Source organism: Neovison vison, chromosome 11 (assembly GCF_020171115.1).
Source record: "Neovison vison isolate M4711 chromosome 11, ASM_NN_V1, whole genome shotgun sequence".
NCBI classification, from domain to species: domain Eukaryota; kingdom Metazoa; phylum Chordata; class Mammalia; order Carnivora; family Mustelidae; genus Neogale; species Neogale vison.
The window spans coordinates 138131488-138203576 of NC_058101.1; the positions used below are offsets into that span (position 1 = coordinate 138131488).

A 72089-nucleotide genomic window follows, 5' to 3' on the forward strand; every position below is an offset into this window, starting at 1 on the left:
AGTGGGTTAAACCTCTGCCTTCGGCTGAGGTCATGATCTCAGGGTTCTGGGATCAAGCCCCACATCCTGCTCTCTGCTCAGCGGGGAGCCTGCTTCCCCCTCTTTCTGCCTGCCTCTCTGCCTACTTGTGACCTCTTTCTCTCTGTGTCAAATAAATAAATAAAATCTTTAAAAAGAAAAATGATGGAATATTGTCCAAAAGATACAGAAATCAGCTTCAAGAGTCTCCTACTGGCCAAATCTGAGACAACTGAAGCATTGAAGTACATAAAATGTGAGTAAAATAATCTGGAGTCCATATTGGTATAAATAAATGACAATGTTTATTTAAAAAGAATGGTTGGGGAGCTCTTCCTTACTCTGTGGAATTTCAACTTATAAATGTAGAACAAATCACGGAGTTAGAAAATGAGTTTGGCCACACAGTAATTATTTCAGGGAAGAATCATCAATGAAGGCTAAACCTAAAGGATAAATGTTTCTATGAGAAATAAGCTATTTACACAGTTTTAGACTCATGTCCCCACAAATTACTTATTGATTAAAATGGGAACAATAATAACTTGGCAGTGAAGAAATCCAGCAAAAACTACCAAGTGACTAAATTTAACATCACAAGTAATGGGACAAACTGAAACCATGCACCTCCTGACATGCAGTGTATAGGAAATAGTAACACAGGCTCTTATATTCCTAATAAAAATGCTTGGCTTTGGTATACTCATTAAAAAACTTCAGACAAACATATGCCAAAAAGTATTTAGAAAATAAACTGGCCTGTGTCTTCAAAATGTCAAGGTCCTAAAATACAAAGAAAATCTTAAGAACTTTTCTCAGGTTAAAGGAGACTAAAAAGACATTACAATTGAAATCAATGTATATTTTACTAAATCCTGAGTTAAAAACAAAAACAGCCATAATGGCATTAATGAGACAATTGGCAACATTCAAATATAAGCTGCAGATTAAATAATAGCATTGTATAATATTAAATTTCCTGATTTAGATACCTGTGTTATGGTTCTGAAAGAAAATTTTTCTTTGTCCTTAGGTAATACTGAGTAAAATATTTAAGGATAAAGTACATATTTAATGCCTGTAGTTTGCCCTCAAATGACTCACTATTTTACTCCCAATTTATTTACACTCTACTCAAGTGACACAAATTTACACTCTGTTTACTCAAATGACACAATATGTTTATGTGTGTGGCGGAGTAGAAATAGAGAAATGGAGAGAACAAAGAAAGATCATGAAAGAGAAAATAAAGAAAGAGTGACAGTGAGCAAGAGTGAACAGACAAAAAGCAAATAAAGAGAATGTTAACAAATTGTCTAGCTGAGCAAGGGTTATTGGGATTTCTTTGTACTGTTCTTATTACTTTTCTGTAAGTTTGAAATTATAAAATAAAATCATCCCTCAATTTAAAAAAAAAGGTATTGATGTCAACCTGAAATGATCAGGCCAGTCAGACCAAACACATTGCCAACTCAAAAGAACAGACTTTTCTATGTATGCTTAATTATTACAGGACAATTACTTTTACCCTCACATCTAAACTATGATAATCATAAGCTTATAATCTCAAAAATTCCGTTTTACTATAGAAGTCACCTTAAGACTAAGTAATCAGTTTAAAACTAAAGTATACAACAAAAGATGTGCCTTTTTAAAACAAATTCTACATAACTTCTTAAATTACTAAAAGAAACTTGTCCATATTATAAATGTAATCATGTTAACAAAACATTACTTATGCTCTTTGATATTTTGCAAGAGTGTAAACTCTAATTCACAAAGCACATGTCATTATACATTTTTTATTTTCTCTAATAATTTAAGTGCCAGTGGTTAATTTTATGTATTCAATTATCTAAGTCCCTTTGAAATACAATATTGACAGTAAAGTGTTGAAAATTGCTAATTAAACATTGCATCATTCAGAAATAAAAGAATGTGAGAACTATAGAATATAAATTTTACAACATATTTCTAAGTAAGACAATCAAATTAATTGGTATTGTCTTATTAAAGATGAATATTGGAATAATTTACTACAGAAACAAAGAACATCAGCAGAAACACTGACAAAATATAGTGAGAAATTAATATTATGACATGAAATTTATATTAGATAGCATACTTAATGTTTTATTTAATAATGATGACTTTCACTAGAATTTAAAAAGTTATAATCATTTGACAGATATTATACAAAATAACTTCTGAAACAAAATACTTTTAATAATAAAATTTGTATTTCTTATTTCTTTTTTGTTAAAGATCTTCTATATTTATTTGGCAGACAGAGATCACAAGTAGGCAGAGAGGCAGGCAGAGAGAGAGGAGGTAGCAGGCTCCCTGCTGAGCAGAGCTGGATGTGGGGCTTGATCCCAGGATCCTGGGATCATGACCTGAGCTGAAGGCAGAGGCTTTAACGCACTGAGCCACTCAGGTGCCCCATGTATTTCTTATTTCTTAATAAATCAAATCTCTTATTTATTTCCAAAATTTTTCTTGTTGATGGTTAATCTACCCCACAGGAAAAACCTATTGACATATAGCTAAGTCTTGAGAATGAGCAGGTGCCTGGAAAGTGAAAAGAGAGAAATGTCCTTTGGGGTTATAGATCTGGCATAGTTAGAGTGGCTCAATGTAGACAAGACATAAAGAGGAAGGAAGGAGAGAAAATTGGATTATGACTGGAGACAACCCTGGAGTGATGGGTTAGAGTTAGATTCTAAATGACCTCATAAAATCAAGATAATAAATTTAGATTTTATCTTACAGGCAAGAAAAGCATTAACCAATTTAAAAATTGATTTTTTTGTAGAAAAATATCTTTAGAAAGAAAACCCTGGCAGCCATATGAAAATGAGTGGTATGTATTAGTTATAAAAAGAAATTTAGTAATGAGATAAATTAGGAGGTTTTTTCCTTGAAGTATAGTTGACACACAATTTTTAATTAGTTTTCAGTGTACTAAAGTGATTTGACAACTATTTACATTATGCTATGCTCACCACGAGTGTAGCTAACATATAGTCTTTGCCATAAAGTAGACTGATGTAATAGATCAAACAAGGGTCATAAACTACATGACAGTAATAAAAGGGAAGAACCTTTAGTTTGGGGTGATTTTGGGGATGTTTTGTATATCTCACAGATTTCTGGCTTTGGAGACCAGGTAAATAGCAGAACTAACAATGTGTCTGAAATGTGTAGTTTGGAGTGTGTGCAGGTGATATTGGTCACTAAATATAGTAGACAATTAGAAATACACCCATCTTCATACCTCCTCTGGCAGAAGCCAAAGCAAGAAAATTACACTAGCTTAGCAAACTATGTAATCTACATGGACAAAGCCAAGCGGACAACATAACATGCTTCATTTCTGACCTAGTTTTGAGAGTTCTACACAGGCATTGCTACACAAAATGCTAGATAAAATGCTACGTGATCAGCGGGACTCCTACATGCAAAGCTATACAAAAAGCTATTCCCAGAATAGAGGGGCAGAGTTACTTTCTATAACAGTACAGTCAGCGTGCCTAGATTTGTTTATTCTGGTAACAAATATATATTGAGTCTCTATGATATATCAAGCAACATTCCAAAAACCATATAAAGCAGTAAAGAAAACAGAGGAAAAAAAAAAAAAAAAAAAACCTTGACTGCCTATACTTGGCATTGTAACGGATGACCTTATCCATTTATAGAATTAACTTATTCTAAGAAATTATTTGTGTATATGCTGGTGATGAGAACTTGAGAAAGATACAAATCTAAGTTGTAAATAGGGAACATATACAAGAAAAGATACACTTAATGTGGTTAAAGCAAAATAACATCAATTTGGGGCTCCTAGGTGGTTCAGTGGGTTAAGCCTCTGCCTTCAGCACAGGTCATGATCTTAGGGTCCTGGGATCAAGCCCCACATTGGGCTCTCTGCTCAGTGGGGAGCCTGCTTCCCTCTCTCTCTCTCTGCCTGCCTCTCTGCCTACTTGTGATCTCTGTGTGTCAAATGAATAAATAAAATCTTTAAAAAATATAACATCAATTTGACTGTAATGCAACCTGTCTGGAATGGTGGGAATACATTTTTAGTAAATGTGTATTTTTTATGTTTAAGGAAGCTGGAGACTGAAAATCTGTAGCTGTACAATGCAATAATGTGTGCAAAAGGACAGTGATCTGAAGAACCCACAGTTACTGTGTAGGCAGAAATATCCCAAATGTCTTTTTGTCAGGTTTAATAAAATATTCTTCATGACCATCTAACTCATCCCATTCTACTTATTGCTCCAAAGCACATTTTTAACATGATTGACCACAAGTTCTCAGCAAGAGGATGTACACTCTAAGAATGACTGCTAATTGATTTTTGTGTATTAATCCATTGGCATTCTAACTCATAATTCCATCTTCAGTGAATTTAACTGGGTTGTGTTAATTTGGCAGGGTAGCTTAATAAGTCAGTTTTATAGATATTTGAAAAAAGTCTCCATCCAAGCAAGATATTGCACCATAGCAAGCTAAGTTTCCTAACAAGAGGATATGTATTTTGTTGAAGCTCCTATTCAATGCCATAGTGCTTATAGCATATCACCAGTTACATCTTGACAGAAATATCCATTCAGTTCCCTGACACATCTTTACCATCTATGCCTCATAATTGTGGCAGAATTCTGTAAAACTTTGATCTAGACTATTTCCCAAGGCAGTTCCTACACCCCATGGTCTCTTCCTCAACCCAGGCAGTGCAGATATTCATTTGCTTCAGGAAAGGGAAGTCAGAAGAATGCAGAAATCAAATCTGAGTCTTAACTTTCATATATGACACATATAACCAAATGTTTGGGAAAATGTAGAATAGACACCATCATGTGGGATCTCAGGACCTTAATGAGACTGAGATTTCCTGAGCATTAGGAAGTTAATATAAAAGGAAGACTTGAGATGCTAGCAGATCCCTGGGAAGTTGAGATACAATCTTGTATCAAGACTGGGAATGTGGTTGAAAGTAGATAAGAGAAGCAGCTTCAGGAGTACAAGAGGGCATTGTTCTACAATAAGGCCTACTGACCCAGTAAGATCCAAGTCTTTCTTTCCCTCAACCATCACAGTATGGGGGGAGGTATATATATATAGATATATGTATATACATATGTATATACGTATATATGTATATACATATATCTATATATATATATAGTATCCATGTCAAAAATATCTGAGAATTCCCCACATGAAACAATTGAGAACAACAAGGGAAAGGCCCAGCTTGAAGTTTAGAAATAATGAAGAGTTTTACTGTCTCCCTTATTTGGGCCAATAACCTAAAACAAGGATGAACAAGTACAACCAAGTACAAGGATGAACCAGCAGAAGCTGGTGTCAATGGCTGATAACTCCAGGACAGCATGCTTTATTCCAACATCTTTGACCTTAGAAAGCCTTTCCTGACTTCCAAAATTTAGGCACAGTCTCTTGATAAGATGTCTCAGGGACACAAATATATTTTTTATTGTTTTTAATTTTAATTCCAGCATAGTAAAAACAGGAGTTCCTGTGTCCCCAGGGACTGCAACTCAGAACCTGCTCTGCCAGCGGCTTAGAGGAAATTTATGTGCTCTGCAACACCCAGAGGGGAACAGACTGAGGCTTCTCTCTGAGAGGGAGGTCTAGGTGCAGTTTGCTTTCCTCTAAACCTCCAAAAACCATAAAAAGTTGTCAGGTGAGAGGGGGGAAAAATGAACAAACAAACATAAAAACCTCCAGAGAACGGTTTCCTCAGAGCCCACCCCCTTGAGGGGGGCAGGAGGACTTAACTCAGGGAACATTGCCTGGAAACCCATGTGGCAGGTCCCTCCCCCAGAAAACTAACCAGGAAAAAAAAAGAAAAAAAGACAACAAGAGAACAACCACCACTACTTCATAGATACAACTTTTATTTTTAATAAGTTCCCACTATTCTAGTTCATCTTTTTATATATAGATAATTTTTTAACCTATTTACCATCACAGTGAGATGTCCAGTACATCAAATTCCATACTAACTTTTAACCTGAACTTTTTGATACATATACCCATGTTTTTCCTTTGCTTTTCTATTTTTTAAACTTTTTAAAATTTTACTTTGTTTAGTTTAGGTTAATCGTTTTTTTATTTTTATTTTTAAATATTCATATAGAGTTAAACTTCAAGGTAATGCCTTTCCCCAAACAATGCTACCCCTATAGGTAAACCAATTTTTTAAAATATTTTTATTTATTTATTTATTTGACAGACAGAGATCACAAATAGGCAGAGGCAGGCAGAGAGAGAGAAGGGAAAGCAGGCTCCCTCGGGCTCGATCCCAGGAACCTGGGATCATGACCTGAGCTGAAGGCAGAGGCTTTAAACCACTGAGCCACCCAGGCTCCCGGTAAACCAATTTTTAATCCCCCTTTATCTTAGGAAAGTTGAGTTCTTTAACAAAGATATCAAGATACATCCAGGAAGCATCAAAATAACCTTCGTAGCCCACACTGAGAATATATAACCACTCTCCCATCTTTTTCTTCCACCAGTGCTTCTGTGTATTTGTGACTGTCCTGATAGTATATAAATCTTATACTTGGGGTTCTTTTTGACGAGGTTCTTTTTTTTTTTCTCTTGTCATCTACTCTTATCAGTCTTTTTATTTGCCTGTTTTTGTTTGTATACTTCATAAATCTTACTTTAGGGCCCATTTGGGCTGAACCTTCTTTTTATCTTCCCTTTCTTTCCTCTCTCTCTCTCTCTCTCTCTTTTTTCTTTTCTTTTCTTTTTTCTCTCGTTTGGGCAATCTCCTGATTGCTCAGAAGTGTTCCAGGGTGCACCTAGATTGCACCACGGTGGATACATCCAGCTACATCCATTCAGCCATCTCTCACCAAAATGACTAGGAGGAGGAATGCCCAACAGAAGAAAAACACAAGGATGGGCCTTCTACAACAGAGCTAATGGCTATCGACATAGACAATATGTCAGAAGGGGAATTCAGGCTAACAATTATCTAGGCAATAGCTAGGTTGGAGAAAGCCATTGATGACCAAATGGAATTGATTAGGGCAGAACTGAAAGTGACTAGGGATGATGTTCACAATGTTAGGGCAGAACTGAACGCTACCAGGTATGAGATTCACAATGCTCTCAATGAGTTCCAATCTAATATAAATTCTCTAAAAGCTAGGGTAACTGAGACAGAAGATAGAATTAGTGATCTGGAGGACAAACAGATAGAGAGAAAGGATCAGGAGGAAGCCTGGAACAAACAGCTTAGAAGCCACGAAAACAGAATCAGGGAAATAAATGATGCCGTGGAACATTCCAACGTCAGAATTATTGGAATCCCTGAAGGGGAGGAGAAAGAAAGAAGTCTAGAAGATAGAGTGGAACAAGTTTTTTTCATGAAAATTTTCCCAATCTTGTGAATGGAACCAGCGTTCATGTACTATAGACTGAATGGTCTCCCAAGATTATAGATTCCAAAAAAAAATCAAGGCACCTGATAGTCAAATTGAGGAATCATAATTGTAGATAATAATCTCTTGAAAGCCGCTAGGACAAAGAGTCTCCTTACTTACAGAGGAAAGCCCATCAGAATAATGTCAGCTCTGTCCACAGAGACCTGGCAAGCCAGAAAGAGCTGGCAAGATATATTCAGGGCACTAAATGAGAAGAACATGCAGCCAAGAATACTTTATCCAGCAAGACTGACATTCAAAATGGATGGAGAGATAAAGAGTTTCCAAGACCAGCAAGGCTTAAAAGACTGCAACCACCAAGCTGATACTGCAGGAAATATTAAGGGGGTTCTATAAAACAGGAAAAATCCTAAGAAAATCACTGAACAGAAATATAGAGACAATCTACAGAAACAAAGACTTCAAAGGTAATATGATGTCAATAAAAATGTATCCACCAATAATCACTCTCAATGTGAATGGCCTAAATGCATCCATAAAATGACAAAGGTTTGCACATGGGATAAAATGACAGGACCCATCCATATGTTGTCTACAAGAGACCCATTTTGAACCTAAAGATACACCAGACTGAAAGTGAAGGGATAGAGAAGCTCTTTCATGCCAATGGGTCTCAAAAGAAGGCTGGGGTAGCTATTCTCATATCAGATAAATTAAATTTTAAACTAAAGATTGCAGTCAGAGATACAGAAGGACACTACATAATTCTTAAAGGGACTATCCACCAAGATGATCTAACAATTGTAAATATATATGCCCCCAATATGGGAGCAGCCAATTACATAAGAAAACTATTAATCAAGATAAAGAGTCATATTGATCTGAATACATTAATAGTAGGAGATCTTAACACGCCTCTCTCAGAAATAGATCATCCAAGCAGAAAATCAATAAAGAAACAAGAGCATTGAATGACACATTCAACAGATGGACCCCATAAATATATACAGAGCACTCCACCCTGAAACAACAGAATACTCATTCTTCTCAAGTGCACATGGAACCTTCTCAAGAATAGACCACACACTGGGTCACAAGTAAGGACTCAACAGATATCAAAAGACTGAGATTATTCCCTTGCATATTCTCAGATCACAGTGCTTTGAAACTGGAGTTCAATCACAAGGAAAAGATCAGAAGGAACTCAAAAACCTGGAAGCTAAAGACCAACTTGCTTAAGAATGCTTGGATCAGGGACGCCTGGGTGGCTCAGTGGGTTAAAGCCTCTGCCTTTAGCACAGGTCATGATCTCAGGGTCCTGTGATCGAGCCCCGCATCGGGCTCTCTGCTTGGCAGGGAGCCTGCTCCCCCCCCGCCGCTTGCCTCTCTGCCTGCTTGTGATCTCTCTCTCTGTGTCAAATAAATAAAATCTTTAAAAAAAAAAAAAAAAAAAGAATGCTTGGATCAACCAGGAGATCAAAGAAGAACTGAAACAATTCATGGAAACCAATGAGAATGAAGACACTTTGGTCCAAAACCTACGGAATACAGCAGAGGTGGTCCTGAGGGGGAAATACATAGCCATCCAAGCCTCCCTTAAAAAACTGAAAAATCCAGAATACACCAGCTGTCTCTACACCTTAAAGAACTGGAGAATCAACAACAGATCAAACCAAGTCCACACATAAAAGGGAAATAATCAAGATTAGAGCAGAGATCAAGGAGGTAGAAGCCAGAGATACAGCAGAACATATCAATGAAACTAGAAGCTGGTTTTTTGAAAGAATCAATAAGATCGATAAACCATTGGTGACACTAATCCAAAAGAAAAGAGAGAAAGCTCAAATTCATAAAATTATGAATGAAAAGGGAGAGATCACAACTAACACCAAGGAAGAGGAATAATTATCAGAAGTTATTATCAACAGTTATATGCAATAAGCTAAGCAACCTACCTGAAATGGATGCATTCCTGGAAAACTATAAACTCCCAAAATTGAACCAGGAAGAAATTGACAACCTGAATAGACTGCTATCTAGTAACGAGATTGAAGCAGTGATCAAAAACCTCCCAAAAAACAAGAGCCCAGGACCTGATGGATTCCCTGAGGAATTCTACCAAACTTTCAAAGAAGAAATAACACCTATTCTCCTGAAGCTGTTTCAAAAAATTGAAGCAGAAGGAAAACTTCCAGACTCTTTTCATGAATCCAGCATTACCCTGATCCCAAAATCAGCCAAAGACCACACCAAAAAGGAGAATTTCAGACCTTTATCACTGATGAATATGGATGCTAAGATTCTCAACAAGATCCTAGCAAACAAGTTCCAACAGCACATTAAAAAGATTATCCACCATGTCCAGGTGGGATTCATTCCTGGGCTACAAGGATGGTTCAACATTCTCAAGTCAATCAGTGTAATAGAACAAATCAATAAGAGAAGAAAGAAGAACCACGTGGTCCTCTCAATTGATGCAGAAAAAGCATTTGACAAAATCCAGCAGCTGTTCCTGATTAAAACGCTTCAAGGTATAGGGATAGAGGGAACATTCCTGACCTTCATAAAATCTATCTATGAAAGACCCACAGCAAATATCATCCTCAATGGGAAAAAGCTCACAGTCTTCCCGTTGAGATCAGGGACATGACAAGTATGTCCACTCTCACCACTCTTGTTCAACATAGTATTAGAAGTCCTAGCAACAGCAATCAGACAACAAAGAGAAATAAAAAGTATCCAAATTGGCAACAAAAAGGTCAAACTCTCTCTCTTCATAGATGACATGTTTCTTTATATGGAAAACCCAAAAGACTCCATCCCCAAACTACTAGAACTCATATAGCAATTCAGTTACATGGCAGGATATAAAGTCAATGTACAGAAATCAGTGGCTTTCTTATACACTAACAATGAAAATACAGAAAGGGAAATTAGAGAATTGATTCCATTTACTATAACACCAAGAAGCATAAGATACCTGGGAATAAACCTAACCAAAGAGGTAAAGGATCTGTATTCAAGGAACTACAGAACACTCATGAAAGAAATTGAAGAAGACACAAAAAGATGGAAGACCATTCCATGCTCTTGGATCGGAAGAATAAACATTGTTAAAATGTCTATACTGCCTAGAGCAATCTATACTTTTAATGCCATTCTGATCAAAATTCCACTGGTATTTTTCAAAAAGCTGGAGCAAATAATCCTAAAATTTGTATGGAATCAGAAGAGACCCCAAATTGCTAAGGAAATGTTGAAAAACAAAAATAAAACTGGGAGCATCACGTTACCTGATTTCAAGCTTTACTACAAAGCTGTGATCACCAGGACAGCATGGTACTGGCATAAAAACAGACACATAGACAAGTGGAACAGAGTAGACAGCCCAGATATGGGCCCTCAACTCTATGTCAAATCATCTTTGACAAAACAGGAAAAAATATACAGTGGAAAAAGATAGTCTCTTCAATAAATGGTGCTGGAAAAACTGGACAGCTCTATGTAGAAGAATGAAACTCGACCATTCTCTTATACCATACACAAAGATAAACTTGAAATGGATAAAAGACCTCAACGTGAGACAGGAATCCATCAGAATCCTAGAGGAGAACATAGGCAGTAACTTCTTTGATATCAGTCACAACAACTTCTTTCAAGGTATGTCTCCAAAGGCAAAGGAAACAAAAGCAAAAATGAACTTTTGGGACCTTATCAAGATCAAAAGCTTCTGCACAGCAAAGGAAAGAGTCAACAAAACAAGAGGCAACCCACGGAATGGGAGACGATATTTGCAAATGACAATACAGACAAAAGGTTCATATCCAGGATCTATAAAGAACTCCTCAAACTCCACACACACAAATCAGATAATCATATCAAAAAATGGGCAGAAGACATGAACAGACACTTCTCCAATGAAGACATACAAATGGCTATTAGACACATGAAAAAATGATCATCATCACTACCCATTAGGGAGATTCAAATTAAAACCACATTGAAATACCACCTTACATCAGTAGAATGGCAAAAATTAGCAAGACAGGAAACAACGTTTGTTGGGGAGAATGTGGAGAAAGGGGAACCCTCTTACACTGTTGGTGGGAATGCAAGTTGGTGCAGCCTCTTTGGAGAACAGTGTGGAGATTCCTCAAGAAATTAAAAATAGAGCTTCCCTATGACCCTGCAATTGCACTCCTGGGTATTTACCCCAAAGATACAGATGTAGTGAAAAGAAGGGCCATTTGTACCCCAATGTTTATAGCAGCAATGGCCACGGTCGCCAAACTATGGAAAGAACCAAGATGCCCCTCAAAGGACTAATGGATAAGGAAGATGTGGTCCATATACACTATGGAGTATTATGCCTCCATCAGAAAGGATGATTACCCAACTTTTGTAGCAACATGGACGGGACTGGAAGAGAGTATGCTGAGTGAAATAAGTCAAGCAGAGAGAGTCAATTATCAGATGGTTTCACTTATTTGTGGAGCATAACAAATAACATGGAGGACATGGGGAGATGGAGAGGAGAAGGGAGTTGAGGGAAATTGGAAGGGGAGATGAACCATGAGAGATTGTGGACTCTGAAAAACAACCTGAGGGTTTTGAAGGGGCGGGGGATGGGAGGTTGGGGGATCTGGGTGGTGGGTATTAAGGAGGGCACAGATTGCATGGAGCACTGGGTGTGGTGCAGAAACAATGAATACTGTTACACTGAAAAGATAAAATAAATGTTAAAAAATAATTAAAAAAAGAAAATTCACATAAAAAAGAATATTATTTTTTTAATTTGAAACATACTTCAGAATACGTGGTTCTAAAAGACATATATAGAATATTCTATCTAAGAAGAGAATACACATTTTCTTCAAATGCACACAGAAGAATCCCCTGGTTAAAGTACATAAAAAGAGGCATAACACTGATACTAATTTTTGAGATTTATGGGAACACGGAGCTTGAAATGAAAATGACATCTAATTTTCAGAAGACAATAATAATGTTCTTGAACAATTTTGTGCCTATTAGAAAATTATCACATATGCATTAAATGTTATCATCTATTAATTTCAAGTAGAATAATCTCAATTTAGATAATTAGATATGGGAAATAAAGTTTCACTTTTTAAATCCATTTACACACTGATCAAAAATATGCTTTAAGGAAAAATAAGCATTTTATTAATGAATTATCTTACAAATTCCAAATGACCATTTCTACAACACACCATGCTAAGCTCTCAGCCAGCATCAAAGTTAAAAGCCATCATTTAGTCCAAAACTATGCCTAGTTAACTCAGGAAGCCAGTTGGATAATAAGAAATAATGTTTATAAGTGAGTGACACATAATGGTTTATAGGAGTTGGTCTTAATTTGGAATTTTTTTTAAAGTATGAAATAATAAAGAAAAAATAACAACTTGAGGCATAGCATAGTGAGGGTTATACTGAATTTAATGACAGACAAGAAAAAAAAAAAAACCCTCATCAAACACACAGGAGCTAAATCTTGTGGGCTGAAGAATTAGAAAAGGAGATGGTCCAGGTTTGTTAAACACCATCATGTCTTCTCAATGCCCTACTCAGGCCAGAAGCATTAGTTGAGCTTCACCATTGGCTGAATTCAGAAAGCACAAATGGGTCATATATTGTCAAGATCAAATATTCACCAGATCATTTCTCTGCCCCATCTGAGTCAATACCCTAGATGTGCTTGGTCTAGTTCCCTTTCCTGGCCCTGACTGTTTGCTCTTTGCCAACGCAAAGAACCTCAAAAATTATGCCATATAGTTAGCAGTTCCAAACACAAAGGAGCCTATCTTGTGCATGCTCATTAATCAGGAGGAAATTCCTTTATTAAAATAACAACTTCAGAGAATCAACTGAGATTTCAGTTCAGGGTTGTGATACGGATTGGTATAATTGAGATATTTTCATAACAAACAGTCCCTTTATGGAATTCTGTTTTATAGCCCTAGGTTATATCGGCATTTTCTTTGTCACAACTATTCAACCATATTCAACCACTGACTTATTAGAACAAATAAAAATAGTGAAAGCAGCTTAGCTTCAGTAATCTGATTGAAACTTATCCTCTTAGTAGGGGGGAAATAGTCTATTCATTTAGTTGGGAGTGAGACTGATCACAATATTTAAAAAAAAACTTAAACCCTCCATTGTTTTTCTTTCCACATAATTTTGGAGCTCTTGAACAAAGAATACTTCAAATGGAATTTATATACACAGTTAATGTATACGAAAGAATTTTTGTACTGTTCTTAAGAGATTAAAATTCAAATTTTACAGTGTAATTTTGGACTAAAGTATATAAAAGTTTTATTTATTTGATATGGCTTGACCAAAAAAGAAAAAGCCTAAATATTATATCCCAATTAGTTTTATATTATAATAATTAAAAATTCATCTATGATCTTTTTTACTTTAAATCAAGCAGTTTACTAGAATAGACAGTAAAAAGAAAAAATTAAATAAATATAAACACACCAAGAATTTCATATTAAATTGACAACCACTTATATCACATCCATGAGATAGAAATTCCAATGATTAATAAAATCTCCTTATGGATCATTTCTCTTAGGAAAATCCATAAGCCAAGAGATGAGTGTGTGTGTGTGTTTCATTTAGCTCTTAAAACTTCATCACAAGCTCTTAGATCAATTAGCAGGTATTTTCTTTAAGAATTCTCTTTTATTGATCTAAATATTATTACAGAAGTCATCTTTCAATTTATCATTTAGTAAACCAGAAGTAATTTTAAATTAGTTTCTTTTTTTTTTAAGATTTTATTTATTTATTTATTTGAGAGAGTGAGTCAGAGATAGCAAGAGAGAGCATGAGCAGAGAGGAGAGGGAGAAGTAGGCTTCCCAGTGAGCTGGGAGTCCAACACAGGGCTTGATTCCAGGACCCTAAAATAATGACCTGAGCCAAAAACAGAAGCCTAACTGACTGAGCCACCCAGGTGCCCCTTAAATTAGTTTCTAAAAGTATAAATAAAGTAAACACTGAAAATTCCATGTTTCCCTTAAGAAACAGTTACCTCTTTCAAATACTGGTCAACCAAATACATGAAAAAAAAAAAGCTCATTTCATTACTAGTGTATATGAAATAAAATAAATTTAGTTTAAGTATTTTGCTAGAACATAAGGACTTTTCTGGACACTACTATTATAATATCCCTTGTAAGTCTCTGAAATCAAAGTCAAGATTCTTCATAGACCATTCAACATTCTAAAGGCATAGTCACTGGTCAGCATCAGGGCAGTATAAGTTGTTACCTTTGTCTTTCCCCTTTAAATGACAAACATCAGGACACAGACCAACAAAGGCCCCTCTTCCAGCACAACAGATGCCTGAGAGAGCCATACATCTGTACACCTGCAGGTGGATGGATTTGACCTGGTGGAGGTGGTGGAACCAGTGTAGGACCAGTGGTGGGCACCCATGATTGGCAGCTCCAGAAGCAAGGACAGTCCCTGAATCCCAGGCAACCCTGGCGCAATACCTATTACTCAGAAACCCTGGCAGCACTGAGGACACTGGCAACCCCAACAGCAAGAGCAGCAGTGCCAGTCACTCCTCTGGCAGAGGGGATGGAGGGCAGAAAGTGTGCACTTCCAAACATAGCTGTAAGGCAGTGCAGGTAAAAGAAACAAAAATTTGTGCTATATCACCACCTGCTGGAAAACAAAAGAAAGGCCACTAACTGCCTACCTGTTAAATTTAAAATCATAAAAAAATAAAATTTAAGATCAAAGTAAAGAAAGCTTTACATTAAAAAAGGCAGTCCATATTTCTAATTTGCTGACAGAAGCACATCTCTTCAAACACCATTACAAAGTCATGTTATGGACAAACCATGAGAGACTCTTAATCTCATGAAATAAACTGAGGGTTGCTGGAGGGGAGGTGGTGGGTGAGATGGGATGGCTGGGTTATAGACTTTGGGGAGGGTATGTGCTATGGTGAGTGCTGTGAATTGTGTGTAAGATGGGTGATTCACAGACCTGTATACCTGGGGCAAATAATACATTATGTTAATTTTTTTTTTTTTTTTTTTTTTTTTTTAAGTAATGCTAAGTGGGTCACATGGCTGCCTGTCAGGTAAGCATCTGACTTCAGCTCAGGTCATGATACCAGGGTCCTGGGATCAAGCCCCACATCTGGCTCTCTGCACAGCAGAGAGCTGGCTTCTCCACCTCCCTCTGCCTACTGCTCAACCTGCTTGTGTTCATACTCCCTCTCTCTATGTCAAATAAATAATTAAAATCTTGAAAAAAAATCATGCTAATATGTATAGTAAAAGAAAATAAAAATTTTCCAACAACTACCTCAAAATCAAGATTGGGATCTGATAGAGAACTCAAAGGGCACCTGGATGGCTCAGTTGATTAAGCAATTGCCTTTGATTTCAGGTCAGATCATGATTTCAATGTCATGAGATTCATGCCATGCTCTATACTCAGAGAAAAGTCTGCCTGTCCCTCTCCTTCTGCTCCTCTTTCCATTATTCTTTTTCTTCTCTCTCTATGATAAGTAAGTACGATCTTAAAAAAAAAAAAAAAAAAGAATTCAAAATAGCAGTTATGAAGAAATTCAATGAGCTATAAGAAAACTCAGAAGGCAATTCATTGAAATCAGGAATAAAATTAATGAACAGAAGGAGTACTTTACTAAAGAGATTGAAATTCAAAAAAGAACCAAAGAGAAATTCTAGAACTGATATACTCTATAAATGAGATGAACAATTCATTATAAAGCAGTGGTAATAGATTAGAACAGATGGAACAAAGAATAAACAATCTGGAAGACAGAAATTTAGAAATGATTTGGGTAGAAGAAGGAGGGAACTAAGATTTTTAAAAACTTAAAACCTTATGAAATCTATCATATCCCATCAGAAGAGCCAACATAAGAATAATGGGTATACCAGAATGCAGAGAAAAGGAGAGTGGAACAGAGAGCTAATTAAAGAAATAATAACTGAGAACTTCTCAAGCATGAGGAAGGAAGTAGGCATACAACTGCACAAAGCTAATAGATCACTTTGCTATCTCAATGCAAAAAGACCATACTCAAGACATACTACAATAAAGCTGTCAAAATTCAATGATAGAGAAACAATCCTAAAGGCAGCCAGGCTTAAAAAAAAAAAAAAAAAGGAAAGAAAAAAGGAAAAAAGTAACTTACAAAGGAAATTCAATTAGAATATCAGCAGATTTCTCAGCAGAATCTGGGCAGAAGAGAGTGGAATATATTTAAAATATTAAAAGATAAAAATTGATGGCCAATAATACTCTAACCATCAAAGTAATCCTTCAGATATAAAGGAAAAATAAAGGCTTTCCTAAACAAAAGCCAAAGTTCATTACTACTAGATCTGTCTTATAAGAAATATTGAAAGTTCTTCTACCTGATATAAAAAAAATTTAGTGCATAAAACTGAGTAAGGTGCTAGACAGACAAAATAAAAAATTATAACTTATTTTTAAATGCAGTATTAAACATTTAGTTATAGCATACAGGTTAAAGGGAAAAGGCATTAAAAACAACCAGTATAATTTGGCAGCAAATGTCACAAAAAGGGATAATTTGTGACAACAAAAAAACAATAGGGGAGGAGAAAATGATGAAACATATATAGGCAAATGCAGATAAGTTCTATCAGCAAAGAACATACTATTTTTATTGATGAGAAATTTTATATAAACCTAATGGTAACAAAACAAAAATCCGGAGGAAAGATGCAAAACAAAAAAGGCAGAAATGAGGAAGTCATTATAGAAAATTACCAACTTGAGAAGGTAGATTAAAATAACAGAAGAAAAAAATAACAAAAATATAGAACCACCAGAAGAAAATAAAATGGCAGTAGTCAGTCCTCTTATAGTCACTCCACATGTAAATGTAACAGACTGAACTCACCAATCAATATGCACAGTATCTGGATTAATTAAAAAGCAAGACTCAACTATATGCTCCCTTCAGGAGACTCATTTAAGCTCCAAAGACGAACATATTCAAAGTCGATGGGCAGAAGATGATACTCCAAGCAAATGATAAGTAAAAGAAAGTTGATGTATTCCCACTTACATCAGACAAAACAGACTTCAAGGCAACAATTGTAACAAGAGACAAAGATCATTATATAACAACAAGGAGTCAATATATCAAGAAACTATAACAGTCATAACTATATATGCTTCCAACATTTCAACATTAAAATATAGTAAGCAAATATTAACACATTTTAAAGGAGAATTAAGTAACAATATAATAGGAGGGGACTCTAATGTCTACAATGACTACACTGTCCAGACAGAAAGCTAAGAATCATTAGAAGTGAACAACATTTTAGAACAAATGGACTTAACAGACATATATGGAACATTCCATACAACAATAGAATATACTTTCTACTCTTGTACACCTGGAACATTCTCCAGGATAGATCACAAGATACACTATAAAACTAATCCTAGCAAAGTTAAGATTTAAATTATACCAACAATCTTTTTGATCACAATGGCATAAGAAGGAAGTAAATAGATCTTCAAATATGCGGAAATTAAGCAATACATTTCTAAACCAAGAAGTCAAAGAAGAAATCAAAAGGAAAATAAAAATTATCCTGAAACAAATGAAGATGAAAATACAACATACTAGTCTTGTGGAATGCAGTAAAAGCAGTTCTGAGAGGCAAGTTTATAACAATAAACACATATATTGAGAAATTAGAAAGACTTCAAATCAATAACCAATTTGATGCCTCAAAGAACCAGAAAAATAGGAACAAATTACATTCAATGTTAACAGAAGAAAATAATAAAAATCAGAGCAAAATAGGTGAAATACGACCAGGAGCTTGGGAGTCCAAGATGGCAGAAGAGTAGGAGACCTTAATTTTGTCTGGTGCCAGGAATTCAGCTATATAGCTATCAAATCATACTGAACACCTGTGAACTCATCTGGAGATCTAAGAAAAGAATAGCTGCAACTCTACAAATAGAAAAGCAGCCACTTTCTGCAAGAATAAAAAGGCAGAAAAACTCATCTCCAAAAAAAAAAAGGATAAGAGGCAGTACTGATAGCCAGGGGCCTAATCAATATGGACATAAGTAAGATGTTGGAACTAAGTTCAGAATAATAATTATAAAGATAATAGCTGGGCTTGAAAAAAGCATAGACAACACTAGAGAATCCCTTTCTGGAGAAATAAAAGAACTAAAATCTAACCAAGTCAAAATCAAAAAGGTTATTAATGAGCTGTAATAAAAAATAGAGACTCTAACTCCTAGGATAAATGAGGAAGTGAGAAAAAGAGATAAATAATTATTGGATCATGAGGGAAGACTTCAAGAGAAAAGTGATACCATAAAGTGAAACAATATTAAAATAATTGGGATGCCAGAAGAGGAAAGAGAGGTGCAGAAGGCATATTGGAGCAAATTATAGCAGAGAAACTCCTTAATCTGGGGAAAAAAACAAGCATCCAAGTACAGGAGGCACAGAGAACTTCCCTCAAAATCAATAAAAATAGGTCAACACCTTGACATCTAATAGTGAAATTTGCAAATCTTAGAGACAAAGAGAAAATCCTGAAAGCAGGTCAAGACAAGTGGTCTGTAACCTACAAGGGAAGAAACATTAGATTGGGCAACAAGCCTATCTATGAAGACCGAGCAGGCCAGAAAGGACTGGCATGCTATATGCAGGGTACAAAATGAGAAAAACACGCAACCAATAATACTTTATCCAGCTAGGATATCATTCAAATTAGAAGGAATGATCAAAAGCTTCAAGGACAAGGAGAAACTAAAAGAATTTGTGTCCACCAAACTAGCCCTATAGGAAATACTAAAAGGGATTCTCTAAGCAAAGAGAGAGCACAAAAATATCATAGACCAGAAAAGAATAGAGACAATAAAGTGGCAGAAACAGTCACTTTACAGGTAATACAATGACAATAATTAATATCTTTCAATAGTTATTCTGAATGTAAATGGGCTAAGCGCCTCAGTCAAAAGACAAGGATATCAGAATGGTTAAAAAAAAAAAAACAAGACCCATCTACATGCTGTCTGGAAGAGACTCATCTAGGATCCAAAGACACCTTCAGATTTAAAGTCACAGGGTATAAATTCATTTATCATGCTAATGGACGTCAAAAGAAATCTGGGGTAGCAATCCCTATATCAGACAAATTAGATTTTAACCAAAGACTGTAATAAGAGACATAATTATATGGTCTATCCAACAACAAGGTTTAAAAATTGTAAACATTTATGCCCCTAACATGAGAGCAGCCAATTATATAAGCCAAATAATAACAAAACTAAAGAAACACATCAATAATAATCCAATAGCATTTTGGATTTTATCACCCCCCCTCACTGCAATTGACAGATCATCTAAGCAAAAGATTAACAAGGAAAGAAGGGCTTTGAATGACACACTGGAACACATGGACTTCACAGGTATATTCAGAACATTCTATTCTAAAGTAACAGAATACACATTCTTCTCCACTGCACATGGAACAGTCTCTAGCACAGGTCACATACTGGAACAAAAATCAGGTCTTGCCTGTTACCAAAAGATTGGGATCATTCCCTGCATATTTTTGGACCACACTGCTTTGAAACAGGGACTCAATCACAAGAGGAAATATGAAAAGACCTCAAATACATGGAGGCTAAAGATCATCCTACTAAGGAATGAATGGGTCAACCAGGAAATTAAAGAGAAATCTTTTTTAAAAATTCAAAGAAACAAATGAAAATGAAAACAACTGTTCAAAATATTTTGGATGCAACAAAGGCAGTCCTAAGAAGGAATTATATAGCAATACAAGCTTTTCTCAAGAAACAAGAAAGGTCTCAAATACATAACCTAACCAAACACCTAAAGGAACTGGAAAAAGAACAGCAAATAAGAACTAAACCCAGCGGGGTACCTGGGTGGCTCAGTGGGTTAAAGCCTCTGCCTTCGGCTGAGGTCGTGATCCCAGGGTCCTGGGATCGAGCCCCGCATCGGGCTCTCTGCTCAGCAAGGAGCCTGCTTCCTCCTCCCTCTCTCTCTACCTGCCTCTCTGCCTACTTGTGATCTCTATCTGTCAAATAAAATAAATAAAATCTTTAAAAAAAAAAAAAAGAACTAAACCCAGCAAGAGAAAAGAAATAATAAATATTAGAGCAGAAATCAATGAAATAGAAACCAAAAGAACCGTAGAATAGATCAACGAAACTAGGAGATCATTCTTTAAAAGAATTAATAAAATTGATAAATCCCAGGCCAGAGTAATCAAAAAGAAAAGAGACCCAAATAGTTAAAGTCATGAATAAAAGAGATCACAATCATCACCAAAGAGGTATAAACAAATATAAGAACATATTATGAGTAAATATATGCAAAAAATCAGGCAATCTGGAAGAAATGGATACATTCTTAGAGACTATAAACTACCAAAACTTAAACAGGAAGAAATAGAAAACACGAACAGACCCATAAGAAGCAAGGAAATTGAAGCAGTAATCAAAAATCTCCCAAAAAGAACAAGAGCCCAGGGCCAGATGTCTTCCCTGGGGGAATTCTACCAAACATTCTTCTTTTTAAAGAAGAACTAATACCTATTCTTCTGAAGCTGTTTCAAAAAATTAGAAATGGAAGGAAAACTTCCAAACTCTTTCTGTGGGGCCAACATTGCTTTGATCCCAAAACCAAAGACCCACCAAAAAGGAATTACAGACTCAAATCCCTGATCAACATGAATGCAAAAATTCGCACCAAAATACTATCCAATAAGATACAGAAGTACCATTAATAGGATTATTCACCTCACCCAAGTGGGATTTAATCTTGGGCAGCAATTGTGTTTCAACATCTGCCAATCGATCAATGAGATACAATACATTAATAAAAGAAAGACAAGAACCATAGAATCCTCTCAGTAGATGCAGAAAAAGCATTTGACAAAGTGCAGTGTCCTTTCTTGATTAAAACTGTTTAAAACACAAGGATAGAGGAAACACAACTCAATATCATAAAAGCCATCTACAAAAAGCCCCCTGTGAATATCATTCTCAATGGGGAAAAACTGAGATCTTTTCCACTAAGGTCAGGAACATGGTAGGAATGTCCATTATCACCACTGCTGTTCAACACAGTATTAGAAGTCCTAGCCTCAGCAATCAGACAACACAAGGAAATAAAAGAAGAGGTCAAACTCTTACTCTTTGCAGATGACATGATACTTTATGCAGAATACCCAAGAGACTCAACCCCCAAATTGTGAGAGCTCATAAAGGAATTCAGCAAAGTGGCAGGATACAAAATCAATGCACATAAATCAGGTGCATTTCTATACACTAACAATAAGACAGAAGAAAGAGAAATTAAGGAGTTGATCCAATTTATAATTGCACTGAAAACCATAAGATATCTAGGAATAAACCTAACCAAAGAGGCAAAATATCTGTACTCAGAAAACCATAGAACATTCAGGAAAGAAATTGAGGAAGACACAGAAAAGTGGAAAAATGTTCCATGCCCATGAATTGGATGAAGAAATTTGTTAAACTTCTATGCTACCTAGAAATTTAGAGCTACCTAAATTTCTATGTACCTAACTCTACACATTCAATGCAATCCCTATAAAAATACCATCAACTTTTTTGCGCCAAAATGGAATAAGTAATCCTAAAATTCATATGGAACCAGAAAAGACCCTGAATAGCCAAAGGAATATTGAAAACAAAAAAACAAACAACAACAACAACAAAATGGTGGCATTACAATTCTGGACTTCAAACTCTATTATAAAACTGTAATCATGGGGCGCCTGGGTGGCTCAGTGGGTTAAAGCCTCTGCCTTTAGCTCAGGTCATGATCCCAGGGTCCTGGGATCGAGCCCCACATCGGGCTCTCTGCTCAGCGGGGAGCCTGCTTCCTCCTCTCTCTCTGCCTGCCTCTCCCCATACTTGTGATCTCTGCCTGTCAAGTGAATAAATAAAATCTTTAATTAAATAAAAACTGTAATCATCATGACAGTATGGTACTGGAACGAAAACAGACACACAGATGAATGGAACAGAATATAGAACTGAGAAATGGACCCTCAACTCTATGGTCAACTAATCTTCAACAAAGCAGAAAAGAATGTCCAATGGACAAAAAGACAGTCTCTTCAATAAATGGTGCTGGGAAAACTGAAGAAAAACATACAGAACAATAAAACTAGACCCCTACTCACACCATTCACAAAAAATAACTCATAATGGATCAAATAATTAAACATAAAACCTGATTCCATAAAACTCCTAGAAGAAAACATAGGAAAGAAGCTCATTGGTATTGGTATTAGCCATGATTTTTTGGACGTGACACCAAAAGGAAAAAAAAAAAAAAAAAGCAAAATCAACAAATGGGACTACATCAAACTCAAAAGCTTATACAGAGCAAAAGAAACAGTCAACAAAATAAAATGGCAGTCTACAGAATGATAGACCATTTTTGCAAACCATATATACCAGATAAGTATTCAATTTCCAAAATATTAAGAATTAACACAACTTAGGAACAAAAATGCAATAAAAAACAGACAGAACTAAATAGACCTTTTTCCAAAAAGGAAATTAAAATGGCCAACAGGCACATAAAAAAATGTTCAACATTGCTAATCATCAAGGAAATGCAAATCAGAAACACAAGGAGATACCACTTCATGCATGTTAGAATGGCTATTATCAAGAAGGCAATAGACAACAGGTGTTGGTAAGTATGTGGTGTAAAAGGAATCCTTATATACTGTTGGTGAGAATGTAAATTAGTCCAACCTCTATGGAAAACAATAAACAGTTTCCTCAAAAAACTAAAAAAACAGATCTAACATATAGTGCAGTAATTCCATTTCAGGGAATATATACCCAAAGGAAATGAAAACAGGATTTCAGTGAGATATATACACCCATGCTTATGACCATATTATTCACAATAACCAAAACATGGGAAGACCCAAATATCCATCAATGAGTGAATGGATAAAAAAAATCTGGTACGTATAAAAATAGAGTATTATTCAGCCACAAAAAGGGAAATATCATGCCATTTGTGGCAAAATGGATGGACCCTGAGCACATTAAGCTAACAAATAAATCAGAGGAAGTCAAGTATTTTATAATATCACTTGTATGTGGAATCTAAAAAATAGTCAAACCTATAGAGAAAAAAAAAAAACAAAGTTAAATGGTGGTTACCAGAGGGTGGATGGGGAGATAAGACTGATGGTGACTAAGGACACAAACCTGTAGTGAGTAGTAAATATGAGATAGAGGTTTAGTGTACAGTGAGATGAATGTGATCAATAATACTGTAATATAATGATGGAATGTGAGAATGATAAATAGCAATCATATTACAATATATAAATGTATCAAATCAATACTCTACACTTTAAAATTATAATTGTATAAACATGCCAAGTTTATCAAAGAAATAATAAAGTCATAATAAAATGCAAAAAATTTATTTCCATTGCACCAAATTTAACTTTTATTAAAAATAACTTAAAAATAATATCCAAGTTGTATAAAATGAATAAGTTCTAGAATCTGATGTTAATATCATGCTTATAATTAATAATATTTTGTTATATACTTAAATATTTGTTAAGGGTAGATCTCATGTTAAAATGTTCTTTGCATAAAAATATATGTATTAAATATCCATGTATATACAGCAAAATAAAATTTTTTCATATGGATTACCTAAATAAAAAATATAAGTAGAAAAATAAAAAACATAATAACCAAATTATAGAAATAAAAGATAAATATTTATAAAAGAGAATTATAACTATCATAGATGTAAAACAAACAGTTTGTAAAGTCAAATGAATACAGAAACTTGAGAGAATAAAATCTCAAAGATAAAACTGATATTTTATGATTTCAACAAAAAACACAATATGGGGGAAATAAGTACCAAAACAATAGGTTTAAGACTACATTGCTTTATATGGAATGGTTTATACTACTTTTTAATTTCACAATTAAACACTGTTTTTAGCAACAAACTAAAGTAATGACAGTTTTGGAATCTGTCCAACCAAAAGCACCCTCTGTATTTGAAAGTACTTTAATTATAAACCATATCTTCTAAACGTTATTACTGCAAAACAGATGTAATTAACTCCATTGTTAAAAAAAAGAAACAAAAATCACTACATCCTGAATTTCCTCCAAACTTTACAAAAATTTAACATATTCTATAATAAAAAAGATATTTGCAATATTTTACCATCAGATTCAACATAATTAAATTATGTATATATTCAGCCTTTGCTCTCTATATGACTAACAACATAGTGTTACAATGTTAAGAGTGAAAAATCACTACACCATCAAATTTTAAAGAAAAAACAGTATTTGAAATGAAAGAAAATGTGCTTTTATGAAACTGAAAAAAATATAGCAGTAAAATCTCTAAGTATTCAATTAGTTATTTGCTGATCTGGAAACTACCTACAATTTTATTACAACTGATGAAGAATTTCTGCCAAAAAAAAAAAAAAAGTAACAAAATAACCAGCCTAGCTTCTGCCTCAAATAATAATCAAGAAAAACATGATTGAAGCATGTTGAAATGAAGCATTTTTCAAGGTTTTTACATAATGAGGCTCTCTGCAGTTTTTCTTACCAGATTTTTTCTTCTAATGAGTTCATGCTACTCACACAAGCAACAACTGAGAAAAATAGTAAAATAAAATGTACTCAAGACAATACTTTAAACAAATCTCCTTGGAAAAAATAATAATTGTACTTTTTCCCTCCCATTATGCTCTCATGCCCTCTCTCTACCCACCATCCGTCTGTCTGTACCTGCCACACACACCCCCGAAATACACACACACATATACACACACATTTGTAGCAACCAGGCTCTTTTTGTGAGGGGTTTCAGATGGAAAAAAGAAAACATTTGTTCCTACAAATTATCAAAATTATTCTAAACATTTTTAGCAATTCATTTAGCACTAAATGAATTTAAAATCATTACCCTTAATTCATTTATTTATACTATTAAATGCCAATGGTTTTCTTAAAATCTTTATTGGGGTGAGTCATAGTAGCCAACCGTGCTATCCAAATAAAGAAAGTGATTATTTAAATATATTAATTTATCAACTATATACATATGATGGTCAAGAGGTCTACAAAGTGGTTTTCAGTTCAGTGAATTTCTAAAGCCAGATAAAATTTGCATTAAATATGTTTCTATGTGTTATATATATCTACAGCTGTGTTTAAGAGAAACACCTTTCCCTTTAAAATTCTTAAATAACTTCTATAATAGTAATGCTCACAGAATTCTGTTTTGATTGTTGTTTGATGTGGAATGTAATGAAGGAAAAAAAACATCTCTTCCTTCTCTAAACTTTTACTGTCTCTGGTTTTGAACTGCATTTAAGCCAGAAGTAATGTATACAATTGAATGCTCTTTAATAAATTTACAGGGTTGCATAACTAGCAACAGAATTCAGTTTTAAAACATTTCCATCACTACAAAGAGATCCCATATGTATACATAATCCTCAAAAATATTATGTTACATGAAAAAATCTAATTCAAAATTATACATTGTCTGATTTTACATATACAGAAACAGAAGATTGGGTTTTGCGTGGGCGTGTATTGGAGTGTGTGTGTGTGTGTGTGTGTGTGTGTGTGTGTGTGTGTGTGTGTATGTGTGTGTATTCCTTACTTTGGAAGAGATACCTAGGTGTACAATTGCTGAGTTGTAAGGTAAAATTATATTTTACATTTTAAGAAACTGCTAAAGTCTTTCCAAAGTGGTTATACCATTTCACATTCCCACTAGCAATGTAAAAGAGTTCTAATTTCCCCACACCTTTCCCAACATTTGCTATTTTCCAATTTTTTAAATTATGATGGGTGTGAAGTGATATCTCATTGGGGTTTTAATTTGTACTTTCCTAACAAATAATGAGGATGTGTATCTTCTGATGTGTTTATTGACGTTTCTTCTTTGTATTGCATAACTTCTTTGGTGAAATGGCTATTTAAATCTTTTGCCCATTTGTAAAATACATTGTCCTTTTATTATTGAGTTCTCAGATTTCTTTATTTGTTGTATACATATCCATTATAGGAAATTTAATTTTGAAGTATTTTCTCTGCAGTCTGTGGTTTTTCTTTTCATTTTCTTTATAACATATTTTTAAGGTTAAGTGCTGTTAATTTTGATGAAGTTTAATTAATCATTTTTATTGTGCTTCTAGAGCTCTATCTTAGAACATTTTGCCTAACTCAGGTTTTGAAGATTTTCTCTTACATTTTTCTTTAAATTTTATAATTTTGTCTCTTATTTTTAAGTCAACAATCCACTGTGAGTTATTTTTAGGTGAATGTGTGTTTTATGAAGTTGGGTCTAAATTCATCTGTGTGTACATGAATATCTATTGGTCCCAAAAGTGTTTATTTAAAAGGCCATCTTCTTTTCATTGAATTCCCCTGTTTCACCAAAAATCAACTGATTATAAATGTAAAATTTTATATAGACAATTCTAGTCTGTAGATTTAAATGCTTATGTTGATAGAAATGCCATATTTTGATCACTGCCAGTTTATAATAGATTTTGAAACCAGGAAGTGTAAGTACGCTTTGTTCATTCTTTTCTTTAAAAACTATTGTGACTATAGTGGATCCTTTCCCTTTCCATGTAAATTTTAGGATTAACATGTCAGTTTCTGTTAAGTGCCTGTTGAGATTTTTATGGAGATAAGCATTCTCATCAATATTAAATCTTCCAATCCATGAACATGACTCAATTTATTTAAATCTTTAATGTCTCCCAAGGCACCGGGTGGCTCACTCAGTTGTGTCTGATTCTTGATTTTGGCTCAGGTCATGATCTCAGTGTTGTGAGATCAAACCCCATGTCAAGTTTCACACCTAGAATGGAGCCTGCTTAAGATTCTCTTTCTCCCTCTCCCTCCACCCCCCAAACAATCAACCAATCTTTAATATCTCTATACAATATTATGTAGCTTTCAGTGTACAAATATTGCACCTTTTTGTTAAAGTTATTTCTATGCATTTTACTCTTTCAATGCCAATGTGCACTGAGTTCTGAATGTCATTCTAGTCTTGTACATTGCTAGAATATAGAAATGTAGTTGATATTTGTACTTTGTTCTTATAGCCTGTGAACTTGCTAAACTTGTTTATTAGCTCTAGATGTGATTTTTTTTGTATTCCTTAAGACTTTCTACATATATAGTCATGTCATCTATAAATAAAGACATTTATTTTTCCCTTTCCAATACAGATTCCTTTAGTTTCTTTTTGATCCCTTTTTGCACAGGTAAAACCCCAGTTCAATGTTGGATAGAAGCAATAAGGTTAAATATTTTCCTCTTGTTCCCAAACTTGAGGGGAAAGCATCCACTCTCTCCATAAATATGATTTTGCCTCTAGTTTCTTCATAAATACCCAATATCAGATTGAAAGGGCTCATTTTTATTCCTATTTTATTGATAGTTTTTATCAAAAATATTGTCAAATATTGTCATTCTTTTAATTTTTACTGAGATGATCATGTAGTTTTTCCTTTTTCTGCTAATATGGTATATTTGCATTAATTAATGTTCTGATGATAATTCAATCTTGAATTACTGGGATAAAGTCTACTTGATCATAGTATAGAACCTTTTTTATATGTTGCTGGATTTGATTTACTGATATTTTGTTAAGAAATTTTGCATCTATATGCATTAGTAATGTTGGCTTCCAGTTTTCTTATATCTTTGTCTGTCTTTGGCATTACTGGCTTCCATAAAGTAAGTTAAGACATGGTTTCTCCATTTTCTGGAAGATTTTATGGGGTACTGGTATATCTTCCTTAAGTATTTTATAGAATGATTTTTCTTTTAATTCCTCTCAAATATTGATATTCACCCCCAGATATTTGCTCCAATTCTGTTCTAGCATTGTTTCATCTATCCTCCTTCAATGATCTAATCCACCCACATACGGTCAACCTGCAGTTTGTAGGCTAAAATTTTCCCAATGTTTCTTCAATTCAAATTTCCCTCTTGAGTTCTATATTTCTCTTTTCAACCGCATTTTGGCTATTTGTATCTAATTGTTGACTGGCGATTCAAATACCCAAATTGTCCTGGGTTAATGGAGTAAAAGCCCCCTATGTGCAGTCAGAGCCATAGACCTATGTACACCTAGTTTTCACCACTACATATTTAATGAATACCAAATCTTATAACACTACTTCCAATATATCCCTTGAAATTTTCTTCTATTATTCTTCTCTGATTAGAGTCATTATTTCTCACTTGGAGTAAACTGTTCACTCAACTGCTTTCTTTGTTTTTATTTTGGGGCCACTTTTGATTATGTGTTTCAACTGGAAGGTATTATTGTGGGGCCACTTTTGATTATGTGTTTCAACTGGAAGGCATCATTAGAGGTGAAAGCAAGAATGCCCATCAACTTCTAAGTAAAATTTTCAATCAATAGAAAGGCAATTATCTGCCAAAGCAGCCGGGCTTTTAGAGCCCTCAGTATCATTGTCATAAAGAAGAGCAGCATGTACTTTATTGGTACTTACTCTTTTTCTTTTCCTTATCCCTTGATAATGTAAAAGCTTTGCCTAAGGTTAATACTATCCTTTTCTCAATTAAGAACGCATCCTCTCCTTAATTATTTCCTGCAGTAATGGTGTAAAACTTCAGGCTTTTCATGCAAAGCCTTAGATCCACAAGGAAAATTATCAGGTGAAAATTAAGATTAGAAACTTAAACTGTTAATAACGTTATCGTAACATAATTTTCCTTATTCATTTGAATTTCTACTCACGCCATATCCCTAAAATCTATAGTCTGCAAAAGTAGCTTTTTAAAAAATGAAAAACCAAGCACAAGTATATATGTGTGAAAGATAGATGATAGGTAGATAGATAATCAAACTTGTTAGGGGTAGAAAAACCGGACAAATAAGAAAAAGAAATTATTTTCATACCCTAACCCTTAGAAAGTTAAAATGCAATACATTTGCTTGATAAATGAATATTATAGTTAAAATCATAAAAAGCAATTACAGTGACATTTTCAGCCATCTGCATGTACAATGCCAATTATGTTGAGATGTCCACAATTATATATTTAAACTAACTCCAGTTAATAAAAGTGCCTATTTAAAAAATCAGTTCACTTTACAAATGAAACAACAGTTAATACCAATTATCAGTTGTCAAGGAAACAGCTGAATACTAAAAGGTGGGTATTTTGCTCCTTTAGTTTATGCAATCTGCTTCCTAGATGGGTGCATAGGATATAAAGTCAAACATCTATGAGATTACAATGGTTAGGTCAGATATTCTTCCTTTGACATTTAAACACTACCATTAAAGTTATATTGAAACACTATTAATTATGCTTGATTGTATCCTTGTCTAGGTTTTAAAGCAAATAATTACAGAGTATTTATATCCTAAAACATTTCTATATTACTAGTTAGAAAAATATGCTTTAGAATATTGTGAGATTTCTCCTCCTTTTGAAAGAAACACTTTATGGAAAATTAAAAAGGTTTGTATATCCATTTCACTTTCACATAAATCATATACCAAAAAAGTTACATATTGGACTTTAAAAGAATCACTTGAAAAAAAAAAAAAGAATCACTTGATCATAATTTTTTTCTGATTTATATTTTTTAAGCTTTAAAAATTTATTTATTTAGAGAATTTTTGTGCAAACTACTTTTTATTGTCTGGTGTTATTCTTTCATACAGTCTTATTTTTTAATTGTGTAAAGACTGCATAATTTGTAGCAACTATAGATAATAAAGTAATACTTAAGTTCAAATTTTCTCATATTAACTATAAGTTGAACACATTATATAAATTAGTTTTTAAAATTTTGATATTTAAAATGATATATCTTATAAGGAATTAATATTCAAAATATATAATAACTTATACAACTCAACACCAATAATAATAATAGTTCAATTAAATATGGGCAGAAGACCTAAACAGGCATTTTTCAAAAGGAGACATACAGATGGCCAATAGACACATTAAAAGATGTCCAACATCATTCATCATCAGAGAAATGCAAATTAAAGCCTCAATGAGATATAATTTACACCTGTCAGAATGGCTAAATCAAAACCACAAGAAATAACAAATGGTTAGGATGTGGAGAAAAAGGAAGCACTGTGCACTGTTGGTGAGAATGCAAATTGGTGCAGCCACTGTGGAAAACAGCATGGAGGTTCCTCAAAGTTAAAAATAGAATTACCATATGATCCAGTAATCCACTACTGAGTATTTACCCAAAGAAAATGAAAACACTAGTTCAAAAAGATTATGCACCCCTATGTTTATGGCAATATTATTTACAATAGCCAAGATATAGAAGCAGCCCAATTGTTCATTGGTGGATAAATGAATAAAGATGTGTGTGTATGTATACATATGTGTATACATGTATACACACACATATATAACACATAATGGATATTGCTCAGACATTAAAAAGAATGAATTTTGTCATTTACAACAACATGGATAGATCTAGAGGGTATAATACTAAGTGAAATAATTATGTCAGAGAAAAACAAATACTATATGATTTCATTCACATGTGGAATTTAAGAAACAAAACAAGTGAACAAACAAAAACAAAGAAACAAACAAACCAAACCAACAAAACAGAGAAACAAGCAAACAAACAAAAAAACCCTGACTCCTAAATACAGAGACCAAACTGATGGTTGCCAGAGGAAAGATGGGTGGGCAGATGGGTGACACAGATAAAGGGAATTAATAATATACTTATCTTAAGGGGGTTGGGGTTATGGACATTGGGGAGGGTATGTGCTTTGGTGAGTGCAGTGAAGTGTGTAAACCTGGCGATTCACAGACCTGTACCCCTGGGGATAAAAATATATGTTAAAAAAAAAAAAGAATATACTTATCTTGATGCACTGAAAACTCTACAGAATTGTTGAATCATTATATTATACAGCTGAAACTAATGTAACACTATATGCTAATTATACTTCAATAAAATTTTGATGTTTAAAAATCTTTGGTAGGTGGAAAATATATATTTAGTCATGATAACTTCTGCCTTATCTCTGATTTGCTTATGGTTAGTTATAAAAGAATCAGCACAATCATAAATGTTAGCACACTGAGGATATTACAAATTATCAGGACTTGTGGTTTCTGAAGTGTAGTCCCTGGATAAGTAACATCAGCATCACCAGAGCACATAACAGAAGTGCAAATTATCAGGCCTCGATCCAGCACTATTGAATCAAAGATTTTGTGGGTGGCCCCAGTAATTGGTTCCAACTTGTCCTGCTGGTTACACTGATCCATGCACAAGCTTGAAAACCACTGGACTAGACTAGTGTTTCCTGAACACTTGTCTATAGACTAATGTTGATTAATGACAAAATCATACCACTTATCAGGGAAAAAATTACAGCCAGCAGCACTTTCTTAGGAAAATGTTAAATTTTTCTAAGACATTTCTTAGAAAAATGTTAAATTTTTCTAAGATGCCATCTTAGAGTATTTGCTGGTATTAGGCTGTATTTATTTGCCTTATTAAAATATTGGTGATAGTCTCTTTTAAAGGTGCATTCTAGTAATATTAAAAACTTGGAACTCTGTATCCATTCTTAATATTTTTCTTTTCTGTTGTCAGTAAGTGGTGAATATTGGGTTTACGGTGAGTAAATTACTGATTGATGTCCACTCCCTCTATTCATTGATATGAAAGTGACATAGCAAAATTAAAACCTCTCAGGTTAACTAACTAACTATATGTAGAGCTGGACAAAATTCCAAATCTGTGTCAAAAAAATTTTTTTAAATAGTGCATCATTCCTATGTGTTAATTGTTGCCTTTTCCAAATATCCCCCTTTATTTTTTTTTTTAGATTTTTTTTTTATTTATTTATTTGACAGAGAGAAATCACAGTAGACAGAGAGGCAGGCAGAGAGAGAGGAAGGGAAGCAGGCCCCCTGCTGAGCAGAGAGCCCGATGCAGGACTCGATCCCAGGACCCTGAGATCATGACCTGAGCCGAAGGCAGCGGCTTAACCCACTGAGCCACCCAGGCGCCCCCCAAATATCCGCCTTTAAAAATTCAATTTGTCCTAGATCTAAACCGATCACTATAGTAAGACTGTTTTTAATAGGTTACCTGTTGTCTTCCAACATCAGTGAGATCAGCACAAGAGCACAATGATTCTGAATATAGAAAAGGTGGAGTTCACTGAAGAAATACTGTTTGTTACAATATGGTCAGGGCTTGCCTTCTAACATCTTTCCTGAGTTTTATGGGATTTGCTATTAACATCAAGCCTGATAGGTTATAAATCCACTGAAATTGGGTTTCGCTTTTTCAACTTACAGAAAGTGCTTTAATTGAGGACATTAATTACCTCCCTCAAAATGCAATGATAAGACACTGATCCTTTTTGTAGACCTATGCACAGCATTTAAAGAAGAAAAAATAACCTCATAATTGAATTCAAACACTTCTTCACCTGATTTCCTAATTTTACTCCCACTCACTGACTACTTTTTTTCCCTTTTCCCAGCCCTCTTAAACTTCTTTGTATCAAGTCTCAATATTTAAATAACTACTTCATACTAGTGCCCTTGGTGAATACATCAAGTCTCATGTCTGCAAATAAGATCTTGTATGCTGAAGTTTTCCAAATACATACCTCTGATCTTGACCTCACATCAAAAGCCAGTTGAGTTAATACAACACATATATTTTATCTCTACATCAAGGTGTAGCAGGATCTAACTCAATATATCCCAAAAAAAGCAGCACTCATTCCTCCCCAAAATCAACTCTCAAATTTTCCGTATCACTTATTAGAAGTTAAATCCATTCAACTTCTGAAGCCAAAAAATGTGAAGCCATTTTTCACTCATCTTTTTTCTCACATCTTTAATTTATCAAGAAATCAAGTTGGCTCTACCTTCAAACTCTAAGTATCTCTCACTGTATTTGTGCTATATCCTTGTCTTAAATCATGACTGTTTTTACATTTTAGCCTCCTGAGTACTCTATTTGCTTGCTCTCTTACCCCCTTTGGTCTATCATCAACACAGTAATCAGTTATTTGGTCGATCATGTCACTTCTCAGGCCAAAACCTCCATTGTCTTCTGATCTCTCCTAAAACAATAGCCAAGGTCCTATTTTTGCCTATGAGTCCCCAGATGAGTTCACCAATTGTTTCCTCCTTCTAGCTTATTCCCTGCTACTTTTCCCTGTATCCTCAACTGCATAAACACTAGCCTCCTGTTTTGTTTTGTTTTTTTTTGTTGTTTTGTTTTGTTTTGTTAAACATGCCAGGGACAGGGGCGTCTGGGTGGCTCACTTGGTTAAGCATCTGCCTTCGGCTCAGGTCATGATTCAGGGGTCCTGGGATTGAGCTTCCACCCACGCTCTGCTCAGCGGGAAGCCTGTTTCTCCCTCCCCCTCTGCTTACTGCTCCCCCTGCTTGTCCTCTTTCTCGCTCTCTGTGTCAGATAAATAGATAAAATCCTAAAAAACAAACAAACAAACAAAAAACATACCAGGGACATTTTAGGTTTGGAAACTTTATGTTGTTTTATTGACTTATTTTTTTTTTAAGTTTGAAGAATTTGACCTTTTCTTTTCTAAGCCTGAAACACATTTCTCTTAACATCTTCATGGTATGGTCCCTTACCTCCTATAAGTCTTTGCCCAAAAGACATTTTCTCTCCATGAACCTAATCTACCTGTTTAGAATGGAAACTTCCACCAATCATAGCACTCCCTATTTCCCTTCCTACCATTTTTCTCTATGGTACTTACAGCATCTAACATTCTTTATATTTTAACATTTATTTTATTGTTACTCTCCCTCTTTCAGTATTTAACCTTGTGATAGTAGTGAGGTAGTGATTTTTGTCCGCTTTGTTCAGAGCTGTAACCTTAGCACTCATAACAAAGCCTGGCACAGAGGAATCGTCCATAAACGCTTTTGAATTAATTTTTGAATAAATTATCAGGATGTTTTTGTAAAAGAATACTCTTCAGGCAGTTTTCCATAGAAAGAACAGAGGAGGAAAGTCCCTCTGCAGCTAGACTCAAAGGCTCAGAGTAGGGTCACATGTCTATGGTTTTCCTCTCACACTATCATCTTCATTTCTCACTGTCTTGATAATATAAATACTTTGAAAAACACTGTATCAATAATTTCTTATCCCATGAAAATTTCATTTAAAATCTATCAAATCATATCTGGAAGATAATTTTAGTTTCTTTCCAGTAATAACTAGTCAATGACATTATGTCCACTGCTTGCTTGGCATATGCTATATACAACATACACTCAACACTTTTCATCTACCCCTCATCCTCCTCCATTCCCCGTTTCTCTTTCTCTCACCTTACTGCATTTTTCTCTCCTTAGGGGCTCTTGCAACTCTACAAAAAGTTTAGACACACATACATATTAATTTATCTTTTCAATGATCCTTCTCTTATGCAACAGTGTCTCACTTATCCTGACTGCTTTTAATCAAGATTACATTGTGGTGATTCTTGCTATAAGGACTCCTGCTGTATTTTAACTTAGAGTGTCTGAAATCTGTGGCGGAATTATATCCCCATGTGTAATTACTCCCAGCAGTCTCAAACAGCATCAGGCTTTCAGAAATCTGTGAGCAGGAATTCCTGAAGTCTCACCCTCATTTACTACTATTGCTTTGATTTGTAAGTATAAACAATTCAAGATGAGTCATTTCTAGCAGGTGTCAAGATTTAGAGCTTTGAGTTGTATTTAATTTTCAATTGATTCTTCATGGACTGGTTTTGGAAATAAAATGAATAGCCTTTTGTGGAGTTTGGAGAAGGATTTCTGTTTTAGCCTGCTAGAGCTATCATAAAAAATACCTCAGACTGGGTAACTTAAACAGAAATTTATTTTCTCACAGGTGAGGAAACTAAACATCCAGACCAAGGTAACAGCAGGTATTGTATCTTTTGAGGTGTCTCTCTTTGGCTTGCAGATGGCCTCTTGCTGGGTCCTCACATGGTCTTATTTCTGTGCATGTGTCATGGTGTCTCTCTATGTGTCCCCAATCTCCTCATTTTATAAAGACACCAGGCAGATTGGATTAGGATCCATTTAATGGTCTCAATTTACCCATCACTTTAAAGATCCCATCTGCAAATGCAGTCATATTCGGAGGTACTGGGGATTAGGATTTCATTTTTATTTTAAGATTTTATTTATTTATTTGACAGAGAGAGATCACAAGTAGGCAGAGAGGCAAGCAGAGAGAGGAGGAAGCAGGGTCCCCGCCAAGCAGAGAGCCCAATGTGGGACTCGATTTCAGGACCCTGGGATCATGACCTGAGTTGAAGGCAGAGGCTTAACCCACTGAGCCACCCAGGTGCCCCTTGGGATTAGGACTTCAACATATGAACTTTGCAGAGACAAAATTCAGTCCACAACAATCCTTCAGAAGTCAGTGATCTTGGTTTGAACTAATCTTTTAGCTTCACTGCCTTTACTCTATCTCATACTTTCTCTCATATACATAATAAGAAATAATATTTGCCTCAAATTAGAATTATGCTAATTCATTAATATAAATATAGAGTTCACTACTTAGATTTTGATATATTACTCTTGCTTTTTATCCTAAAATAGTACCACATTTGGTGAGAAAACAAGGCATCACATACTGAAAATTAGATTAACTTATATTACATTTACATATTCATTCATTTGAAAATATTTATTCATTAATATGAGAAGATCTATGGAATGTCTATTATTTCTGTAAAGATTATAAAACATATATGTTAAAGTCCATTAAACATATGAGAATCTAGTAAGCAAAAATAATGATAAAAAATTAAACTTATCCAAAGAGAAATCTGGATATACCTCGACTCCTGAGAGGTGTCTTTATATGTTTGGAATGTCCCACCAAAGAGAGTATGTGGAGGCCTTGGCCACTAAACAAACTAACAATGTGGTTTATGACAGGAGATTTGTGCCACACAGTATATGCTTTACAAACCCTGGAAGGGCTGGAGCCTAAAGATTAGCCACATAATATCTTTTCCATCTCAGGAGGGGTTAGAGATTGAAGCTCAGTTTTACAGACAGTCCACAATAAATCTCCAATAAAATTTCTAGATAGCAAGATTCAAGTGAGCTCTTCTGGTTAACAATATTCCATGTGTATCATTACACATCAATACCAGAAAAACTAAGGCTGTCCACGACTCCACAGGGAAAGGACAACTGAAAGCCCCACACTTAGATATTTCTGGTACTTTGCCCCATGCACATTTTCCCTTGGCTGGTTTCAATAAGCATCCTTTAGAATATGTGCTGCCGAAGCGAGCACTCAATATGCATCCTTTAGCTTTAATAAACCATACCTGTGAGTATAACCGCTTTCAGTGGATTTTGTGAGTCTTCCCAGAAAATTACCAAATCTGAAACTTATCTTGTTGACTGTGTTCCCTCTAACTTTACAATGGTGTATATAAGTAATTAAAGGAATATAAATGGTATTTACAAAAGATATAAAATGTAACAGGTAAACACAGGGTGAGGATGTGATCTTTACCTAACGGAATCAAAGTAGAGTTTCCCAGAAGAGAGGAAAGCTAATTAGAAATTAGGTGAACAAGGGAAATGTCATTTCAAGTATGTGGAATAGTATGTTAATAGACAGTGAGTAGCAAGAAAGTGAGAAACAGTGTTTTGAAGAACGGACAGTAGTATGCTGCACATGCTAAGAATCTGCTCATTTTTAGATGAATATAATTATAAGTGACCCCATGTCTTCAGTCTAGTGATATTAATTTTAGACTTCTAGTGTCCAGAACTGTGAGGGAATAAATTTCTGTTGTTTTAAGCCATCAAGTCTATAGTAATTGTTCCAGTCATAGGAAACTAAAGAGTCTAAGAAACTTACACAAGTTTCTTCTTAAGTCCTTGCCTGAAAACTAAACTGTACTGCATAGAATGAAAATCCACAAGATCAAGCAAAGAAAAGCTGTATGCAAGCTATCAGCTGAAAAATCCTTAGAGGTTGGACAGGGGTAGGAGATGATCAATTTCCAACCTTAAAACAATTATTGCAAAAATATCCAGGAAACTGAAACCAGTAATAAAAAGGAAAAGGGCAGGGAAAAATACAAAACACATATACATAAACATACAGAAAAACAAACTTGAAAATTATGAAATAAAAAATTCACTGTTGAGATGAAAAGCAAATTAAACACTATAGAAAGAAATATCAGCAAACTTGAGGATATAGTAATATCAACTATACAAATTGAAGCAAAAAAAGAAAAATTGGCAGTTAACAAATTCTGAGTAGTTTATGGAATATCAACCTAACAGACATGTAATTGAAGTTCCAGAACAGAGAAGGAAAAAGTCAAGAACTAGGAAAAAATATTTCAATAAAAGTGGCAAAAATTTTTCCAAACAACATAAAAATTATAAACCTACAGATTCAAAAACTTCAACAAACCCTGAGCAAAACAACTGTAAAGAAAGAAATCTAAAAGTCTATCTATAAGAAAAATTAAATAAAAATTGTGTGTGAACAAATTTTTCCCGTCTGATGAAAACATACCATGAATCAAGTGCTATTCTTCATTATTTGTCCTTTCCTATTTCTTTTAGAATAGGTAGTGATCAATAAACAGAAAAATGTCTTTTTCAGTTTGCAAAGTCAGTCTACAGCAAATGAAAATCATCAGTTTATAATATCACAATAATATCACAAATTTTAGTTTGGGAAATAGTCAACATTCAGAGTAAATCAGGAGCAACATAAGAGATTTTCATGCAGAGTGCATGTAGAAAAATATACCATGTTTTATCAAAATTATGTTCTTGCTTTATTGGTGTGCCCATTTAATTTCAACCAAATTAGTAAAAGGTGAATGCTTGATATATTTTCCACATTTTCTCCAAGGTTCAGAATTTAATGTGATTGAAAGGACCATTTTTTATATTTTAAGTATATATTTTAATAAATGAAGATTTAATAAATGATGAGAAAGATTAAATATATTTAAATAAGGGAAATTCATGTACCTAAAGATTCCTAAAGATTTCCCAGAACAAAAGGGTAAAACAAGGTATAAATTAAAAAGCTAAAAGTCAATTCAGGTTGATTAAAATTCAAAGTGGAAGCTCCATTATTTTCACCTATTTTCACTCATCCCAAAACAAATTTGTCTTTGGCCCAAACTCTAGTTCTCAAAGCCATAACACAACTTTAGTACCATCAGGTTTTGGCCAAGTTAAGGATAAGAAGAAGGCTATGAAGAAAGATTTAACATTTGGAGATTAGTAGAAATCGGAAACAAAGAGCAGATTCACTTAAATTACAAATCCTACTCCTTGACAATTTAGGGGGAAAACAATCATCCTTTAAAACTATGGTTCTCAAACTAGTATTTATCAGAATTATTTGCTTAAAACAAAGATTGCAGGTTTCTTACTCAGAACTTCTGATTCAGTAAGTCTGGGATAGGGCCGGAAAAAATTTACATTTCCTAGTTTTTCAAGTGAAATATCCCTGCTGGTCTAACAAGCAGTTTGGGGGAACCATTGTATTAAGCTGATATTTACCTTGTTAGTAATTTGTATGCCTATGATGCATTTTAACAGAATTTGTGCACTGGGCTAGAAATAAATGCATCATTCTTACCTTTGTGTGGCTACTATAAATTTCCTATATTTTCTTATACAGATAGCTTCCAATAGACTTAGAAATTATTGAGGAAATAGACTTGACCATATATTCATATAAATAAAACTATTAATATTGTCCCTGTTGATCTATTTTAAGATAGCTTAATATCTTGGCATCATTGGCCTTGTTTTATTTTTTTGTTCTTTTTAAAGATTTTATTTATTTATTTATTTGAGAGAGACAGTGTGCAAGCAGGGGAAGAAGGCTCCCTGCTGAGCAAGGAGCCTGATGTGGGGCTTGATCCAAAACTCCTGGATCATGACCTGAGCTGAAACAGAAGCTTAACTGACTGAGCCATTCATGCACCCCACATTAGGCTTGTTTTAAAAACATAAAGAACAATGGGGTGCTTAGTGGCTCCTTTGGTTGACCATCTGACTGATGGTTCTGGCTCAGGTCATGATCTCAGGGTCATGAGATCAAGCTCTGTGTCACGTTTTGTACTGAGTGTGGAGCCTGCTTAAGACACATGCTCTGTCTCTGTTCCTCCACACTCACTCCCTGCTTTCAGCCTCTCTCTCTTAGAAAGGAAGGGAGGGAGGGAGAGAGGGAAGGGGAGAGAGAGAAAGAACCTTGCATTAAGCTAAACTTGCATAATAATGGATATAGTCTCAAGAAGTTAATCAAATTATAATAATTAACAATCATATATTTATATCTCATCATATTAAAGTAAGTACATGAGAAAGTAATAATTTATTTGAGGAATACAAAACAAAAACACCATTTTAAAAATTTTAACAATTTACATTAACTTGGCGTTAGTTACTGGACTAAGTTTCTACACAAGTGAAAGTAGAAAAGTAATTAGTTAATATGAAAGCTTTACATAAAATGTTTTAAAAGGGGCTTAAAACTGAAAAATAATTGAGGTCCAGCTTATTGGAAGACTTAAAACAGTCTGAGCCACTTTTCTTGGGACTCCCTTTGAAGCACAGATAGCTATTTGCTGCTTCTGAAGAATGGCACCTTGCAAGTAGCTGCAGGTAATAGTTCTAAGTGATCTACTTCAAGTAGCATGTAGCTGTGTCCTGGGCTGGGATTAACCCATAAATCTGGTGAAAAGTTAAACAAGAGCACAGATCAATGGAGGTTCGCAAGACCCCACATCTTCCTTTCTCTCTTCTCCTGTGAGTTCCTTGAAAGTTAAAATCCCAATCCAGTGTTTTGGAATCTGTATACAATATTAAATCTCATTAATACACTTTTAATAATTTAACAGTCATTTAGAGCACTTCAGTTGTTTACTAGTAGCTGTTGGTTTTAGTGACTTTTGTCTTCTAACTCTCCAAATGACTCTATAATAATTACAAAATACTGCTGAAAAGCTTCCAAAGACTCAGGGCTTAGTGTAGGCCTTCTGAGTCAGGATGCTTCAGTTCAAATTCTTGTTCTATTCCTATTAACTGAGTAAACTTTGGTCAGGACTCCTGTGCCTTAGTAGGCCTGGGGAACAGAGTTATTTTACAAATGAAACAAGAACCTGTATTTTTTTTGAATTTTTTATTTTTTTTCAGCGTAACAGTATTCATTGTTTTTGCACCACACCCAGTGCTCCATGCAATCCATGCCCTCTCTAATACCCACCACCTGGTTCCCCCAAACCTCCCGCCCCCGCACCCCTTCAAAACCCTCAGGTTGTTTTTCAGAGTCCATAGTCTCTCATGGTTCACCTCCCTTTCCAATTTCCCCCAACTCCCTTCTCTTCTCCATCTCCCCTTGTCCTCCATGTTATTTGTTATGCTCCACAAATCAGTGAAACCATATGATAATTGACTCTCTCTGCTTGACTTATTTCACTCAGCATAATCTCTTCCAGTCCCGTCCATGTTGCTACAAAAGTTGGGTATTCATCCTTTCTGATGGAGGCATAATTACTCCATAGTGTATATGGACCACATCTTCCTTATCCATTCATCCGTTGAGGGGCATCTTGGTTCTTCCCACAGTTTGGTGACCGTGGCCATTGCTGCTATAAACATTGGGGTACAGATGGCCCTTCTTTTCACTATATCTGTATCTTTGGGGTAAATACCCAGGAATGCAATTGCAGAGTCATAGGGAAGCTCTATTTTTAATTTCTTGAGGATTCTCCACAATGTTCTCCACAGTGGCTGCACCAACTTGCATACCCACCAACAGTGTAAGAGGGTTCCCTTTCTCCACATCCTCTCCAACACATGTTGTTTCCTGTCTTGCTAAATTTGGCCATTCTAACTGGTGTAAGGTGGTATCTCAATGTGGTTTTAATTTGAATGTCCCTGATGACTAGTGATGATGAACATTTTTTCATGTGTCTGAAATTTCCCTTCTTATGTGTGGAGTTGGTTTGATTTGTTGTTGAATCTCTAGTTCTTTAAGGTGTAGAGACAGCTGGTGTATTCTGGATTTTTCCATTTTTCGAGGGAGGCTTGGATGGCTATGTATTTCCCCCTTAGGACCACCTTTGCTGTATCCCATAGGTTTTGGACCGAAGTGTCTTCGTTCTCATTGGTTTCCATGAATTGTTTCATTTCTTCTTTGATCTCCTGGCTGATCTAAGCATTCTTAAGCAAGGTGATCTTTAGCTTCCAGGTGTTTGAGTTCCTTCCAAACTTTTCCTTGTGATTGAACTCCAGTTTCAAAGCATTGTGATCTGAGAATATGCATGGAATCATCTCAGTCTTTTGGTATCGGTTGAGTCCTGATTTGTGACCCAGTTTGTGGTCTATTCTTGAGAAGGTTCCATGTGCACTTGAGAAGAATGAGTATTCTGTTGTTTTAGGGTGGAATGTTCTGTGTATATCTATGAGGTCCATCTAGTCCAGTGTGTCATTCAATGCTCTTGGTTCCTTATTGATTTTCTGCTTCGATGATCTATTTCTGAGAGAGGCGTGTTAAGATCTCCTACTATTAGTGTATTCATATCAATATGATTCTTTATCTTGATTAACAATTTTCTTATGTAGTTGGCTGCTCCCATATTGGGGGCATAGATATTTATAATTGTTAGATCATCTTGGTGGATAGTCCCTTTAAGAATTAGGTAGTGTCCTTCTGTATCTCTGACTGCAGTCTTAAGTTTAAAATCTAATTTACCTGATATAAGAATCACTACCCTGGTCTTCTTTTGAGGCCCATTGGCATGAAAGAGCTTCTCCATCCCTTCACTTTCAGTCTGGGTATATCTTTAGGTTCAAAATGGGTCTCTTGTAGATAACATATGGATGGGTCCTGTTGTTTTATCCAGTCTGCAACCCTGTGTCACTTTATGGGCGCCATTTAGGCCATTCACATTGAGAGTGATTATTGGTGGATACATTTTTATTGACATCATGTTACCTTTGAAGCCTTTCTTTCTGTTTACTGTTTCTATATTTCTGCTCAGTGATTATCTTAGGATTTTTCCTCTTTTATAGAACCCCCCTTAATATTTCCTGCAGTATCAGCTTGGTGGTTGCAGTCTTTTAAGCCTTGCTAGTGTTGGAAACTCTTTATCTCTCCATCCATTTTGAATGTCAGTCTTGCTGGATAAAGTATTCTTGGCTGCATGTTCTTCTCATTTAGTGCCCTGAATATATCTTGCCAGCTCTTTCTGGCTTGCCAGGTCTCTGTGGACAGGTCTGATGTTATTCTGATGGGCTTTCCTCTGTAAGTAAGGAGGCTCTTTGTCCTAGAGGCTTTCAAAAGATTGTATCTCTTGATTGTATCCAGACCCTGGAAGAGTTCAAGGTCCAGTTTGGGGACAAGTCAAGTTAGGGGCGGCCACGGCACACAGACCTCACGGTGCTGGTGGCCCACAACGACGACCCCACTGACCAGATGTTTGTGTTCTTCCCAGAGGAGCCTAAGGTGGAAATCAAGACCATCAAGGTGTACTGCCAGTGGATGCAGGAGGAGAACATCAAGCGGACCCTCATCGTGGTACAGCAAGGTATGACCCCATCTGCCAAGCAGTCTCTGGTGGACATGGTCCCCAAGAACGTCCTGGAGCAATTTCTGCAGCAGGAGCTGCTCATCAACATCACGGAGCATGAGCTGGTCCCAGAGTATGTCATCATGACCAAGGAGGAGGTGACAGAGCTCCTGGCCAGGTATAAACTCCAGGAGAACCAGCTGCCCAGGATCCAGACTGGAGACCCAGTGGCCCGCTATTTCGGGATAAACTGAGGGCAGATGGTGAAGGTGATCCGGCCCAGCGAGACTGCCGACAGGTACATCACCTACCGGCTGGTGCAGTAGCCACCCCGCGAGCCAGTGAGACGCCGTGTGGCAGCGGGGCCTTCCTGTCCAGGAGTGAGCCCCAGCTTTCCTCTCCTCTTACCCCACAGTTGTCTCTGTCACCTCCCTGTGGGGGCTGTGTGGAGGCAGCTCCGGCTTCCTGCCCCCCGGGCTCACCTCCCACAGCAGGCCTGACATGTGGTCGTCTGCCCGTCTCTCTCCTGCCCTGCGGCCTGGAGACAGATGGGGCTGTGCCCATCCCCCAACAGGAGGAACCTCACCACTGCTTCTCTGGACCCTGAGATGACCTCGCCTGGGTGCTGAGCCCCACCCTGGACCCCGCATGAGTGAGCCTCCAGAGGGGACAGGATGTCTGTCCGCGGGGTGGGGTTGGGGGGGGGCGGGTGTCAGCTGCTCTGATGCTGGGTGTTTGTAAGAGTGAAAGTATTGGAGTAAAAAAATTGCCGGTCTGGAGGAGAAAAAAAAAAAATTATGCTTGTTCATAATTGTAATTATGATTCTTCAATTTTACTATCAGGTGCCCTGATGTTTTTTTCGAATCTATAATCTTGGGGGGAGACCATTCGGCCTCTAGTACATGAACGCTGGTTTCATTCGCGAGATTGGGAAAATTTTCATGAAGAACTTGTTCCACTATATCTTCTAGACTTCTTTCTTTCTCCTCCCCTTCAGGGATTCCAATAATTCTGCGGTTGGAACGTTCCACGGCATCATTTATTTCCCTGATTCTGTTTTCGTGGCTTCTAAGCTGTTTGTTCCAGTCTTCCTCCTGATCTGTTCTCTCTATCTGTTTGTCTTCCGGATCACTAATTCTATCTTCTGTCTCAGATACCCTAGCTTTGAGAGAATTTAAATTAGATTGGAACTCATTGAGAGCATTGTGAACCTCATCCCTGCTAGCTTTCAGCTCCTCCCTAACATTGTGAACATCATCCCTGGTCGCTTTCAGTACTGCCCTAATCAATTCTGTTTGGTCATCCATGGCTTTTTCCAACCTAGCTATTGCCTGGATAATTGTTAGCCTGAATTCTCTTTCCAACATATTGTCTATGTTGATAGCCATTAACTCTATTGCAGAAGGCCCATCCTCCGTATTTTTCTTCTTTTGGGCATTCCTCCTCCTAGTCATTTTGGTGAGAGATGACTGAACAGATGTAGTTGGATGTATCGACTTGCAGTCAAGGTGCACCCTGGAACGCTTCTGAGCAATCAGGATTCCCCACCCAAACGAGAGACAAAAGAAAAGAAAAAGAAAAAAGAGAGAGAGAGAGATACAGGAAAGAAAGGGAAGATAAAAGAGAAGGTTCAGCCCAAATGGGCCCCAAGGTAAGATTTATGAAGTATACAAACAAAAACAGACAAACAAACAAACAAAAAGACTGATAAAAGTATATGACTATATATATATATATATATATATATATATATGCAAATAAAGAAAGAACCTCGTCAAAAAGAACCCCACGTATAAGATTTATATTCTATCAGGACAAACACAAATACACAGAAACACTGGCAGAAGAAAAAGTTGGGACAGTGGTTATAAATTCTCAGTGTGGGTGAGGAAGTTTATTTTGATTCTTCCTGGATGTATCTTGATATCTTTGTTAAAGGAGTCAACTTTCCTAAGATAAAGGGGGATTAAAAATTGGTTTACCTATAGGGGTAGCATTGATTGGGGAAAGGGGATTACCTTGAAGTTTAACTCTATACAAATATTAGAAAATAAAAATAAAAAAGAAGTAAACTAGACTAAACTAAACTAAAATTTAAAAGAAAATTAAAAAATAGAAATGCAAAGGAAAAACACAGGTGTATGTATCAAAAAGTTCAGGTTAGAAGGTTATTATGTAATTTGATGTACTGGACATCTCACTGTGATGGTACATAGGTTAAGAAATTATCTATATAAAAAAATGAACGAGAATAGTGGGAAATTATTAAAAATAAAAGTTGTGTCTATGAAGTAGTGGTGGTTGTTCTCTTGTAGTATTTTTTTTCTTTCTTTCTTTCCTGGTTGGTTTTCTGGGGGAGGGGCCTGCCACATGGGTTTTCAGTCAAGGATGTCTCCTGAGTTAAGTCCTCCAGTCCCCCTCAAGGGGGTGGGCTCTGAGGAAACTGGTTTTTTCAGGCTTTTGTTCTCTGGAGGTTTTTATGTTTGTTCACTTTTTTTCTCTTGCCTTGACCACTTTTGATGGTTTTTGGAGGTTTAGAGGAAAGCAAACTGCACCCCGACCTCCCTCTCAGAGAGAAGCCTCAGTCTGTTCTTCTGTGGGTGCTGCAGAGCCCATATAAATTTCCCCTTGGCCACTGGCAGAGCAGGTTCCGAGTCGCGGTCCCTGGGGATCTCCTGCTTGTACCCAAAACCACGGCAGCAGTGGCTGTCTGGGCTGCTCCAGACCTCCAGAGAGGTTCCAAGCAGTGATTGCACAGAGATTTTCCCACTGGCCCAGGCTGGGAGTGCCGGTCTTTCTGGGTCTAAGAGCGCCAGGCTTGGACGCACCTCTCTCAGGGGAGGGTGTGGAGTGCACATGCATCTCAGGCTCTGATAGTATGGTGTGGGTCTAAGAGCGCCAGGCTGGGCCTTTGCACACCTTTCTCAGGGGAGGGTGAGGGGCACGCATGACTCAGGCTCTGTTAGCACAGCTCGGCGTTCTGCCATCTGGCGAGGCTCCCAGCCCCTCACAGGAGCCAGACCTCACTCATTCTCAGGCGTGCTGGCAGCTCAGGGACCAAGACCTGGTTTCTCCACCACACTCTCTCTGGCTCAGCGCCAGGGGATGCTGTCCTGGGTCCGGGGACTTAAGCCCCTGTCCCTAGCCACCCTGATTCCACAATTTCCCCCTGTGGGAATTGCTCAGATCCTTTGCTCTTTTTGAGTGCTTTCAACCAGTCTCCATGTTAATCCTGATCCCTAGATGCAGGGCACTCTCATATTGGGGTATTTCTTTCCAATCAGTCTCCTCTGGTGGCTCCCTCGCCCTTTTGCTTATCTTCCGATATAGGTCCGTCCTTCCCACTCTGCTTTACCTGCCCACTGGCATCTTCTGCCCCTGTAGAGATCCAGACGTATATAATTCTGATCTCAGCCTGATTTCATGAGTGATCCGAGTTCTTTGGTAGGTAATCAGCTCACTTTAGGGTACAGGTTGAAACGGCGCCTCCTCCTACTTTCCCGTCATCTTGTCTCCTCGAGAACCTGTATGTTTATCTCTGGGGACAGCTAGAAGTCTGGAACTGATCCATGATCCAAATAAGGGAAAAAAGTCTTATAACTAATAACTTACTATGTATTATTTAAAGTTTAAAAATTCCTCCCTGGTGACACCAAACTGGTGAAGTTATTTATGGCATATACTGGTATTTTCACTTAGACACCTTTGATTAAGTAAGTGATTAGGAGCATTAAAAATCCCACTGGAAACTTTTAGGGATGTCTCTCAACACTAAAGTTTATCATACATATGATGATGGTTCAATCTGGACATGCAGTGTGTTCTGTGCAAAGGAGAAAGACTTTGAGAAGCTGAACCTGGAAATCTCTCCTGGATCTTGGCACTTCCACACACTCTATCTACTGCTCTACTGCCTTTTAAAACCTTCTAGGTGTATGTTCTATGGAAGCTTTGTAGTCCTTTAAATTATGTGACTCGTTGCAATCTTTGCAGATGGAAAAATAAAGAAAAGAGGAAAGGTAAGGAACCATTATTACCAGATGACTTCCCGCCCATTCCTGAAGTTGCACAAATGTTGTAATAATTTTTATGAGGAATGCCTACCAATGGATGTTGCAGAGATGGATTCCTGGCTAAAGCAAAGAGCTAAATAAACTTAGGGAAGAAATTTAAAAAGATGGCAAGTCAACCAAACATATTGTACTTTGGTTGCTTTTGTCTTTTCTAGAGAAAAGTATAGCAACAGAAACAGCTGGTGGCTTCAGGGCCATAGACTTGCTGCATGCGATTCAGCCAGTAATGCCCAATGACAGTTTGGAAAGTGACTATTTTTGCCAAAATATAATCCCTATATGAATAAAATTACTAAAAGCTTACAAATGTGGGAAAAAATCAAGAGACTACAGAAACGCGAACATATTCAGTTCAATCATTAAGCTACTTTATAGATTATTCCAAACTCATTTCTGAACTTCTACTTAAATCAGCCACTGTGCTTGGGAAATCAGAGCTATTTCCCTTGTATCAGATACCGTTAAATGGACAAGCATGAGAGTCAGGACTCTCACTTACTGAAGCTTTTGCAGAAATATAGATGGTAGGGCAAACACCTAATTTGTTAAGCTTTATGAAGGTGAAAGTAAATAACACACCTAAAAAGAACTGTCCAAATCTATCCTTAAATATTAAAGCATACTTCTCCTAAGGCCACTGAGATGTAGCGGGTATAAGTAACTTTGATAAACTATAATAATTCTAAAACTTCTCCTAACTCTGCACTTTTGTTCAAGATATGGTTGATGCTTAGATAGAAGAGACTCCCCTGATACGACTAAATTGTTGTAGAGATAAGATGAAATTAGAGGAACTGTGGGGAACTCCTTGCCTGGTTACGACAAATGGAAACTCATGATGGAAAAATAGTTATAATTATTCAAAAGAAAGAAAATAAGAATAAAAGGAGTTTTTAAAAAAACTCAAAAAAGATTACACTGAATGTTAAGTATTCAGAAGACTGATTTAAAATAGCACTAAAAAGGAAGCAATAGATGCTATAACTCTAAAATGTTAATGAATCGCCGTATAAAGGTCAGGTGTTCTGACTGCCCCAGCAACTCTTCGAACTATGAAAACACTGTGACAGATTTGCTCAATTTTCCCTAGCCTTAATAATTATTGAAAACTCTGATTACTATAAAACAAGGGATTTATAATCCTTGAGTCAATGGCAATTAAAACTGAATGGAAGAAAAGTGAAGACTATGATGAGTCTGGGTGACAGGATGGCCGAAGTCACTTAGATCAACCCCCTAGCAAGGGAGGCAAAGCTGTTAAAATTAATATGAGTAAAATGTCCCGAGGGTGGTGAAGCAGCTTTAGATTGCTGGATACTGGTACCCAATATAACGTCATACTAAAACTTGGTAACAAAGAGTTAACAGGCAGTATAATACCTCTGGGAAGATGTAATGAACAACTGTAGAGGACACAGGTAAAATTATGGCTTAAGATCTAGGAATTTACTAACAAATTTTTGTATGGTTGTCTTACCTGGCCAGAATATATCACAGGAACAGAGGTAATGTTCAAATGGGAAACTCTTAACTTACCCAAATTATTGGGGAAAAAATTTGTCTTGAACATCTGTGTTTCATTCTCTTCTAATGGTACATGGTAGATGGAAACATTTAAAATTATCTAAGCCCAGTAAAGTGGCTAATTTAAAACAATGAAGATAGACTAGGGTTGGATACCTGAGGTGCATAAAGAAATTCTAATTTTAATTAAAGTTCTTTTAGATGCAGGTATATCAATATCCACAAATTCCTTACATAATGACCTGTGAGAAAAGCTGATGAATCCTGGAGAGATTCACTGTATATTATAGAAACCTTAATAAATTATAGCTCCATGACACAAGCAGTACACAATATGGTATTACATATTTAAACTGTGCAATTAAATAAGGGAATCTCTAATTTTGTGATCAACTTAACTAACGCTTTCTTTTTTATTTCTACTCATAAAGAAATTCAAGGCCAATTTGCATTCATGTGACATGGATGAAAAAATATGCTTTTACTGTGTTTTCAGAAAGACATTTAAATTCTTCTGCTATCCCTATATCTAATGAGATAAAGACTTTTGTTTGTTTGTTCATTTTGTTTTGTTTTTGTGCTATACACTAAAACCCAAAAAACTTACTCATCATTCTGGAAATGTAAACCCCTGACCAACATCTAACTTTCCATTTCCCCTACCTTACACCAGCCCTAGTAATCACCATTCTACTCTCTGTTTCTGTGACTCCAGCATGAAAGTCATATGAGAGCATACAGTGTATTTGTTTTCCTCTGACTTATATTACTTAGCATAATACCAATAAAGGCCATCCATATTGCCACAAATGGCAGAATTTCCTTTTTTCTCATGGCTGAAAAAATATCCCATTATATAAATAAAACACATCTATACCCATTCATACACTGGTAGACACTTAGATTGTTTCCATACTTCAGCTATTGTGAATAATCCTACAGTGATCATGGGAGTGCAGACAACTCTTCAATATCTTGTTTTCATTTCCTTTGGGTATATACCTAGAAGTAGAATTACTAGATAATATCATAGGTAGTTCCATTTTTTATTTTTTGAGGAAACTCCATATTATTTTCTATACTGACTTCACCAATTTACATTCCTACCAACAGTGAAGAATTCCCTTTCTCTACACCCTTGCCAAAACTTGCTATCTCCTGTCTTTTTTATAATATCCATTCCAACAGGTTAGGTGATATCTCATGATTTTGGTTTGCATTTCCCTGATGAGTAGTAATATCAAATACATTTTCATGTACCTTATGGCCATTTGTATAATTATTCTTCTTTGGAAAAATGTCCACTCAGTTCCAACCCCATTTTTAATTGGATTGTTTTATTTGCTATTGAGTTGTATATGTTCTTTATCTATTGTGATTATTAGAGATAAACTTGTACTTAATTCAGTTGGAAAGTACAGTTACTTATTATGCTAGTGATATATTATTTATATATCAATCTGAACCATAAGCTAAAACTTAATTATAAAAGTTTGTTAGTCATGGGGTGCCTGGGTGGCTCAGTGGGTTAAAGCCTCTGCCTTCAGCTCAGGTCATAATCCCGGGGTCCTGGAATCGAGCCCCACATCGGGCTCTCTGCTCAGCGGGGAGCCTGCTTCCTCCTCTCTCTCTGTCTGCCTCTCTGCCTGCTTGTGATCTCTGTCTGTCAAAAAAAAAAAATAGTTTGTTAGTCATATGATCCCAGAGGATGGCTGATTAACCCAACAGGGTTCAACAAATATTTTTTCTGAAAACACAGTAAAAGCATATTTTTGAATTTCTGAACAGAGTACAACCAAAATGGTAAAATACCTAAACATCTCTTGGACGGTGTGACCAGGCATTCTTCAGACAACCAAAAATAAGTTGCTATTCCTATGAATTCCAAAATCAAAGTAAAATGCACTAAAATTGATTAAGTTGTTCAGTTTCCATAGAAATTGCATATACTGTCTGAGAAATTTATTAGCTCCTACTCATAAAATTAAGAAAGAAAAAGGAAGAAAGAAGAAAGAAAAAAAAAGAAAGAGTGAGCCAAATTTTAGTGAGGCTTTGAGAAATAGTAGGGTGTTCTTTTTTTCTTTTTTGGGGGGGGTCTAAAAATCATAGCATAATCAATCCCTTTATAACCTGATTTCCCCACACTCATCATGAAACAAAACTCTCTCCCCCCATGTTCACCCAAATGATTTGGGAAATGTTCCTTAAAGGTCCATTATTGCCACCCAGAAGTAATTTATTGTATTTTGGACTACAAAGTAACCTGGTGCAATTTCATCACGTGAAAACAACTCAGCTTTTATTGTTATTGGGGCTTTAATTGAAACTGTTTCTATTATGGGAGATACAAACTTATTTTAAGACTTCAGATAGCCATTTTTGTGGATTATGTCATATCATGGAGGAAAATGGAAAGAAAATTTTCCTTTTTGAGTGAAAATAGCATACTCAAGGACACACAAGAGTAAGGACCACTAGGGGTACTCATCACATATACAAATAGGAAGCTCTTGTCCCTTTGGGTCCTACATCTTCCTGTGGAGTTACATTAGGATGTAACAGAATGGCTCCCTCCCTATGACACATTATCAAAGTGTGACCAGAAAAAAACTGCATGGTTTGTAGATGGACATCAAGGCAAAAGACAAGCCCAAACTGCACTGTACCTAGAAAGCAGCTACCCTGATAGTGTTGATGGCATTACAGTAACTAAATAGGTAAAAGATAAATCTGTTCAATGGGTAGAATTGAGTGTTCTTTGAGACATTAGAGGAAGTAGGTAACAGCAAAGTTACCTTTTGCCCATTCCTGGGCAATAACCAATGGTGTTGCAATATGGTCCAGAAAATGAGCCCAAGATAACTGGAAAAAGCAAGTGTTTACAAAAAAGCTATAACAGTAGGTGCTTAAAAATATTCTTTTATCACTGGAACAATAGCATCATTAGTATAGTCAGATATATAATCTCCCAAAGTGAATAATCATACATACTTGGATGTATGAATTCTAGTGTTTATTTTTAAATTGCCTCATAGTCAAACATCATAACAGAATCTGTTATTTAACCAAAAACATATTTATTTCAATGGAAAAGATTAGCATACATATATGCTGGAAACAATATTTTCATACTATGATATGAGCTTTATTTTCTATTTCAAGAGAAGTTAAATCAAGTTTAAGTAAGGCTCTACTTTGGCCATATTTGCTGTATAAGAATCCATGTTTTTCCCTATTACCAGGTTAAACATGCCCAAGATGAATAGGATGCATCTTGTGTTTTATTTCAAAACAGAAAAAGCATTTCTAAACCAAAAGCTAAATATGATCCAGAATATTTGACACTTCGCTTTTAATAATAATTTCAGATGAGACCAATTTAGCAGCACAAATATTTCTTCTTCATTAATGATAATGACTCTCTGAATTCTAATCTCTGTGAAATATATAGAATTTTTATTCCAGGAATATGAACTTTGTCTCAAATTAATATACATGACTAATGTGCTAGAATCTAATTTTCAAAGTGATGAAAATAATTTTATAGTTATGTTACTTTTTTCCTCGACTTTTAATTAAATTTCTTCTATAAGGATTTGGAGATCTGATTTGAAAAATAATTAAAAATGGGTTATTTTTATTCATGAATTCTGTTGCTAAAAAATGGAAAGGGTCACCAATTAGAGTGAAATTTAAATGGACTTTAGGATATCAGAATAAGTCCAAAGTGTAGAGATAAAGATAATTTTTAAAATCACATTTTGTTCACTTACCCATGACATGGATATATGTTATTACTTATATGTGAATTCGCTTAAAGAACTGCTTTAAATTTCAACATCAGTTACCTTCATCAATTTATAAAAATTGACATGGCATTTTGAATAGGAAACCTGTGATACACTAAGTAAAAAATCTATTATTATAAATGAGAAGCAATATAATTCAGGAAAGATAATTTTTGCTATTCTGTATCAGAAAGAACTCTGAAGTAAACAAAAAGTGAGATTATAAAGATCACTGGCTAGGATGACCAATAATCATATTTTTAAAGTTCTAGGACAAGAAATTTTTTTTTAAATAGTACATGGATTTGGGTGACATATAATTTTGGTATTTAAGCTAACATATCATTTGTATGTACATTAGAAATCAAGAGAACTGTCATAGAGGATGGCCACCAGGGAAAGTCCAATGGCCTCACCAACATGATTACTGATCTTGCTCTCAGCTCCTTTTTTTTAAGATTTTTACTTATTTGAGAGGGAGAGAATGAGAGAAAGAGAGAGAGCACAAGAGGGGGAAGGTCAAAGAAAGAAGCAGAATCCCCGCCAAGCCAGGTGCCTGATTTGAGACTCAATCCCAAGACTCCAGGATCATGACCCGAGCCAAAGGTAGTCACTTAACCAACTGAGCCACCCAGGTGCTCTTGCCCTCAGCTCTTAATTTTGAGAAAATTGAATTCATCCATTCAAAAAATATTTTTGTGGTATTTTATATTTTATATACTTTTTAATGTACTTTGAGTATGCTAGTAAAACCAAGGAATTGTCCTCCCCCTAAGGCTTAATTAATGGTAGCGACATATATTTTTTTAAGAAAGGAAAAAATATCATTTTTCATTACAGATGAGTTGAAGAAAGTAAACAAAGGTAGAAACAGTGCTGTAAGTGGAAGGATCTATTAAAAATAGGGCAAGTAAGATATTTCTAAGGAGGCAATATTTAAGCAAAGGTCTAGACAAGAGAAACAGCCACCCTTGCCAAAACATGGAGATAGGGATCTACATAAATGAATAGAGAGTTAAATGTCAATTGCTAAGGTTTTGAGTATGAGGCAAGCTTGGTGTCTGCAAGACACCAAGAAGATGGAATTTAGTCTGTAGTAGAATGAGCCATTGGAGAAGAGGTTGGAGAAGAGGGCAGAAAGATAGGGTTAGATCATGGATGATCTTGTATGACTTGGGGAGGTGTTTGATGAGTTTTCAGAAGCCACTGAAGGATTTTGAAAAAATGAATAATATATCCAATTTTCTCTGTTTCCTGTGTGGAGGATGGACTCTATATAGTAGGGCAAGTTGTCATAGAAACTCTGTGAGGAGGATTTTGCAGCAGTCTCAGCTTGGATTAAGACAGTTGTGGTGGAAGGGATGAAAATGAATGACCATATTCAGGATATGTAATAAAGATAGCATCAATAGAACTTGCTGATGCTTCAGGGTTCACAAAGGTAGTAAAAGATGAGACCTAGATTTTTGGCTTAAGCAACTCAGTGGATGGTAATGACATTGACATGGAAGAGCAAATTTGTGGTGTAAGGCAAAAATGTATAGTTTTTTTTAATACAGTTTCAGACATTTAAATGAAGGTGTTGAAAGAGTATTTTGGAGCTCAGAGATAAGACATGAAATTCAGATCCATAAATACATGTATGGTTTTAAATTTCAGGGATTAAATTTGATAATAAAGGGCAAGTGTTTACATTTAAGAAAAAAAAAAAAACAGAAAAAGATTAAAGACCAATCCCTGGAAATGTTCTAAATATGGAAATTGGTAAGAGGAATTTACAATAAAGGATGCTGAGAAGTTGCACAATGAAGTCAAAGTAAAACCAGAAGAGAGAGAGGTGTTCCAAAAGCCAAGTGAACAATACCCATATAAGATGAAAACAGATTTAACCACAGATTTACAAAGATTGCCATCATTCATGACAAAAGAAATTTTTGGGTAGTAGGGGAAAACCTGATTGAAATGATGTGAAGCATGAATATTTAAAGTAGAAAGAGGGAGGACAGCTAACTCTGTGAAGGACCTTTTCCTATGTAAAGGAAAATAAAAATGGAGTTTTAGCTGGTTGAGAATGTAGAGTCAAGGGAATTTCTTTTCTGTTTTGTTGGTTGCTTGCTTTTTAAAATGACAGTTGCTATGACACATTTTGGGGCTAATGGAAATATTAAAAGAATAAAATGATAATGAGAAAAAAATGGGATAATTTCAAGAGTAAAGACCTTGTACAAGTTAAGCAAGAATTCTTAAGTCAAGTGCTTGGATACAGATAGGAAAAGAGCCTAAATTAGGATCAATTACCATTATTACAGGGGGTGAGGAAGAATATAATCATATAGATATACATGATGGATGAAAACTTCATGATTTTTATTAATGCATATTTTCTCAATGAAACAATAAAAGAGTCACCTGCTAAAATTAGAAGTGTGGAAGAGTGTGGGAGGTTGAAGTTTGTGAAAATTCATATGTGAAATAGACCTTCAAGAGACTGGAAAAGATGAGCAGGACTTTCAGACCCGGTTATCACACACTTGATATTTTCTGTCATATATTTAAGTTGTACTCAACCAATTTAGTGTTTTTAGTATTTATATGTTCTCCTTATTTATTGTGATGTGACCATATATACTTCTTTCCTTCTATAAATATTTTGGCCACATACTTATTAGATTTAGATCAACCAACATAATACAAACATGTGAATTTTATAGTAAACTGACTTAGCAAGAATTATTAGTGTAATTTGTAAGCCCTGCACTTTTTAATGGTCCAATAGTTACTCACTTCATTAGTGTTAATGTCTGCAAAGTACACAAATCTGCATTCTAAAAAGAACATCAACTTAACTATGTTTATAGAATAGAACAAAATACCCTTCACTCCAGTCTGAGACATAGGACTTTGGAAAACCAGCATCATTTAAAATTAGAGTAATTACTTTTTCTCAGATGTTTATTGCTGCTCTAACTCTGTTGAAGTCAAAATTATAAACCTAATCATCTTCAGACACAATATGAAATTATTAATATATCTTCTTTTCATTTGTCATTTTTAAGGGACTTAGAGATAATTAAACAATAAGAAAAATTTAAACATCAGAATAAATATATAGGTCTCTGTTACCAGGTAACAAAGTTTGACCAAAATTTTTCCTGTTTGTACAGTTGCTTTTTCCCAGTTATGTTTATTTTTAACTATAATAACAAGAAGTATATGAGAAAAGAATAAGAGCAAAATCAAGAGTTATTTAAAGGTCTTGCTTTTTGGTGTATTTACTAGACATTGAAATGAATGATTATTATGACTGAGTAGCAAATCCTTCTGAAACAAATATATTTGTCAACTAATAAACTGATAAATATTTTGATAATAAATTACAATGTTCAAATCACTCAGCTTTATAGAATTGAGTTACATTCTTTTTTTTTTTTTAGAAAAGATTTGTTTATTTTAGAGAGAAAGAGAGTGAACAGAGGGAGAGAAGCAGAGGGAGGAGAGAGAAAATCTCAGGAAGACTCCCCACTAAGCACAGAGCTCAAAGTGGGGTTGGATCTCATGTCTTTGAGATCATGACCTGAACAACAAAAAAAAAAAAATCAAGAGTTGGATGCCTAACCAAATGAGCCACCCAGGTGCCAGGAGTTATATTACTCTTTTTATTTTTTTTGCTTTTGATGTGCTATTCAATGATTCAGTAGTTGCATATATAAAGTCCAGTGCTCATCACATCACATGCCCTCCTTAATACCCATCACCAAGTTACCCCATCCCCCAAACAACCTTCCCTTCCACAACCTTCAGTTTGTTTCCAAGAGTCAAGAGTCTGTCATGGTTTGTCTCCCTCTCTGATTTCTTCCCATTCAGTTTTTCCTCCCTGCCTCTATGGTCCTCTGCAATACTTCCTAGGTTCCACATATGAGTGAAACCATATGATAATTGTCTTTCTCTAACTGGCTTATTTCACTTAGCATAATCCCTCCAGGTCCATCCATGTTGATATAAATGGTAGATATTCCAAGTTACATCTTGTTGTTTTTTTGTTTGTTTAAACATTTTATTTATTCATTTGACAGAAAGAGAGAGAGATCACAAGCAGGGGGAGCAGCAGAGGGAGCTGTAGAATCAGGCTCTCTGCTGAGCAGGGAGCCCAATGCAAGCCTCCATCCCAGGACCCTGAGATCATTACCTGAGCCAAAAGTAGATGCTTAACCAACTGAGCCACCCAGGCACCCCCAAATTACATTCTTGTAATAAAACTACCATTCCCACCAAAATACATATTCAAATACACTTCTCGGAGTTTATAGTTACTAAAAAAGTAAAACTAGAATGTGTATTATACTCTCTCTCATTCTGGCTGCAGCAACATTCATCCTTGGATACATAGACTCATGTATCCAATTACTTTCATGAGAAAGTAATTTATCTATTTCATTACATTACAATATATTTTAAAGACATTTATGTTTTTGGCAAAATGTGCACCATTACTCCAAGGAAATCTATCAAGAAGAAACAATTTTAACACTTAGAGGCTTATGTTCACAGGATATTTTTAAGATTTATTTATTTACTTTTGAGAGAGCACATAAGCAGGAGGAGGGGAAGAAAGAGTGGGAGAGAATCACAAGCAGGCTTGGACTCTTTGTTGAGTGCAGAACCCAGTTCAGGGCTCAATCTTTCCACCTGAGATCATCACCTGAGCTGAAATCAAGAGTATGCCACTTAACCAACTGAGCCACCTAGGTGCCCCAAATGTTCACAGAATTTTTTAAAATAAAATTTCAATGTATAAAGTAAGAATTTCTATTAATGGTGTCCAAGTGAAGTAGTTGTGTAGACTCAACCACTTTAGATAGATAATAATTATATTAATGACACAACAACTGCATAAAATAAAAAATCGAATATGTAAATATTCTAGAAGGTGCTCCAAAATCAGCCAGAAGCCATAGGAAATTGTACTCTCAAAATTCAGCTCAAAAACAATAAGAAAATTATGTTTGAGACTTTGGAGCTTGAGTTTGTAGCTTTGGGATTACTAGTCCTCTTAAATCCCATAGCTACAATGAGGCAAACAGGTATGAAAAAATATATATATATAGTCTTACATGGTCAGAGTACCAGAAGTGAGTTTAGGATTGAAAGAGGAACTAATAATTTAACAAAAATATTGGACATTCAAAAAAAAAATAAAATAACCAAGTGTGACACATGTCTAGCAGATTGTCAGTAGAAGCTAATTCTAAGGAAGCCCACATGTGGATTTAGGAGAAGACCTCAAAGCCCCAACCATAAACATTTGGACATAAGAAGAAATGGAAATTTGAGTAGCTATTAACATTAAATCCATAATAGGAATAAAATTTACCAAGAACTCCAGACAAGTTCGGCTTCACTGTTGAAATCAATCAACTACTACAGAAAGAAATAATATTAATATTGCACAAATTCTTCTAAAACTAGATGAAAAAGAAATATCTCATAACTAATTTTATGAAGTCATGATTACTCTGATAACAAAACTAGACAATGAAAAAGAAAATACCAACATCATAACCTTTATGAATATTAGATATAATTTTTAAAGAAAATATTAGCAAACCAAATTCAACGATATATTAAAAATATAAAACGTAAAATCCAAAAACAGTTTTCTCCAGGAAAACTTAATCATGAGATTAAATGTTGTATAAAGATCATTTTTCCTCAAAATGAACCTATGAATTCAGTACAATCTCAATTAAAAGAAACTGGCAAACTGTTTTAAAACCCAAAAAATAATCGAAATAATTCTCAGGAGCCAGAGAAATAAAAAAAAGGAGGAGGCAGAGAAAGAAGAAGGAACAGAAGGAAGAGAATGTTAAGTTTGGAAAATTCACATTACTTGATTTTCACACTTACTATAAAGCTACTGTTATTAATTAAGACAATGTAATACTGGTAAAAGGAAAGATATTCAGGTCAAGGAAGCATCATGTAGAGTCCAATAGACCCATACATACATGATATAATAATTTTTGACTCAAGTACCAGTATAAATTAATGGACAAAAGAAAACCTTTTAAACAAATAGTGCTGTAAGACTGAGTTTTCCTATGGGAAAAAATAAAGCATAACTCTTACTTTATGCCATACAAAATATGAGTATTGGCAATATATCTTGTAAAAGGTATAACTATAAATTTCTAAAAGAAACATTGTGACACTGGAGTAGGCAAAAATCTTTTAAAACACAAAGAGCAGAAACCTAAAAATTATTAAGTGGACTTTGTCCTATTATTAATTAAAAATAAATGAAGAAAATTTTCCCATTTATAGGACTCCATTTCAAAAACAAAAAGACAAGGCACACACTGAAAGCATAAATTTGTGAATCAAAGAAGATAAAGATTATGTGTCTAGAATGTACAAATATCTCATACAACTCAGTACTAAAACCATCAACTCAGTTGCAAAATGGATAAACAATTTGAACAATTTACATAAGAAGACATAAAAATGGCCATTTAGCACATGAAATGATACTCTGTATTCTCAGTAATAAGGGAATTGCAAATTAGAACCATAATGTGATATAACCACAGTTAAAAATCTAAAATTTTAAAAGGTGATAATGTCAAATATTGTCTTAAAACCGTCCTTATTTATGCAACAACCAGGTGATCAACAGGTAAATGAGTAAATAATAAGTATATCCGTATAATGGAATACTACTTAGCAATAGAAGGAATGAACTCTTGATATACACATGACTCAATCTCAAACATATTCTACTGAAAAAGTCCCAACAGAAGAGAATACATATCATACAATTCCATTTATATGAAATTCTAGATAAAGCAAACTAATTTACAGTTGCAAAAAACAGATCAGTGATTGCCTAGGGCAAGAGATGGATGGAAGAAGAAACTACAGAGGAATATGGGAACATCTTTGTGGGTGATGGAAGTACTTTGAATCTTGATGTGGTTTCAGTTTCACAGATACGTATACCTTCAAAAATTAGCAAATAATACACCTTAAATGGATGTAGTTAATTGTAGAAAATTTAAAGTTGTTTATAAAAACAACAAAGATTAGTGGAAAAGAACCAGCGCCTTAGAGATTTAAATGAAAACCTTTACAGGTAAGCTTAGAAAAAATATATATACACATAATTTAATACTATGAACTCTCCAAAAAATATACAAATATAAATTACCTCATGATAAACATCTAAAAGGGAAGTAGAATAGAAATAGGAGCTCAGAGAGGCAGAGGAAGGACACAGAATATTCAACTATTATATAAGAACTTATTATATGGTTTTTAAATGATAGTGGAAAGGGAGTTGCTATGGTATTTGGATATCAGTGAATGCTTTTAGAAGAACAGAAAGATAAAATACAACTATCTAATCTTGAATAAAAATATTTATATGACACCTTTAAAAAGGATAAAGTGATACATAGTTCTTCAAAATTCACTAGAGAATGGACACCTGGGTGACTTAGTCAGTTAAGTGTTTGCCTTCAGCTCAGGTCATGACCTCAGTGTCCTGGGATCCATCCCTGCCTCCAGCTCACCTTGAGCACCCCCCTTCTTAGGCTCCCTGCTCAGTGGGAGTCTGTTCCCTCCTCTCCCTCTGTCCCTCCCTCTGCTCATGTGCTTTCTCCCTCTGTCTCTCTCTCTCTCTCTCTCTCAAATAAATAAATAAGAATTTTAAAACATTCATTAGTGGGACATCTGTGTGGCTCAGTCATTTAAGCATCTGCCTTAAGCTCAGGTCATGATCCCAGGGTCCTGAGATTGAGTCCTGCATTGGACTCCTTGCTGAGTGGAGCACCTGCTTCTCCTTCTGCCAGCAACTCCCCTGCTTTGTGCTCTCTCTCTGTCTTGACAAATAAATAAATAAAATCTTAAATTTTCTTTTTTAATCTTCATTAGGGAATACTGAGACAAAATCACTCTCTAACTAGAAGGAAATTTGTTCTATTTATAGACACTTTCTTACAATTGTTGTTTTTAGGTATCTTGTGGTGCCCAAGGAGGCAGTGTTATTATACAAGTATATAAAATTTATATTAAACAAGTTTTGTTAATAACTCATTTTTTGAATAATGTATAAAATTAAAATTCCAAATTATTAATACATATAAACACCACAAGACAAGAATCTTTGTCTTGTTCAATGAAATACCCCAAGCACCTAGTACATTTCCAGTCACATATTAGTTGCCTAATAAATAGTTGCAAATAAATCAAATAAATGATATAAAATTTGACTCCTAGGAGGATTAGATGATTGTTTGGTATACCCTACTATACAGGAATTTAAATTTTATCTAGAAGGTTGCCTGATGAATAGTTTTCAGAAATAAAAAATCAGAAGATCACTGTTGAATGGCTTCCAGCCAGAATAGCTTGAATTGGGATTGGGATTGCTTGAATTGGGATTAGCTACTGCAAGTCTGAGGTTGCAGATTTCCTATGACCTCAATCCACTGGCTTCTCATTTAAGCTTCTACAATTCTGGCAGAGAATGGTGCCAGAGAGCAGAAGCAACAGAAAAGACCAACAGATATCTAAAAGCTTATGCTCAGATACACCATACCACCACTTGGTCATATTCCACTGGTTGAAGCAAGTCTCATGACTAAATGCAAAATCAAAGGCACATAAAAGTATATACATATAACAGAAATGAAGAAAGTGAATGATCATGAATGATAGCATAACCTACAATGTACCTCATATTCAGGTCAATGTACCTCTAACTTAAGCAACTATTAGTGTGTATTACCAATATTTGCCACACTCTTCTATGCTTTGAGAACTAAGCCACCTGCCTTTGGATACATTCACATCTTTTTTTTTTTTTAAGATTATTTATTTATTTATTTAACAGAAAGAGATCACAAGTAGGCAGAGAGGCAGGCAGAGAGAGAGGGGAAAGCAGGCTCCCTGCTTAAGCAGCAGAGAGCCCAATGCGGGGCTCGATCCCAGGAACCTGAGATTGTGACCTTAGCCGAAGGCAGAGACTTAACCCACTGAGCCACCCAGGTGCCCCACATCTTTTTTAATTACTAACTTACACGGCTAGTGGGAATGCAATGTATGGTCATTCTGGAAAACAGCATGGAGTTTCCTCAAGATGTTAAAAATAGAACTACCCTACAACCCAGCAATTGCCCTACTAGGTATTTACCCTGTAGATAACAGATATAATGAAAAAAGGGGGCACCTACACCCCATTGTTCATAGCAGCAATGTCCACAATAGCCAAACCGTGGAAGGAGCCAAGATGTTCTTCAAGAGATAAATGGATAAAGAAGATGAATGGTCCATATATACAATGGAATATTACTCAGCCATCAGGATGAATAGCTACCATTTATATCAACATGGATGGAACTGGAGAGTAGTATGCTATGTGAAGTCAAGAAGAGAAAGACAATTATCATATGATTTCACTCAGATGTGGAATATAAGCAATAACACAGAGGACCATAGGGGAAGGGAGGGAAATCTGAAGGGGGAGAAATCTGAGAGGGAGACAAACTATGAGAGACTATGGAACCTGGGAAACAAACCAAGGGTTTCAGAGGGGAGGGGGTTGGAGGATGGGGTAACAAGGTGATGAGTACTAAAGAGGGCACATGTGATGAACACTGGATATTATAAGTAACTAATGAATCATTGAGACTACATCAAATCTAATGATGTGCTATGCAGTGGCTAACTGAACATAATAAAAAAATTAAAATAAAAATAAATAAATTATTAACTTTGACAGGTACAAACACATCTTTTTTGGCCTAGAAGTCTTTCTGTCTTTTCAGACTATTTTAGCATATCTCCTCTCCTATCCAGTATGTGCTGATTTATGACAAGGTGACAATGTTAATTCCAAGACACTGAAAGCTGCTAATATATTTCCTTCGTACCTATAAGGCTGAATTTTTCCTCAAATACATGCAGAAGAAAAAAATTTATATAGGCCATATAGAATTATTCAAAGTCCAATTTAGAATTAATACAATTAAAGTACACACTTCAGACCTCCCAGCTTCATACTCTAACCTTGAGTGTTTGTTTCTTGGTTTCTCTACTGGAGGACTCTTTCTGTACTTCTAAGCCACATTTCAAAAGCTATTTCTTGCTTTACTCACAGCCTATAGTAATTTGCTTCTTATGAAATTGTCCATGATATATTCCATAACTTGCTTATGATACTTATCATTTCTCATCTTGTAGTCTATGAATTTTACCTATCTACCAAAATATAAATACCTTCAAATCAAGAAATGTGCCTTTAAGTTTTATACTATGTATCTGTTGTCTTGTTTCTTAACAGAATACCTGCATAGCATAGAGATTGAGGTTATAGGTTCTGATGTTGGACTACCTAGACTGAAATTTCCACTGAAGCACTGCTTAGGGTATAATTTTAGGCATGTTTTCTGACTACAGCATTGAGTACCTCAATGTTCTCCTCATGAAAATATGGGTAATATTACCTAGTCCATAGATTTTTGTAAGAATTAAATTCACTTACATGGGTAAATTTGCTTGAAACAGTGCCTAATATAGAATAAAAGCTCAATGGTTATAGTCATTTCTTATTTTCCATATATTACATATTCAAAACATATTTAAATGAGTTAAACTCATTTTAACTTCAAAAAATTATTATGAAAATCTTCATATATAAACAAAAATAGAATTATTTAATGGACTACCATCTCTTCAACAACTTTCAAAGTTTTGTCCTACTGCAATAATATGTCTCATAACTTTTTTTTTTTTTTTTTTTTTTTTTTTTAAAGATTTTATTTATTTATTTGACAGAGAGAAATCACAAGTAGGCAGAGAGGCAGGCAGAGAGAGAGAGGGAAGCAGGCTCCCTGCTGAGCAGAGAGCCCGATGCGGGGCTCGATCCCAGGACTCTGAGATCATGACCTGAGCCGAAGGCAGCGGCTTAACCCACTGAGCCACCCAGGCGCCCCTTTTTTTTTTTTTTTTTTTTTTTTTTAAAGATTTTATTTATTTATTTGACAGAGAGAAATCACAAGTAGGCAGAGAGGCAGGCAGAGAGAGAGAGGGAAGCAGGCTCCCTGCTGAGCAGAGAGCCCGATGCGGGGCTCGATCCCAGGACTCTGAGATCATGACCTGAGCCGAAGGCAGCGGCTTAACCCACTGAGCCACCCAGGCGCCCCTTTTTTTTTTTTTTTTTTTTTTTTTTAAAGATTTTATTTATTTATTTGACAGAGAGAAATCACAAGTAGGCAGAGAGGCAGGCAGAGAGAGAGAGGGAAGCAGGCTCCCTGCTGAGCAGAGAGCCCGAATGTCTCATAACTTTTTTGCCTGAAGTGTTATAAAGCAAATCCCAGACATCATAGTATTAATTGAGTCCATTTTTAAAAAGCTAACTCATAAAGTAATAATGAGTAAAAATAAGGTAACCATTGTCTGGAAGGAAATTAGGAAATATTACCAAATCTCTTTTTTCTCAATTATGTGGTAAAATTAGAAAAATATGTTTGCCTCAAATATTTTGAAAATTTTCATTTCACATTAACATACTTAGTCTATAATTAGAGCCAAAAATCAATCTACATTTGAAAATAATCATAAGAAAGAAAATGGGAGAACCTGGGTGGATCAGTCAGTTAAGTGGCTGATTCTGGATTTCTGCTCAGGTCATAATCCCAGGGGTTTCTGGGATTGAGTCCCATGTTAGGCTCCATTCTCAGCACAGAGTCTGCTTGAGAATTCTCTCCCTGTGACCCTCCCCCTGCCTCTCTCTCTCTCTCTCTCTCAAATAAATAAAACCTTTTTTAAAAAGAAAGAAAATGATGCTTTTAGTTGAAAAACAAATTTTCCTTTGTTTTTAATTTTGAATCTTATATATATAAGTATAAAGTTATTTAGTAATTACTATATGCTCTTTAAATATATGCAGAGAAATATAAGACAAATTCAGACACAAATACAGACACAGGCACAGATATACATACATACATGCATATTTGCATATATGTAGAATAATTTATTAGATTATAACTTCTTCAAAGGCGGGCAAAATTCTTCTTTACATGTTATATGGTACCAAGTATATTATTAAGTTAATCAGAATCTTATGAATTAAATGTTACAGACATCAGATATTTTTCTGCTCAGTGTACATATTATATTGAGATATCCTGTTCAATGATTTTTTTTAATTTATTTATTTGACAGATCACAAGTAGGTGGAGGGGCAGGCAGAGAGAGAGGGGGAAGCAGGCTCCCCACTGAGCAGAGAGCCCAATGCGGGGCTTGATCCCAGGACTCTGGGATCATGACCTGAGCCTAAGGCAGAGGCTTTAACCCACTGAGCCACCCAGGCACCCCCTGTTTAATGATTTTTATCCATATTTTAACATCAGATTGATTCGGGCAAAGTAGTTATGGATGCTGATCCATTGATACCTACTGTAATTTTATGTTCTTTCAACCAGAAGTTGTTTATCTGTAATTTATTTTCAAAATCTTTTAAAATTTTTATAGACCAAATGAACACTGCATTGTTCACTAAATGGCAGTAAAATGATGTAACACACATTTATTTTGTGATACCTGGAACAGTGCATGAAACTTATGGGGACAGATATATCCAAACAATTTATTAGAATTTGAAGTTATTTTTTAAATTGTTTCCTTAAAATGTAATGAAATTAAATATTAAAATAAAAATATTTATGAAGTGTGAAAATGATAGTGAATATACATGGTTTCTCCAATGATAGTGAATATATATATGGTTTATTGCTGGGTATTCAATTCTGACCTAGACACATTATTTTTTTTATTTATAATCAGATAGTAGTTAAAAATACTACTGAATAGTATAGACGCACCAAGAACTGAGCAAGCAATTTGAAACATGAAGCTAGGAGCCAGAGTACCTGAAAGAGTATCTAAAAATGATAAAGCAGAAAATAAATCATTAATTTTGTGTTTAATCAACTTACGTTTCCATAAGTCCTTTTCTGAAGATTACACTTCTTTCATTGATTGGCTAATGTATGTTTCTTAAATCAACACAGGAGCAGGGTTCTATTTATTTTATGCAACAATTCTACCTGCACACCTATGACTCATAGCTCAGTGTAAATACTGTATCTTGAGACATGCTGTATCCAGAGTTGACCCTACTTTTTCTTTCCTGAGAAACTGAGGTGAACAGTAGACATAAAAATCTGACTGAACAGGGAACTTCAATTCTTTCTCGCTACATAGGAAAAAAGCCTATGCAATTGGTCACTTACTAAAACTCCTTTGTTCTACTCTGAAGTTAACCACCATCATCAAAATGTTCTGTGGAGACTATGTAAGTAAAATGGCTATTTCTATAAAGCTTTTTTAGTCTCTTGAGATTTGAACCTTATTTATAAAATTTCATGTGTGGTGCTTGAATTTTCATCAGGAAATATTAATGTTTTAATTTATTTTCATTAAATTTTTAATTAATAGATATACAATACAACTATTAAACAGTTATATTGTTAAATATAAACCTATGCTCATTTTGAAAACTATGTTAATTTTATTATTCCATAAAGGCAATTTAGACTGCCTTTACTTTCACGAGTAATCTGACTTAATTTTCACTAAAATTATAAGATTTTTCCCCATATATCTTTCTATCAAAACTAAAAATAGGGGCATCTGGGTGGCTTAGTCAGCTGGGCATCTGCCTTCAGCTCAGATTGTGACCCCAGAGTCCAGGGATTGAACCCCATGTTGGGCTCCCTGCTCAGCCAGAAGCCTGCTTCTCCATGTCCTTCTGCCTGCCGCTATGCCTCTTTCTGGGTCTCTCTCTGTCAGATAAATAAAATCTTAAAAAAAAAAAAAAGAGACTAAAAGTAAATATGATTGTTAATTTTTATTTTAAATCTATGATCTTTCAGAAAAGACTTTATTTTTGAATGATTATCTGTTGAATTTAAACAATGTGTAACTCAGTTTAGTATTTTGTTTTCTTATTTGAATCATTTCAATGTAACCACTCTTAGTCCTCTAAGATTTGAAGAGCTAACATAGACAGTGAGCTATCTAAATATACATTTTTAAAAAGATATCCATTACATACGGTCTTGGAAATTATATGTAATTGTGCTCAGTGTTTAGGACAATTTTTTTAAACTATATAATAAAAAATGCTTTCAGGAAGCTTTTTATTTTTACTGCAATTTTTTAAGTAAAAAGGTCACAACATAATTATTTGGTTAAACTTTGGCACACAAATAATATCTAATTTTTAAAAGTATTAACTTCCAAGAAAGTTTTATTTATTTTGTTTTTCAAATCAAATATCAAATAAGGATCAAAAAAGGGGCCAATTTCAAAATTAGCAAGACAGGAAACAACATGTGTTGGAGAGGATGTGGAGAAAGGGGAACCCTCTTACACTGTTGGTGGGTATGCAAGTTGGTGTAGCCACTTTGGAAAACAGTGTGGAGATTCCTCAAGAAATTAAAAACAGAGCTTCCCTATGACCCTGTAATTGCACTCCTGGGTATTTACCCCAAAGATACAGATGTAGTGAAAAGAAGGGCCATCTGTACCCCAATTTTTATGGCAGCAATGGCCACGGTCGCCAAACTGTGGAAAGAACCAAGGTGCCCTTCAACGGATGAATGGATAAGGAAGATGTGGTCCATATACACTATGGAGTATTATGCCTCCATCAGAAAGGATGAATACCCAACTTTTGTAGCAACATGGACAGGACTGGAAGAGATTATGCTGAGTGAAATAAGTCAAGCAGAGAGAGTCAATTATCATATGGTTTCACTGATTTGCGGGGCATAACAAATAACATGGAGGAGAAGGGGAGATGAAGAGGAGAAGGGAGTTGAGGGAAATTGGAAGGGGAGGTGAACCATGAGAGACTATGGACTCTGAAAAACAACCTGAGGGTTTTGAAGGGGCGAGGGATGGGAGGTTGGAGGATCCAGGTGGTAGGTATTAAGGATGGCACGTATTGCATGGAGCACTGGGTGTGGTGCAAAAACAATGAATACTGTTACACTGAAAAGAAAAAAAAGGGAGGGCCAGTTTCCATCATTGTTGCCTTAAGAAGCTTAATTTTGTCTTGAGATTCTAGGATTCATAAGCAGTTGAAATTTATCATTACTATTCTGTTAATCATGCAGCAGTTACATTTCACTACAGAGAAATGAATCAAGAAGTAACTCAGACGAGCATGGTAAAATGATTTAATTCATAAAAAGCTACTGTTTTCTCCCTTTTTGTTCATTCAAGTATAATCATTTGGAAATATTATTCAAGTGTAATCATTTGGAAATACACTATATACTGTGTATGCCAATTTATCAAAGGAACATTTAGAAAATATTTAAGTTATATTTCAGGGAATATTAAAAGTTATGATGATGACAAGATATTGAAAAGATGAAATGATTGGCTATCATTCTGGAGCTGATAAAGAATATCAGAGACTAAAGAGGTGGATTTGAGCATGCTTAAATATGCATTTTAAGTATTTTTTTTATATTTAAGAGATAAATGTTAAGTTTTATGTATTATCTCAGCACATTTTGATGATAAAATAGTTTTACATCATCAAAGTCATATTTTAAGGTAATTATTTATTATTTTGAAATATATGGTCTAAGTGATTAGAATTTGGTATTAAAGGGGCACCTGGGTGGCTCAGTGAGTTAAAGCCTCTGCCTTCGGCTAGGGTCATGATCCCAGGGTCCTGGGATCAAGCCCTGCATTGGGCTCCCTGCTCAGCGGGGAGCCTGCTTCCCATCTCTCTCTCTCTGCCCGCCTTTCTGCCTACTTGTGTTATCTATCTGTCAAATAAATAAATAAAATCTTAAAAAAAAAAAAAAGAATTTGGTATTAAAGAGACCGACAGTCAAGGTTAAATTAATCTGTTTAATCTCCATTTTGAGTCTGGTGTTCTCAAGCAAAAGATAAGCTCTTCCATAGGCAATAAAACAGAAATTTCCATATTATGGTGTGGATGATTATTGACTGGACTGCTGCTTAAAAATACACTTGTAGGTCCTCCACTGAGCAGTTTCTATTAAATATATGACATCTGAACTTACATGCTTGATAAAAATAGGTGAGCATTTTTGCGAGCCATTGAGATAATTCATTAGTAGCAATTAAAAATACAGAAAAAAATTTTAAAGATTTTATTTATTTATTTGACAGAGAGAAAGATCACAAGTAGGCAGAGAGGCAGAGAGATAGGGGAAGCAGGCTCCCTGCTGAGCAGAGAGCTCAATGCGGGGCTCAGTCCCAGGATACTGGCATCATGACCTGAGCCAAAGGCAGAGGCTTAACCCACTGAGCCACCCAGGTGCCCCCAAAATATAGAAAATTTAAGTATAAGTCAAGCAAGAGGCAAGAGTCATAGAAAAGTAGCTGCATTTCTGCAAGAAATAATCATATGTAATCCTTTAAAATTATTTTCTATAATTATGGAGGTAGATAACACTTAATTATTGAAGTAGTTTCGTGGGTTAGTTAGATTAAGAAGGTAAATTTACCTTCAATGCAATAAGTGTATTTTACTTATGTGCTTGACCATAAGACTGTCTATTAAAAGCAAGATTTCATTAAATCATTATGACAAAACAAATATGTTTTATTAATTCATCAGATATAAATCATCTTTCAGGAAGATGTTATTATAATATCCCTCCTACATTGAGGGAAATTGCACTGTAGAATATTAGATAAATATAAATATGTATTTTATATAATCTACAAATTATTAAATTTGTTAATATTATTAATTATATTTATAATTATTTATTTGGGCTTATATAACTCTTAAATATTAATAGTAAATATATTTACTTAATTATTATATATGTAAATTATATTATATATACATTTGCCAAAGCCAGGATCCAAACCCAGTTATCACTGTGTCCTTATAATTTGAACTTTTATCCACTATAATATACCACCTCATTCAAATATATTGGTCTGAATCTTCTAATGAAAATTGTTGGCTGTTTTTGTCCTGTTTTATCATTAACTGATCCCATTTTTATGTAGTAGTATTTTATTTACTACAGATTGATTTATTTGGTTATACTCTTCCTTTTTGACTCAAGATAAACTTTAATCCTCTTCTTTTTCCAAACCTTTTAATAATTTTTCTATTTCTACTATATTTATTGATAGAAAAACATTAATTGTTGGAGTTTTACAAGCAATATAACATTCTGATATCATAGTCCATATCTGAATTAACAGTATGTATTATACCTACAGTAGAGAAACAATTATTAAAATTATTTGAATATCTGCTATACATCAGGAGCTTTGCACACTTTGTCTAATTTAACTGTCACACCAAATCTCTTCACAAAAGTATCATTTAACATGCTAAAGTTTTAACATTCCTTTTGGAAACACCAAATATTCTATTCAGTGGTTCTATATTATTTTTAGTCTTCACACCTTCAAGGAAAGTATTTCTGTTTTCCACATGAATATACTGAGGATTAGAGAAGGTCAATACTTTCCTCCAAGTGAAAAACCAGGAAGTGGTCATGCAGGAGGATTTTGTCTAACTCCAAAACCATTTCTAATACACAAAAAAAGTAAAAATACCTAAGTGCAATTATCCTACATAATTACTGACTTCATGTTACAAAGCAAAAAGTGGGTCCTTTGGGAACTCAATTAAGAGGCAGAAAATTAGCAGCAGTAACTTTACAAAGATGCTTTTACTCATAAATGCACCCCTAGAATGACTCCCCAAAGAGCGCCAAAGCCAAACAGCAGCAATTTAGGTAATATCTAGTGTGTACAACATGATTGTCTGCATTTTAGCCCAAGTAATATGGAGTAAATGCATTGGTACTTAGCCAGTGAATTATATGTAATGAAGGAAGAGTCCTCAGTAAATCAGAAACAAATTCAGGGCATTCTATCCAAGGGTGATTGCAAGCTGAGAAGACCTCCCATGGGAGCAGAAGCTGTTGATTATGCAAGATTATTTTTAAAGCAGGCTTTTCCTATTGAAGGGTATTCCTGAGAGAAGTATTTCCATCCAAGAAATCTGACTTTGATTATTTATCTGTAGTATGACTTACTGAACAAATATTAATAAAAGGTTATTCATACTTTAGATTGCTTTCTACTATCACAAGACTACATTGTCTGAACTTTACACACTTTGATTCAACAAAAGTTATGAATCATGCTGGTTATGCTTCAACTTTTACAGAAGCCTCTGTTGAATTGGACTGGAAAAATTAAATGTAGTATTTTTTTCCTTAAAGAGATATATGAGCATGCTGTTAATTTTTTAAGCCCTCTTATAATAGCTATAATGGCTTTTAAAGGTAAAGGCTGAGCAAATAGAACTGTAGAATAGAAATGAAACATAAGGTCAGAACCAGCTTTACTCCACGGGATCCATAAGACAGAACAATTTACTTCGTCTTTCTGCATCTCAGTTTTCCTATCTGTGAAATGGATGTAATAATGCACCTATGTTATAAGAACCTCTTAAGAATTAAGTGGCAAATAAAGCACTAAGAAGACTTGACACATAAACACTACTCCAAAAAGGTATGTTAGATTAGTGTTTATTTAGTAGCAGTTCCCATGTTTTAACACTACTCTAACTCAAAAGCCCTGGCCTTCAGCAACCCAATGCACTATTTCTAGAGATGAAGTTAAGTTTGTTGCCAAGTTTGTTTTCATACACACACACACATATACGTGTTCAATCATTCACATATGTATATACACACAAACACACATACATACACACATATATGTATGTAACTATTCATAAAATTTATTAATGTTTGAATAACATCAGAAGTTTCAGGAACAGAAATAGAGTCTCTTAAACTCAGCATAATCTTTATTTGTAAATAGCTTCTCCCATGCTAAAATTTTCATAATCCCACTTCCTCCCTCACCAGTCACTACCACAATCTCCTTTTTATGGCAAAGTTTCTCAGAAGTGCATTACATTCATTATATTCCATTCCTCTCTTCCAATTCTCTGAATCTACTTTAACTCGGTTTTCACCCAAATCCACCTCACCTAAAATTTCCTATGAACATCAACAGTGACCTCCATGTGCCTGAATCCCTTGCCCTGGTCTCATTCTTCATCTTATATGTGAGTGTTTCTTGACACAGTCTCCTTTGCCAAGAATGTTCCAGGTTTCAATTCTTGAAACTTTCCTGTTTCCTATTCTTAGCCACTCCTTTTGCCATTTTATCCAGTATAATGGTTTAACTGCAATGTATACACACACAGTCTTCCTTGAAATTGTATCTCAACCCAGCATCCGTGCTTCAATCTCAGAGTCATATAAACAGGTGTCTACTCAGTGAGTGGAAACGATATTATCTCAACAGCTCAGGCCAAAATAAATAAATACATTAAAATTTTGTTTAAAAATGAAGTTATCTCTGACTCCTCTCT

At 35.2% G+C, this 72089-nt stretch overlaps 1 pseudogene; it reads left to right on the forward strand.

Moving 5' to 3' along the window:
• The first annotated feature begins 15568 nt into the window (after positions 1 to 15568).
• Positions 15569 to 43552, forward strand: LOC122890312 (annotated as a pseudogene).
• The last annotated feature ends 28537 nt before the right edge of the window (positions 43553 to 72089 follow it).